The 72,089-nt window shown below is 46.5% G+C and overlaps 1 protein-coding gene across 2 annotated transcripts; it reads right to left on the bottom strand.

Annotated features, from left to right (window-relative positions):
* Window positions 1-31,486: 31,486 nt before the first annotated feature.
* Window positions 31,487-41,304, bottom strand: LOC123122715 (serine/threonine-protein phosphatase BSL2 homolog). 2 transcript variants are annotated; one of them, XM_044543040.1, is made up of 22 exons: window positions 40,518-41,304; window positions 39,632-39,692; window positions 39,379-39,457; window positions 39,027-39,106; window positions 38,852-38,946; window positions 38,654-38,753; window positions 38,210-38,279; window positions 37,323-37,424; window positions 37,152-37,233; window positions 36,460-36,639; window positions 35,179-35,452; window positions 34,830-35,070; window positions 34,477-34,647; window positions 33,997-34,235; window positions 33,368-33,452; window positions 33,190-33,288; window positions 32,905-33,104; window positions 32,746-32,821; window positions 32,518-32,653; window positions 32,304-32,440; window positions 32,139-32,205; window positions 31,487-32,045 (listed from the first exon to the last, which is right to left on the bottom strand). In XM_044543040.1, the coding sequence occupies exons 1-22, from the start codon at window positions 40,903-40,905 to the stop codon at window positions 32,026-32,028; spliced, it is 2,982 nt and encodes a 993-aa protein (XP_044398975.1). In that variant the 5' UTR covers window positions 40,906-41,304; the 3' UTR covers window positions 31,487-32,025. The 2 variants fall into 2 exon arrangements, with proteins under 2 accessions (XP_044398975.1, XP_044398974.1); XM_044543039.1 differs by having other exon boundaries at window positions 31,487-32,205.
* Between the last annotated feature and the right edge of the window lie 30,785 nt (window positions 41,305-72,089).

Genomic DNA, 72,089 nt, shown 5'->3' with positions numbered 1-72,089 from the left:
GAAAATTTGTTATGCGGTGGAAGCTATCATTATGGGACGTTCTTACATGAACAAACAACATAGTTAGGATTATACCCGCAAGCATCTGCAAATACAAGAGAATAATTAATATAACATCTAACCATAGCAATAAATTCTAGGGTTCCAACACCCCTCATGCAACAGTTCTTAAACTTAGCATACGGTAATATCTATCACTCTGGCCACCCATCCATGAACAAACTAATCATACAATCTACTCCTCTAGGCCAATAAAGGTGAAGTGATATGTTGTCAATGTCCACACGTCACCACTAGAAAATTACACGAAAACATAATATCAAAACATTAAACTAGATTCAACTTCACAAGATTACTAGCAACAAGGTCTATCACGTGTCCTCGAGAACGTAACGAACTACTCACAACACATCATAAGGATCATGATTAGTGGAGATGAATACATGAATAACAATCTGAACATATGAATCTTTCACCAATTAAACCTCTAAGCATCAACTAGAAGGAGTAATCGACACCACAAACTATACTCGGCAACGGATCTGAGATAAAAGTTCATAGAACAGAAAGATGGGGTGAAGGTAGTTGATGAAGATGACAGTGCTGATGAAGATGTTGATGGAGATGATGATCTCAATAATGATTCGAGTGTTGGTGAGGATGATGGCTTCGAGTCCCCCCTCCCACAGGATGGATCTTTGGCAGAATCAACCTCCAGAGGGCAAAAGTGCTCCGCCTCGCAGAGCTGCTGGAAAAACCCCGGATTAAATCCAAAGAAGTTTTAGTTCAGAATAGAATTTAGAGCCAAACGGCGTCGAGAAGTGAAAGGATCGAGAATAGGTGTCTAGAGGGGGGATTAGACCCTCAGCAAGGAAAGGTAGCCGTTTTTAAGTTCTTTAAGTTGAGGTGGAGTTTTAGCACAAGTTTAAGCATTCACAATACATTTCAAGCAAGCATGGCAAGAGTATAAGCAGCGGAAAGAGTAAAGCATGCAATTTGCAACAAAGTAAAGGGATGGGATTGGAGTGTGCAAACTCAATGAAGACACGGAGATTTTTGGTGTGGTTTCGATAGGTGGTGCTATCATACATCCACGTTGGCGGAGACTTCAACCCACGAAGGGTAACGGTTGCATGAGTCCACGGAGGGCTCCACCCACGAAGGGTTCACGAAGAAGCAACCTTGTCTATCCCACCATGGCCATCGCCCACGAAGGACTTGCCTCACTTGGGTAGATCTTCACTAAGTATCTAGGCGATCTCCTTGCCCTTACAAACTCCTTGGTTCAACTCCACAATCTTGATGGAGGCTCCCAAGTGACACCTAACCAATCTAGGAGACACCACTCTACAAAAGGTAATAGATGGTGTGTTGATGATGAACTCCTTGCTCTTGTGCTTCAAATGATAGTCTCCCCAACACTCAACTCTCTCACACAGATTTGGCTATGGTGGAAAGATGATTTGAGTGGAAAGCAACTTGGGGAAGGCTAGAGATCAAGATTATTGTGGTTGGATTGGAATGTCTTGGTCTCAACACATGAGTAGGTGGTTCTCTCTCAGAAAATGAGTAGTGGAAGTGTAGGCACGTTCTGATGGCTCTCTCTTGAATAGAGAAGGGGGTGGAGGGGTATATATATAGCCTCCACACAAAATCTAACCATTACACACATTTGACCCAACTCGGTTAGACCGAATAGGTGAACTCGGTGAGACCGATTCAATTCAAAATGTGAATGTTAGGAATTTCGGTGGGACCAACAAGATCAACTCGGTGGGATCGATGTGCTAGGGTTAGGGCAAACCCTCATCTTGGTGTGACCCGTTGCATGGACTCGGTGAGATTGATTTCAACAATGATCAAACAAACTCGGTGGGATCGGTTGCATTTTTCGGTGATACCAAAATAATTGCAACAGACAACAGAGAGTTTGCAAGGCCATCTCGGTGAGACCGAGATCCGTATCGGTGAGACCGAATTGATTAGGGTTTCTGTTAGTGGCTATGTCAAAGGAACTCGGTGGCGCCGGATAGATCAAATTGGTGGGGCCGAGTTTGACTTTAGGTTTTGGACATATGTGGAAGTGAGAAAGTGGTTGAGGGCTTTTGGAGCATATCACTAAGCATTTTGAGCAAGTAGACCATTAAGCAACACCTCATCCCCTTTTAATAGTATTGGTTTTTCCTATGGACTCAATGTGATCTTGGATCACTAAAATAGAAATGAAGAGTCTTGAGCTTTTGCCAATCTTTGTCCTTAGCATCTTGTAACGGCCGGATAATTAAGCTAGAGTAATCCCACGCTAATGGTGCCACGTCACCACGGTTACTGTTGTTAACCTCGCGATGATTCGAAACCGTTTCAAAATTTAAATTCAAATTAATGTCAATAACAAAAGTTTTCAAATATTAAAATAAAAAGGTTCAGGAGATGCCATATTTTGCCTAAGTAAATATGGTGTGGTAAACACATTTTCATAAAATACCTAAATAGTTTAAATTAAAATAAAACAGAAAAGCAAATAAATAAAAGAAAAGAAATTACAAAAAAGAAAAGAAAACAGAACAAAAAAAACAAAAAGAGGAGCCCCCCCACTGGACCTGGCCCAACTGGGCCAACCCCCACGCCCAGCCGGCCGGCCCACCCCTCTCCCCTTATCCACTCCCCAGTACCCCCCCACCGACACTCCCCCCCACCCCACGAAATATCCCCCCCTCCTCTGCCTCCCCCGATCTGGATCGAGGAGGAGGCCGTCGCCGTCGCGCTCGACCCCGCGCCGCCTCGCCCTCGCCGGAGCACGCCCCCGCCGGCCTGCTTCCCCCTTCTCCGCCTCGCCGGAACGTCGTCCCCGTCACCCTCCACGAGCCCCACTGCCTAGACCCCACCGCCCTGTGGTGAGGCCCCGGCATCCCCTCCTCCTCCCCTGCTCCGGCCACTTCGGCCAGGGCCTCGCTCACCGGCGCCCGCACGCGCGCGCATGTCCCTGACCGCGCTCGCCCGCTTCCCCTCGCGCGCGCTCACCGCGGTCAGGCCGCGCCCTGGCCGCGCGCTGCTACGTCTGGCCGCGCCCGTCGCCCCGCGCCAACGCGCCTCGCCTGCGCCGCTCGCTCGCCGCGCCACCGCCCCGTTCCCCCCTCGCCTCCCCTTCATCCTGCTGCCTCGCCTGCGTCGCCCAGCCGCGCCGCCAGCCCTTGCCCCGTCGCGCCGTGGCCGTGTCGGCTCCGCCCTTCACTGTCGCGGCATGCCCGCACGCCTGCGCCCCTGCTCACTGCCCCGCGCGGCCTCGCCGCCACCGCTCCGCCGTACTGCCCCGCCGCTAGCCCCACGGGCCACTACCGCGCCGGCGGCCACTTCCGGCGCCCGTGGCCACTCGGGCTTCGCCCGGATCGGGCGCCCACACGCCCATGTGCCCGCTTAGGCCCCAGGTGCCACTGACCCCTGGGCCCGAACCCCCCTGGCCCAATGACAGCCGGGGCCCACGCACAGAACGTGTTAAAAAAATGAAAATGAAATAAATAAAATAAATAAAATATTTAATAAAAAAATAATTAATTAAAAATAAATAAACAAATAATAATAAAAATAAATTAATAAATAAAAATAAATAAATAAATAAAGAAAATAATTTTAATTTTAATTTTAATTAATTAATTAATTAACTAAATTAATTAAGTTAATTAATCCTGTTTAAACTAATCTAATTAGTTAATTAAATTAACCTAATCAGAGAATGACAGGTGGGTCCCACTGGACCCACATGTCAGTTTGACTTAGTCAACCCCAGTTGACTACTGATGTCAGCATGACATCATGCTGATGTCATAAATCCATTTTCGAATTAAATTAAATAATTAATTAAATTCCAGAAATTAATAAAATCTTTAGAAAATCATATCTTTTAATCCGTAACTCGGATTAAAATATTTTCAACATGAAAGTTGCTCAGAACGACGAGACGAATCGGGATACGCAGTCCGTTCGTCCACCACACCTCCCTAACCTATCGAACTCGCAACTTTCCCCCTCCGGTCCATCTGTCCGAAAACGCAAAACATCGGGAATACCTCCCGGATGTTCCCCCCTTCTCCGGTACCACCTACTGTCGCGTTAGGACACACCTAGCACCTCTCATTGTCATGTCACGCATCGTCATGCTTATGTTTGCATTGTATTTACTGTTTCTTCCCCCCTTTTCTCTCCGGTAGACTACGAGACCGACACTGCTGCTGCCCAGTTCGACTACGGAGTCGACGACCCCTCCTACTTGCCAGAGCAACCAAGCAAGCCCCCCCTTTGATCATCAGATATCGCCTATTCTTCTCCATACTGCTTGCATTAGAGTAGTGTAGCATGTTACTGCTTTCCGATATCCTATCCTGATGCATAGCCTATCCTTACTACTACTGTTGTTACCTTTACCTGCAATCCTACATGCTTAGTATAGGATGCTAGTTTTCCATCAGTGGCCCTACATTCTTGTCCGTCTGCTGTGCTATACTATCGGGTCGCGATCACCTGGGCGGTGATCACGAGTATATACTTATATACTATATACATGACACATGTGATGACTAAAGTCGGGTCGGCTCGTAGGAGTACCCGCAAGTGGATCTTTGTGGCGGAGCGACAGGGCAGGTTGAGACCGCCTAGGTGAGAGGTGGGCCTGGCCCTGGTCGGTGTTCGCGGATACTTAACACGCTTAACGAGATCTTGGTATTTGATCTGAGTCTGGCCATTTGGTCTATACGCACTAGCCATCTACGCGGGAGTAGTTATGGGTATCCCGGCGTCGTGGTATTAGCCGAAGCCTTCTTGACGTCAGCGACTGAGTGGCGCGCGCCGGATTGGACTGGAACGCCACTAGGCTAGGTCTGCTTCCGGCCGCGTACGCAATGTGCAGGTGTGCATAGGGCGATGGGCCCAGACCCCTGCGCGCATAGGGTTAGACCGGCGTGCTGACCTCTCTGTTGTGCTTAGGTGGGGCTGCGACGCGTTGATATTACGAGGCCGGGCATGACCCAGAAAAGTGTGTCCAGCCAAATGGGATCGAGCGTGTTGGGTTATGTGGTGCACCCCTGCAGGGAAGTTTATCTATTCGAATAGCCGTGTCCCTCGGTAAAAGGACGACCCGGAGTTGTACCTTGACCTTATGACAACTAGAACTGGATACTGAATAAAATACACCCTTCCAAGTGCCAGATACAACCCGGTGATCGCTCTCTAACAGGGCGACGAGGAGGGGATCGCCGGGTAGGATTATGCTATGCGATGCTACTTGGAGGACTTCAATCTACTCTCTTCTACATGCTGCAAGATGGAGATGACCAGAAGCGTAGTCCTCGACAGGACTAGCTATCCCCCTTTTATTCTGGCATTCTGCAGTTCAGTCCACTGATATGCCCCTTTACACATATACCCATGCATATGTAGTATAGCTCCTTGCTTGCGAGTACTTTGGATGAGTACTCACGGTTGCTTCTCTCCCTCTTTTCCCCCTTTTCCTTTCTATCTGGTTGTCGCAACCAGATGTTGGAGTCCAGGAGCCAGACGCCACCGTCGACGAAGACACCTACGACACTGGAGGTGCCTACTACTACGTGCAGCCCGCTGACGACGATCAGGAGTAGTTAGGAGGATCCCAGGCAGGAGGCCTGCGCCTCGTTCGATCTGTATCCCAGTTTGTGCTAGCCTTCTTAAGGCAAACTTGTTTAACTTATGTCTGTACTCAGATATTGTTGCTTCCGCTGACTCGTCTGTGATCGAGCACTTGTATTCGAGCCCTCGAGGCCCCTGGCTTGTATTATGATGCTTGTATGACTTATTTATGTTGTAGAGTTGTGTTGTGATATCTTCCCGTGAGTCCCTGATCTTGATCGTACACATTTGCGTGCATGATTAGTGTACGGTCAAATCGGGGGCCTGTAGGAATCCCCCTTTCCACACTCCTTGGCCGAAGTCGAGTCTAGACATTACAAAACTTTTACTAACATGGCTGTGTGTCTTACGGGCCCACGTCGCCATTGGGTGGTACTAGGATCTTTTACTCCTCGACCTTTACTCTGGGACTCTGAACTCTCTTCTACTCGGGTTAAACGAATTTACTAACTCTAACACTAGGATCCCGTGACCGCATTCACCCCAAAGTTGGATAAGCCATAGTTGTTTCTTAGAGTAGTATTTTGAACAATTCACACACTGTCATTTGACTCCTTTGAAACGTCTTTGCTTTCAGATGGAACCCACGAGGCAGGTCGTTCGCCACACGACGGCCATTGGTGCCTCGGGATCACCTGCGGTGCTAGCTGAGATGATGACCTATCTGGGTTATCGCTGGCACCCTGAGTACACCGTCTACGAGGAGTACCAGGACTTTAACCAGGAGCAGTACCGTGCCATCGTCCACCTCTACTCTCGGGAGTATGACTCCACTACTGTGCTGCACACCGCACATGGTGTTGGTGTGACCATCGATATGGCTGTCCACGATGCTGCCTATGCTGCTCTGACACGTCTTCGTGGAGAGTATCGGGAGTTGGACACCTCCCCTTTCAGGCACATTGCTATCGCATCTGATGTTGGTGCGGAGGGATACTATACTGCTGCCTACTCCACTGTCACCCGAGAGCCCTTCTACCATCAGAACCTGGTTCTGCATGCTGATGGGCTGGATCGAGCTAACCGAGCTCTTCGCCACGAGATGTACACCACCCGTCAGCACCTTTACCGTGCTCTGACGCTGCTGCACCCCTTTGTCCGATCTGGACAGCTACCGCGTACTGCGATCTACCCAGCCAGGACCATGATGCCCCACGGTGTCGGTTGGCCAGAGGTGGGAGGCTACTCTCCCGCACTTGGTCCTCTTCTGCCACCTGAGCGTCGGGCTCTACACCTGAGTATCCGCGGCCCCCAGTCTGCTGACGTGGAGGGCTATCCGTTGCCTCACTACCAGCTGTCGGGCTACGATTACCTCCACAGTACCTCTTGGGATTGATGTAGGCTTGCTTGTAGTGTTAGATGCATTCGCCGCGAGCCTGTGTGCCACCTATGATGTTTTAGTCTGTGTACTGAACTCTCTGCATGACCCCTTTTGTAAGTTATGCCGACTACTATGTAGTAGCTATCGTGCTCCTTTCGTTATGCATGTTTCGTCATGAATGATTCTTGTCTTTGCAAATATTTCTCAATGCTGAACTACCCCTGTTATATATTAGCAGGATGGTTAGACCAGGTGGTCGTGGTCATGGTGGCGATGCCCCACCACCACCTGAGTACATGGCTGGTATGATCCAACAGTTTGAACTGAACCGCCAATTCATGGAAAATATGATGGCTCAGTTTCCTCGCCCCAATATGAACCAGTAGCCAGCCCAAGTGACTCTTCAAGATTTCATACGCCTCAACCCAACCATCTACCGCAGCTCAACTCAGCCTCTGGATGCTGATGACTGGCTCCGTGACATCACCTATGAGATGGAGTCTGCTGATGTAGCCCTTGCCAGCTATGTCACCTTTGCTTCCTTCTTCTTGAAGGGACCCGCAGCTCAATGGTGGGACAGCCGCAGGCGTACTCTGCCAGCTGGAACAATCATCACATGGCCAGACTTCCAAGCAGCTTTCCGTGCCCGCTTCATTCCTCAAGGAGTCATGGACCGGAAGAAGCGTGAGTTCCGCAACCTCACCCAAGGCAACAAAACTGTTGAAGCTTATCAACGGGAGTTTCTGGACTTGTCTCGCTATGCTGAAGAGGACATTGCAACTGATGCACGCAGACAGGAGAAGTTCCGTGATGGCCTTCAAGCTGACATCAAGCTCGCACTTCTAGTGCATGACTTTGCTGATTTCGCCACCTTGGTGAACAAGGCCATCAATGTCGAAACTGGTCTGCAGGAATACCAGAGCTCTCACAGGCGCAACCGTGACACGGGCTCATCTTCGGGCTCGCCCTCACAGAAGCGTAAGATATGGATCCCGAACAGCATGTACCGTTCAAATGCATCTGCCCCAAGGCAGACCTATGCTGCACCTCGTCTGCCTCCACCACCATCTAGGCAGTCAAGACTTCCAGCTCCACCATCCCAAGCTCCTGTTCCCACTCCAATAATGGCTTGTGCTTCAGGTGTGGTCAACCAGGACACCGTGCTAGAGAATGCAACCAGAACCAGAATCAACTGGCCCTTCCAGCAACTGGCCGTGGTAACAATCAGCCCCGCAACAACAATGCTAAGTCTTATGGTCGTGCTCATGCCAACCACGTTGATCTCAACGAAGCTCAAGACCAGCCTGCTACTGTGATGGGTACACTCCTCGTAAATTCAGTACCAGCATCCGTTTTATTTGATACAGGTGCATCGCATTCATTCATGTCAGAAGATTTTGCATACAAGCACGACGTTAAATGTGAGGAGATGAACACTTCGGTACTGGTCAAAACCCCCGTGGGACAGTGTCAAACCTCCTTGGTTGGCATCGATGTCCCCGTGGAAATCGAAGGGCTGGAATTCTATGCCTCTCCCATTATCCTGAAGTCGTCTAACATCGACCTCATTTTGGGTATGGATTGGTTGAAAGCGCATACTGCTTCTATAGTTTGCGCCACTAAAACCGTCCATCTGCTACACCCTTCAGATGAAATAGTTGCTTACCAAGCTCATCTGGTGCAAAATGCCGAGGCAAGGCTCTATGCATTGAATGCATTGAACGCTGCACCACTCGAGGGCATTGAAAACATTCCCGTCGTGCGTGAATTCCTCGACGTCTTCCCTGAAGAACTTCCAGGGATTCCCCCTGCTAGAGCTGTCGAATTCATCATCGACTTGAAACCAGGCACCACTCCTATAGCCAAGCGACCCTACAAAATGCCGCCGCATGAACTCCTTGAGCTTAAGGAGGAAATCGACAAATCTCTTCGCAAAGGATTCATTCGCCCAAGTTGCTCTCCTTGGGGAGCACCTTCTCTCTTTGTCAAGAAGAAGGATGGGACTAACCGATTGGTTCAAGACTACCGTCCTATAAACCAAGCTACCATTCAGAATAAATACCCCTTCCTCGGATCAATGATCTGTATGATCAACTGGCGGGTTCGTCAGTGTTCTCTAAGCTCGACTTGAGGTTGGGCTACCACCAGATCCGTGTTCGCGAAGAGGATATCCCAAAGACCGCCTTCGTGACTCGCTATGGTTCATACGAGTACACCGTCATGTCTTTCGGTTTAACCAATGCTCCAGCCACCTTCTCTCGTCTGATGAACTATATATTCATGGATTACCTCGACAAGTTCGTCGTGGTTTATCTGGATGATATCCTGGTATTTTCCAAGAACGAAGAAGAACATGCTGAACATCTTCGACTTGTGCTGGAAAAGCTACGAGAGCATCAACTATATGCCAAGTTCTCCAAATGTGAATTCTGGCTACCGGAAGTAACCTATCTTGGGCATGTCATCTCTAAGGATGGTATTGCCGTCAACCCCGAGCGAGTTCAGGCTATTCTTGATTGGACTCCTCCCAAGAACGTTAAGCAAGTCAGAAGTTTTCTCGGTCTCGCCAGCTATTGCCGTCGATTTGTCGAGAACTTCTCTAAGATCGCCAGGCCTCTGACTAACCTGTTGCATAAGGGTGTCAAGTTCCAATGGACAGACAAATGTCAGGAAAGTTTCCAGGCACTCAAAGACAAGTTGACTTCTGCTCCAGTTCTAGCTCCACCTGATACTAAGAAGGACTTCGTCATTTACTGCGACGCTTCCCGTCAAGGATTAGGCTGTGTCCTAATGCAAGACCGCAAAGTGATTGCTTATGCCTCTCGGCAATTGCGCCCTCACGAAGAGAACTACCCAGTTCACGACCTCGAACTTGCTGCTGTCATTCATGCGCTGAAGCAGTGGCGACATTACCTTCTTGGTAATCGTTGCGAGATCTTCACTGACCACCAAAGTCTGAAGTATCTGTTTACTCAGCCAGACCTGAACCTCCGTCAGCAGAGATGGATGGAGCTTGTTGCAGACTTTGACTTGGGTATTTCCTATACGCCAGGCAAGGCTAATGTAATGGCTGATGCCTTGAGCCGCAAGTCTTACTGCAACCACCTCCAGGTTCACAAAGTTCAGCCCTCGCTTGTTGAAGAATTCAGGAAGCTGAACCTCCATATTGTTCCTCCGGGTGCACTCGCTCCCCCTCCTAAGGAGTTTGGCAAGGTGAACCTCCACGTTGTTACCCAGGGTTCCCTCAATACCCTAGTTGCTAAACCAGATCTCGAGGACAGCATCAAAAGGCTACAGAAGTATGACTCTGAAGCCCACAAGATTAAGCGCTACCTCGCAGAAGGAAAGCCCTCATTCTTCACCATTGCTGAAGATGGCACCTTATACTTCAAGGGCCGCCTAGTGGTGCCATGTGCAGAGAAAAACCTGGATATGACACAGGAAGTTATGAAAGAAGCTCATGATACGCCTCTATGTATCCATCCTGGTAGTACAAAGATGTACCAAGACATCCGTCAGAGATTCTGGTGGTCTAATATGAAGCAAGACATTGCTCGTTATGTTGCTGAGTGTGACGTTTGCCGTCGTATCAAAGCAGAACATCAAAGGCCTGCTGGAACTCTGCAACCTATCTCTATTCCTGAATGGAAATGGGACCATGTTGAGATGGACTTCGTCACTGGATTTCCCAAATCACAGAAAGGTAATGATGCTATTCTTGTCGTCATTGACCGGCTTTCCAAAGTTGCACATTTTCTGGCGGTCAAAGAAACGATCACTGCTAGTCAACTGGCAACGCTCTATATGTCCAGGATTGTTTCACTCCACGGTATTCCATTGGTTATCAGTTCAGACCGTGGCAGCTTATTCACTTCAAGATTCTGGGCAAGTTTCCAAAGAAGCTATGGGAACTCATCTGTCATTCAGTACTGCGTTTCATCCTCAATCGCAAGGGCAAGTTGAACGCGTCAACCAAGTTCTCGAAGACATGCTTCGAGCTTGTGTTATTTCCTTCGGCAAGAAATGGGAGGAATCTCTCCCGTATGCTGAGTTCTCTTATAATAATAGCTATCAAGCTAGTCTGAAGATGGCCCCCTTCGAAGTGTTATATGGACGAAAGTGCCGAACCCCTCTGAACTGGTCAGAAACTGGGGAACGTCCACTCTTCGGTCCGGATATTATCCAAGATGCCGAAGAACAAGTCCGCATTATTCGTGAGAATCTCAAGACTGCTCAGTCACGTCAGAAGAGTCAGTATGACCGTCATCATAAAGACATGGTCTATCAACCTGGCGAAAAGGCTTATCTTCGAGTCACACCTATGAAGGGTGCTCACCGCTTCGGGATCAAGGGCAAGCTAGCTCCTCGCTATATTGGCCCATTCACTATTCTCGAAAGGCGTGGAAAAGTGGCATACCAACTGGAGCTACCGCCGAACCTTTCTCAGGTTCACGATGTGTTCCATGTGTCACAGCTCCGCCGTTGCTTCAAGGACCCAATCCGAGCAGTGGATCATGAAGTGCTCGAATTGCAGCAGGACCTCTCCTATAAGGAGCATCCGGTCCGCATTCTCGACCAAGCTGAACGCCGCACACGTCAGAAGGCGATCAAGTTTCTCAAGGTCCAGTGGTCGCACCATTCTGAAGATGAGGCCACTTGGGAACGCGAGGATCGCCTGCGTGATGAATACCCCGCACTGTTTCCTTCTACCACCTAAATCTCGGGACGAGATTTCTTGTAGTGGAGGAGATTTGTAACGCCCGGATAATTAAGCTACAGTAATCCCACGCTAATGGTGCCACGTCACCACGGTTACTGTTGTTAACCTCGCGATGATTCGAAACCATTTCAAAATTTAAATTCAAATTAATGTCAATAAAAAAAGTTTTCAAATATTAAAATAAAAATGTTCGGGAGATGCCATATTTTGCCTATGGTAAACACATTTTTATAAAATGCCTAAATAGTTTAAATTAAAATAAAACAGAAAAGCAAATAAATAAAAGAAAAGAAATTACAAAAAAGAAAAGAAAACAGAACAAAAAAAACAAAAAGAGGAGCCCCCCCACTGGACCTGGCCCAACTGGGCCAACCCCCAGGCCCAGCCGGCCGGCCCACCCCTCTCCCCTTATCCACTCCCCAGTACCCCCCCACCAACACTCCCCCCCACCCCACGAAATATCCCCCCCTCCTCTGCCTCCCCCGATCTGGATCGAGGAGGAGGCCGTCGCCGTCGCGCTCGACCCCGCGCCGCCTCGCCCTCGCCGGAGCACGCCCCCGCCGGCCTGCTTCCCCCTTCTCCGCCTCACCGGAACGTCGTCCCCGTCACCCTCCACGAGCCCCACTGCCTAGACCCCACCGCCCCGTGGTGAGGCCCCGGCATCCCCTCCTCCTCCCCTGCTCCGGCCACTTCGGCCAGGGCCTCGCTCACCGGCGCCCGCACGCGCGCGCATGTCCCTGACCGCGCTCGCCCGCTTCCCCTCGCGCGCGCTCATCGTGGTCAGGCCGCGCCCTGGCCACGCGCTGCTCCGTCTGGCCGCGCCCGTCGCCCCGCGCCAACGCGCCTCGCCTGCGCCGCTCGCTCGCCGCGCCACCGCCCCGTTCCCCCCCCCCCCGCATCGCTACGCCTCGCCTCCCCTGCATCCCGCTGCCTCGCCTGCGTCGCCCAGCCGCGCCGCCAGCCCTTGCCCCATCGCGCCGTGGCCGTGTCGGCTCCGCCCTTCACTGTCGCGGCATGCCCGCACGCCTGCGCCCCTGCTCACTGCCTCGCGCGGCCTCGCCGCCACCGCTCCGCCGTACTGCCCCGCCGCTAGCCCCACGGGCCACTGCCGCGCCGGCGGCCACTTTCGGCGCCCGTGGCCACTCGGGCTTCGCCCGGGTCGGGCGCCCGCACGCCCATGTGCCCGCTTAGGCCCCAGGTGCCACTGACCCCTGGGCCCGAACCCCCCTGGCCCAATGACAGCCGGGGCCCACGCATAGAACGTGTTAAAAAATGAAAATGAAATAAAAAATAAATAAAATATTTAATAAAAATAAAAATAATTAATTAAAAATAAATAAACAAATAATAAGAATAAATAAATTAATAAAAATTAATAAATAAAGAAAGAAAGAAAATAAAAATAAAAATAATTTTAGTTAATTAATAAATTAATTAACTAAATTAATTAAGTTAATTAATCCTGTTTAAACTAATCTAATTAGTTAATTAAATTAACCTAATCAGAGAATGACAGGTGGGTCCCACTAGACCCACATGTCAGTTTGACTTAGTCAACCCCAGTTGACTACTGATGTCAGCATGACATCATGCTGATGTCATAAATCCATTTTCGAATTAAATTAAATAATTAATTAAATTCCAGAAATTAATAAAATCTTTAGAAAATCATATCTTTTAATCCGTAACTCGGATTAAAATATTTTCAACATGAAAGTTGCTCAGAACGACAAGACGAATCCGGATACGCAGTCCGTTCGTCCAGCACACCTACCTAACCTATCGAACTCGCAACTTTCCCCCTCAGGTCCATCTATCCGAAAACGCAAAACATCGGGAATACCTCCCGGATGTTCCCCCCCTTCGCCGGTACCACCTACTGTCGCGTTAGGACACACCTAGCACCGCTCATTGTCATGTCACGCATCGTCATGCTTATGTTTGCATTGTATTTACTGTTTCTTCCCCCCTCTTCTCTCCGGTAGACTACGAGACCGACACTGCTGCTGTCCAGTTCGACTACGGAGTCGACGACCCCTCCTACTTGCCAGAGCAACCAGGCAAGCCCCCCCTTTGATCACCAGATATCGCCTATTCTTCTCTATACTGCTTGCATTAGAGTAGTGTAGCATGTTACTGCTTTCCGATATCCTATCCTGATGCATAGCCTATCCTTGCTACTACTGTTGTTACCTTTACCTGCAATCCTACATGCTTAGTATAGGATGCTAGTTTTCCATCAGTGGCCCTACATTCTCGTCCGTCTGTTGTGCTATACTATCGGGTCGCGATCACCTGGGCGGTGATCACGGGTATATACTTATATACTATATACATGACACATGTGATGACTAAAGTCGGGTCGGCTCGTAGGAGTACCCGCAAGTGGATCTTTGTGGCGGAGCAACAGGGCAGGTTGAGACCGCCTAGGTGAGAGGTGGGCCTGGCCCTGGTCGGCGTTCGCGGATACTTAACACGCTTAACGAGATCTTGGTATTTGATCTGAGTCTGGCCATTTGGTCTATACGCACTAGCCATCTACGCGGGAGTAGTTATGGGTATCCCGGCGTCGTGGTATCAGCCGAAGCCTTCTTGACGTCAGCGACTGAGTGGCGCGCGCCGAATTGGACTGGAACGACACTAGGCTAGGTCTGCTTCCGGCCGTGTACGCAACGTGCAGGTGTGCATAGGGCGATGGGCCCAGACCCCTGCGCGCATAGGGTTAGACCGGCGTGCTGACCTCTCTGTTGTGCTTAGGTGGGGCTGCGACGCGTTGATCTTACGAGGCCGGGTATGACCCAGAAAAGTGTGTCCGGTCAAATGGGATCGAGCGTGTTGGGTTATGTGGTGCACCCCTGCAGGGAAGTTTATCTATTCGAATAGCCGTGTCCCTCGGTAAAAGGACGACCCGGAGTTGTACCTTGACCTTATGACAACTAGAACTGGATACTGAATAAAATACACCCTTCCAAGTGCCAGATACAACCCGGTGATCGCTCTCTAACAGGGCGACGAGGAGGGGATCGCCGTGTAGGATTATGCTATGCGATGCTACTTGGAGGACTTCAATCTACTCTCTTCTACATGCTGCAAGATGGAGATGACCAGAAGCGTAGTCCTCGACAGGACTAGCTATCCCCCTTTTATTCTGGCATTCTGCAGTTCAGTCCACTGATATGCCCCTTTACACATATACCCATGCATATGTAGTATAGCTCCTTGCTTGCGAGTACTTTGGATGAGTACTCACGGTTGCTTCTCTCCCTCTTTTCCCCCTTTTTCCTTTCTATCTGGTTGTCGCAACCAGATGTTGGAGTCCAGGAGCCAGACGCCACCGTCGACGAAGACACCTACGACACTGGAGGTGCCTACTACTACGTGCAGCCCGCTGACGACGATCAGGAGTAGTTAGGAGGTTCCCAGGCAGGAGGCCTGCGCCTCGTTCGATCTATATCCCAGTTTGTGCTAGCCTTCTTAAGGCAAACTTGTTTAACTTATGTCTGTACTCAGATATTGTTGCTTCCGCTGACTCGTCTGTGATCGAGCACTTGTATTCGAGCCCTCGAGGCCCCTGGCTTGTATTATGATGCTTGTATGACTTATTTATGTTGTAGAGTTGTATTGTGATATCTTCCCGTGAGTCTCTGATTTTGATCGTACACATTTGCGTGCATGATTAGTGTACGGTCAAATCGGGGGCGTCACACATCTTGAAGGGGTTCCACATCCTCTTGTCCATGCCACACCATTGTTGAACTTTCTGAAATATACTAGATAAAGATATTAGTCCAACAAGAGATATGTTGACACTAATTACCAAAATCACCCAGGGAGCACTTGTGCTTTCAATCTCCCCCTTTTTGGTAATTGATGACAACATACATCAAAGCTTTAGATAACGATGTGAAGAGTAACAAGTAAAGCTTTGGAAAGACATGTAAAATGCATAGGTTCCCCCTACATGTATGCAATCATGTAAAGATAGAATATGAGAGCATGTGAATGCATAAGCATGTCAGAGCAACCAATGAGTTACATGTGTCTTGGCTATATGCATCAGAGCAAATGATGTAGATACAGGAAGTGTACCCTCATGTTCATGAGTCCTTCTTGCAAACAATATGTACATCAGCAAGAGATCATCATGCATATCAGTGTGATGCATATACTTACCTTGTGGTCTTGAGCTGGCTTTGGAAGAGGTGAACTTGAGAAAATAGGGTTAGATAACACAAGGACACTACTAATCAAAGCAAGTTCAGAAAAAAGCCACAAGAGTACCAAGACTGGGATGACATGTAGTGAGTGAGTACTTAGTACTCTATTTGGATATAGACATGTCCCAAATGATAAAGATATGCAATGAACTCCAAAGATTTTCCTCCCCTAGATATGAACTCTTACTTCCCCTGAATCTGATATTGGATAATGGGAGAAGATAGGGTAAGAGAAAATTAGAGCAAAGCAAATATAATCAGAGCAAGAAATGGTACAAACAACCATACAATAACATTAACATGTATTTCCCCTCTTAAAGACATGTGACTTCTCTCCTCTACCGTTAATGAGCATCTGGAGAAGCTAAGAAGTGCTTTCTCTCCCATGTGATAAGCTTTGATGTGCTCTCCCCCCCCCCCCTTGACATCAATTTCCAAGAAAGGATCTTCTAGAGTATGAGTCAAATAGGTTTGGTCCTTAAGACACACTACAAAGCAGCATGTAGTTTAAGATGCAGGTAGAGGATAAGAATCATCGAGTGGAGCTGGAGAAGAAACGAATTTTGTAATGGCAAAATGTTTTCTCAGTAGTGAAATCGGTAGCGCAGATTCATTTTCATCGATGACACTGAGTTGGCAGTGTCATAGATGATGCATATCGGTCTGACCGAGTTAGTCCTTGTCGGTTGTACCGATGAACTGTCTACAAGGTATTGTTGTAGTTCGGTCTAGTCGGTGAGGCCGAGTTCAATACAGAGGAACAATTTTGTCACCTTAGCTCACTTGGCAACCAAGATCTCACAAAGATTTGCAAGGAATTAACTAAAGAATTTGCAATGAATTAGATGCAGAATGCAGAAAAAACATACAAAAAGAAAAGAAATCTAGATGAAGTTTTTTTAGAAGGGGAACAAGCAAGAAACGCATGCAAGAACACAAAGAAACACTAGAGAACTTCATCTAGAATGGGTTGGTGACAAAGTCACCTATGTTAGAGTATATTGACTGAGGAGTCGAGTGATAACACTTGATCGTAGGTCATACTCATCGTTTAAGCTCAAAATGGGTTACCATTTTTTGTTTAAGCATTTTGATGTATTCACATCTTGTTGAGCTGCTTTGACCCATGACTTGGGGTAAAACTTCTCTAAGATGGAATAACATACCTTAGGTGGTGGTGTTGATCTTAATCATGTAGTCGAACTTGTGTTGGATGCTCAAGGTTGATGTAGTTCATCAAGAGTTGGGAGCACCACTACTAGTTTGATTTCATCTTCCTACATGGGTTAGTGTTGCCAGGAAGAGCACTTGTGTATCCAAAATGACAATCATGAGACTTGATACCAAATGAAATTTGATATATACAAATTGTCAAAGGATATGTTGAGTGGATTCGTGCTTCCTTGTCTTCAACCATCATATTGTAGAGACTTGGTGATGTAGAGATTGTTCAAGATGTGAGTGATATGCAATCTCATAGATTTGGGCTCATCCAAGTACCTACAAGGGTTACATAACATGCAAGGGCACAAGTATAGATCCAAGACATATGATCATCATCATAAGAGAAATAACAAGGATTAGTCATAGAAGTCTCATGCCTTGCATGCATCTAGATGGAGTTCCTACTCCAAGTTTGAGGCATCAATGATATTTAGTTCACCTCTCAAATGGAAAAATACTTTCTCATCAAGCAGTTTGGTGAATATATCTACCAATTGCTTATCGGTACGAATATGCTTAAGATTGATGTCTCCTTTAGCAACATGATCTCGAATGAAATGATGACGAACTTCAATATGCTTAGTTCGAGAATGTTGCACGGGATTGTGAGCATCTTAATAGCACTCTCATTATCACAAAGCAATGGAACATGTTTCACACATATCCCATAATCCTTAAGAGTTTGGGTCATCCAAAGTAATTGAGCACAACATGATCCGGCGGCAATGTATTCCGCTTAGGCTGTAGATAAGGATACCGAGTTTTGTTTCTTGGAGGACCAAGTGTGACGCCCGGATAATTAAGCTACAGTAACCCTCTACTAATGATGCCACGTCACCACTGTTATTGTTACTAAACTCACTCTGGTTCAAATCCCATTCGGATTCAAAATTCGAAATCAAGTCAAACAATAAAAGTTTTCGAATATTAAAACTAAAATGTCCGGAGTGAACCAAATATTGCATAGGTAATTATGGTGGAGAAACCACACCTTTATAAAATGTTTAAATACTATCACATGAATAAAAGAGCAGCATAAATAATTATTTAAATACCTTTTGTAATTAATAAAATGTCAAACTAAATTATTTGAGGACTAGACTTTTTGTGACAACGGCGTAAATTGAATTACTAAATTAGATGCCAAGTATATATTTTACAAAAAAAATAAAACAATAGGAAACAAAGACAAAAACAGAAAAGAAAACTAACAAAAAAAGAAGAAGGAAAAGAACCCCCATGGGCTCCGGCCCGGCAGGCCATCAACCCCACTGGGCCAACCCACCAGGCCCAGCCGGCCACACCTTATCCCCTCACCCCCCGCAAACCCTAACCCCACGACCCCCACTCCTCCCACTCTCTCCCCCCGATTGGATCGGGGGCTCGACCCGCCTCGTCGCCGCGCCGACGCCGTCCGAAACCCACGCCTCCGCCTGGCCTCGCCGGACGCCATCGCCGGCCTGCCTCCTCTCCGTCACGCCGTCTCCGTCTCCTCCCCGCGCCCCACTGCCACGTTCCCTGCACCCGCGGTGAGGCTCGGCCTCCACCTCCCCTCTCTCCCGCGCCTCACGCCCGCTCCGACCACCGCCTTGCCACGCCGCTCGTGCCGCCCCGCAGCCCCGCTCGCGTGCTGCCCCGCGCCCGCATGGCCACTCATCGGCCCGGCCGCGCCACCCCGTCACCCCCTGCTGCCTGCGTCGCCGCCCGCCTCGCGCACGCGCTCGCCTCCCGCGCACGCGCTCGCACCGCACCTCGCGCCCGCATTTGCCCTGCACCCCCGCCACACCTCCCTACTCCGCCGCTCGCCGCACTGGCTCCGCCACGCTACTGCTACCCCGTCGTGCGCGCGCGCACGATGCCGCCCCTGCCTACGGCTGCTACGTCTGTGGCCGCTGCTGCCCGTCCCCTGCCGCGGCTCTGCTCCGGCCAAGCCGCCGCACGCCGCCACTCGTCGCGCGCCCGCCGGCGCCCCGCCGCCCCTGCACCGCCTCCGGCCTCCTCCGGCGACCGCCCGCTTTGCTATGGCCTCGCCCCGCCGCACCCCCCTGCGAGCAACCGCACGCTGCGCCCGTGACCCACCGCCCGTTAGGGCCCCTGGCCCAATGACAGCCGGGGCCCATCCCAGAATGTTTTAGAATAAAAAAGGAATTAAAAAAATAAATAAATAAATAATAATAATAACAATTAATTAATGAGTTAATTAATTCTTTAATTAATTAACTACTTAATTAATTTTGATTAATTAAACTAAGCATCTAATTAAACAAATTAAACATTAGTTACCTAATTAGTTAATTAGCTAATTAAGTAGTCGCTGACTAGTGGGGCCCACCCCTAATTAATCCTAGTTAGGTTAATTAAAACTAGTTAGTTAAAATGTGTCACTGACAGGTGGGACCCACACGTCAGGTTGACCAGTCAACCCCTGTTAACTGCTGACGTCAGCATGACATCATGCTGATGTCATAAATCCAATTTCGGATTAAAATAATTAAATAAATGCTAAAAATGATTTAAATCTTTTAAAATCAATATAAAATAAACCGTAGCTCAGATGGAAAAACTTTGTACATGAAAGTTGCTCAGAAAGACGAGACGAATCCGAATACGCAGCCCGTTCGTCCGCCACACATCCCTAGCATGGCGAACACACAACTTTCCCCCTCCGGTTCATCTGTCCGAAAACGCGAAACACCGGGGATACTTTCCCGGATGTTTTCCCCCTTCGCCGGTATCACCTATCCCTGCGTTAGATTGCCCCTGGCACCGCGTATTGCCTTGTTATATTTTGTGTGATGCTTTGTTTGCTCTGTATTTACTGTTTCTTCCCCCTCTTCTTCTCCGGTAGACCCCGACACTGACGCCGCTGCTACCCAGTACGACTACGGTGTTGAAGACCCCTCCTTCTCGGCTGAGCTTCCAGGCAAGCCCCCCCCCCCTTGATCACCAGATATCGCCTATTCCTTCTCTCTACTGCTTGCATTAGAGTAGTGTACCATGTTACTGCTTTCGGTTAATCCTATTCTACTGCATAACCTGTCATTGTTGCTACAATTGTTGATACCTTTACCTGCTATCCTAATGCTTAGTATAGGATGCTAGTGTTCCATCAGTGGCCCTACACTCTTGTCCGTCTGCCATGCTATACTACTGGGTCGTGATCACTTCGGGAGGTGATCACGGGCATATACTATATACTTTATACTGTTACATTACTTATGATACTGTTCGGAGATGGGGGCTGAAGGGGCAGGTGGCTCCATCTCGGTAGAGGTGGGCCTGGGTTCCCGATGGCCCCCGGCTGATACTTTGTGGCGGAGCGACAGGGCAGGTTGAGACCACCTAGGAGAGAGGTGGGCCTGGCCCTGGTCGGCGTCCGCGGTTACTTCAAAATAACATGCTTAACGAGTTCTTGGTATTTGATCTGAGTCTGGCCATTTGGTCTATACGCACTAACCAACTACGCGGGAACAGTTATGGGCACTCGGCGTCGTGGTATCAGCCGAAGCCTTCGAGACGTCAGTGACTGAGCGGCGCGCGCCGGATTGGACTGGAACGCCTGCTAGGCTAGGTCCGCTTACGGCCGCGTTCGCAACGTGCAGGTGTGCAATGGGCGATGGGCCCAGACCCCTGCGCCATAGGATTTAGACCGGCGTGCTGACCTCTCTGTTGTGCCTAGGTAGGGCTGCGACGTGTTGATCTTCCGCGGCCGGGCATGACCCAGAAAAGTGTGTCCGGCCAAATGGGATCGAGCGTGTTGGGTTATGTGGTGCACCCCTGCAGGGAAGTTTATCTATTCGAATAGTCGTGTCCCTCGGTAAAAGGACGACCCGGAGTTGTACCTTGACCTTATGACAACTAGAACCGGATACTTAATAAAACACACCCTTCCAAGTGCCAGATATAACCCGGTGATCGCTCTCTAACAGGGCGACGAGGAGGGGATCGCCGGGTAGGTTTATGCTATGCGATGCTACTTGGTGAACTTACCATCTACTCTCTTCTACATGCTGCAAGATGGAGGTGGCCTGAAGCGTAGTCTTCGACATAATTAGCTATCCCCCTCTTATTCTGGCATTTTGCAGTTCAGTCCACCGATATGGCCCTTACACATATACCCATGCATATGTAGTGTAGCTCCTTGCTTGCGAGTACTTTGGATGAGTACTCACGGTTGCTTTCTCCCCCTTTCCCCCTTTCCTCTCTCTCTGGTTGTCGCAACAAGATGTTGGAGCCCAGGAGCCAGACGCCACCGTCGACGACGAGTCCTACTACACCGAGGTGCCTACTACTACGTGCAGCCCGCTGACGACGACCAGGAGTAGTTTAGGAGGATCCCAGGCAGGAGGCCTGCGCCTCTTTCGATCTGTATCCCAGTTTGTGCTAGCCTTCTTAAGGCAAACTTGTTTAACTTATGTCTGTACTCAGATATTGTTGCTTCCGCTGACTCGTCTATGATCGAGCACTTGTATTCGAGCCCTCGAGGCCCCTGGCTTGTATTATGCTTGTATGACTTATTTATGTTGTAGCGTTGTGTTGTGATATCTTCCCGTGAGTCCCTGATCTTGATCGTACACATTTGCGTGCATGATTAGTGTACGATTGAATCGGGGGCATCACACCAAGACACAAGAGATCTACCAAGAAATTGACATGTACCCGAAGTGGACTTTCTATCAACCTTTTCACCGGCATAGTCCGAGTCGGAGTAGCCAACAAGATCAAAAGAAGACCTCTTATGATACCAAATGCCAAAGTTTGGTGTATGAATTAAGTATCTCACTATCCTTTTCATAGCCTTAAGATGACATTCTTTAGGGGCCGCTTGATATCGTGCACACATGCACACACTTAGCATAATATCGGGACGGGAGGCACATAGATATAACAATGAACCAATCATAGAGCGGTAAACCTTTTGGTCAACCTGTTTGCCATCCTTAGTCAAGTCAAGATGTCCACTAGTAGGCATGGGTGTTTTCATACCTTTGCTTTTTTGCATGTTGAACTTCTTGAATAAGTCCTTGGTATACTTTGTTTGAGAAACAAAGGTACCCTTCTTAGTTTGCTTGATTTGCAAACCAAGAAAGAATTTGAGTTCACTCATCATAGACATCTCAAACTTCTCCGACATTAGCCTTCCAAAGTTTTCACTAATATGAGGGTTAGTTGAACCAAATATGATATCATCCACATAAATTTGGCACACAAATAATTCTCCATTAACCCTTTTAGTAAAAAGTGTAGAATCAATTTTACCAATCTCAAAGCCTTTTTGATAAGGAACTTAGTCAAGCATTTATACCACGCTCTAGGAGCTTGTTTAAGACCATAAAGAGCTTTGTGAAGTTTGTAAACATGGTTAGGTTTCTTGGGATTAACAAAACCGGGAGGCTATTTAACATAAACTTCCTTCTCAATTTCACCATTTAGAAAAGCACTTTTTATGTCCATTTGATATAAAGTGATGTCATGATGATTGGCATAATCAAGTAAGATGTGTATGGACTCAAGTCTAGCAACGGGGGCATGTGTCTCACCATAGTCCATACCTTCGACTTGAGTGTAGCCTTGGGCGATGAGACGGGCCTTGTTGCGTACAACTTGTCCATCTTCATCTTGCTTATTCCGAAACACCCATTTGGTTCCAATGACATTTTGGTTGTCGTCCGGCTTTTCTACCAATGTCCACACTTGGTTCCTCTTGAAATTGTGTAGCTCTTCATGCATAGCGTTCACCCAATCCGGATCATCAAGAGCTTCTTCAACCTGCATAGGTTCAATGCTAGAAATGAATGAGTAATGTTCACAAAAGTTAGCCAAACGAGTTTTAGAGCGAGTAATTCTCCCGGTTTGAATATCATCAAAGATTTGTTCGATGGGATTATCTCTTGAAACTCTTGCTCTAACTTGTGAGAGCTTTTGTTTGGGTCGGGGTGGAACATCCTCTTCTTCTTGTTGTTCTTCCCCTTGTCCTTCTTCATTGTTGTTGGCGTTGATGTTCTCTTGTGGAGGTGGAGAAGGAGGTCGATGAGGTTCATCTTGTTGTACTTCCTCGTTTCCTTCATCTTGACGTGTTCCACTTGTGGATGCCTCCAAGTCAACTTGCGGTTCACCTTGTCGTGAAGTTGAGGCTTCCACTTGAACGGACGAGGTACTCTCCTTTACCTCCGTTGGGCGAATCTTGCCAATAGACAAGTCTTGAATCTCTTCCTAGGGATCTTTATCTCCTACATCAATTGGCAATTGCTCTACTTGTGAGCCGTTAGATTCATCAAACTTCACATCTACCGTCTCTTCAACCTTTCGGGTGAAATTGTTGTAGACACAGTAAGTGTGAGAATTTGAGCCATAACCGAGTAGGAAACCTTCATGAGATTTAGGAGCAAATTTCGAACGACGATGCTTGTCAATAATGTAGCACTTTGAGCCAAATACTCAAAAGTATCCAACTTGGGGTTTGTTACCGGTGAGAAGCTCGTATGACGTCTTGCCGAGAAGCTTGTGAAGATATAGTCAATTTGTTGCATGACAAGCTGTCTCAACCGCTTCCGCCCAAAAGTGTTTTGGCGTCTTGTATCATCAAGCATCGTTCTCGCCATCTCGATGAGTGTCCGGTTCTTCCTCTCAACAACTCCATTTTGGTGAGGTGTGTACGTAGCCGAGAACTCATGTGAAATCCCTTCTTCGTCAAGAAAGGTATCCACATTGGCGTTCTTGAACTCCGTTCCGTTGTCGCTGCAAACCTTCTTGATCTTCACTTCAAATTGATTTTGGGCCTTCCTAGCGAAGTTCTTGAAGATCTTTTGGACCTGCAATTTATCATCAAGAAAGAACACCCATGTAAATCTTGAAAAATCGTCAACAATGACCAAACCGAACGAGTTACCACCGAGACTCTTGTAGGCATTGGGACCAAAAAGATCCATATGAAGTAGCTCAAGCAGTCTTCTCGTGGTCATAATGTTTTTCACGGGATGACTTCCTCCAACTTGTTTTCCTGCTTGACAAGCACTGCAAAGTCTATCCTTGTTAAATATAACATCTTTAACACCAAGGATAGATCACCTTTAATAAGCTTATCAAGATTTCGCATGCCCACGTGACCTAACCTTCTATGCCACAACCAACCTTTAGAGGATTTAGCAATTAAGCAAGTTCTAGGTTGAGCCTTTTTAGTGAAATCAACAATGTATATATCACCTCTACGTATACCGGTAAAGACCATATTATGATTATCTCTTCGAAACACTTGGCAATCTACTTCAGTAAATAGGACATTGAAACTGAAATCGGCTAGTCTAGATACGGAAAGTAAATTATAGCCAAGAGATTCAACAAGCATAACATTTTGGATGGAGCTGTCATGTGAGATGGCCACCTTACCAAGGCCAACCACCTTACCCTTTGGGTTATCACCAAAAGTGACATACTTTCGAGGGCCGTCGTTTTCAGCAAGCTCACGAAACATATCCTTGTCTCCGGTCATGTGATTGGTACATCCACTATCAAGAACCCATTCCTTTCCTCCGGCCACGTAACCGCGAAGGTTAGCCATAAGACCAAAGTGTCTCATAGACTCATCAAGATCAAAGTCACTATCATCATCCTCATCATAATATCCATGTTCAACATCGTCTTGTGATTGATCATCACCTAGAGAGAGTGATTCATTAGATGTATGACAATGTGCATCTTTATGAATTCTAATGACTTGAGAGATGATGCTACTAATGACTCCAACATCTCCTTTGGCACGCATAAGGTGACGAAGCTCAAAAGAAAATCATCAAATTTAGGGTCACTAGGTTTCATTTTATGAAAAGCTATGGACTTTTGAAGAATCTCATTTAGGTTTTTTAAGGAATAGTTTGGAAAACGTTCCTCAAGATATCTCCATGTGGTGTAAGCACATTCAAGTGTAGGCAAGCATACAATCAAGTTTCTAGGCAATCCTCTTATGACAAGATTAATAGTTCTAAGATTGCGAATCATGTCAAGAGACTCATCGGGGTTAGGATGCAATGGATCAATAGGATGCGCACAAGGGCTAGTAATATACTTGTTCAAGTGATATTCATTGAAAATCTCAAGCATCTCATTTTTCCAACCATTATAGAACTCTCCATCAAGCATAGGCACTCTACGTCTAAAACTCCCAATTGTAGACTCATTCATCTTCCTCCAATGGTGATTGAACCAAAGCAATGGAGACCAAAGCTCTGATATCAATTGAAAGGATCGAGAAGAGGTGTCTAGAGGGGGGGATTAGACCATCAACAAGGAAAGGTAGCAGTTTTTAAGTTCTTTAAGTTGAGGTGGAGTTTTAGCGCAAGTTTAAGCATTCACAATACATTTCAAGCAAGCATGGCAAGAGTATAAGCAGCGGAAAGAGTAAAGCATGCAATTTGAAAGAAAGTAAAGGGGTGGGATTGGAGTGTGCAAACGTAATGAAGACATGGAGATTTTTGGCGTGGTTCCGATAGGTGGTGCTATCGTACATCCACGTTGGCGGAGACTTCAACCCACGAAGGGTAACTGTTGCGCGAGTCCGCGGAGGGCTCCACCCACGAAGGGTCCACGAAGAAGCAACCTTGTCTATCCCACCATGGCCATCGCCCACGAAGGACTTGCCTCACTCGGGTAGATCTTCACGAAGTAGGCGATCTCCTTGCCCTTACAAACTCCTTGGTTCAACTCCACAATCTTGACGGAGGCTCCCAAGTGACACCTAACCAATCTAGGAGACACCACTCTCCAAAAGGTAATAGATGGTGTGTTGATGATGAACTCCTTGCTCTTGTGCTCCAAATGATAGTATCCCCAACACTCAACTCTCTCTCACGGATTTGGCTATGGTGGAAACATGATTTGAGTGGAAAGCAACTTGAGGAAGGCTAGAGATCAAGATTCTTGTGGTTGGATTGGAATGTCTTGGTCCCAACACATGAGTAGGTGGTTCTCTCTCAGAAAATGAGTAGTGGAAGTGTAGGCACGTTCTGATGGCTCTCTCTTGAATAAAGAAGGGGGGTGGAGGGGTATATATATAGCCTCCACACAAAATCTAACCGTTACACACATTTGACCCAACTCGGTTAGACCGAATAGGTGAACTCGATGAGACCGATTCAGTTCAAAATGTGAACGTTAGGAATTTCGGTGGGACCGACAAGATCAACTCGGTGGGACCGATGTGCTAGGGTTAGGGCAAAACCTCATCTCGGTGTGACCGATTGCATGGACTCGGTGAGATCGATTTCAGCAATGATCAAACAAAGAGTTGGTCAGCCAAACTCGGTGGGATCGGTTGCATATTTCGGTGATACCGAAATAATTGCAACAGACAACAGAGAGTTTGCAAGGCCATCTCGGTGAGACCGAGATCCGTATCGGTGAGACCGAATTGATTAGGGTTTCTGGCAGTGGCTATGTCAAAGGAACTCGGTGGCGCCGGATAGGTCAAATCGGTGGGGCTGAGTTTGACTTTAGGTTTTGGACATATGTGGAAGTGAGAAAGTGGTTGAGGGCTTTCGAGCATATCACTAAGCATTTTGAGCAAGTAGACCATTAAGCAACACCTCATCCCCTTTTAATAGTATTGGTTTTTCCTATGGACTCAATGTGATCTTGGATCATTGAAATAGAAATGAAGAGTCTTGAGCTTTTGCCAATCTTTGTCCTTAGCATCTTGAAGGGGTTCCACATCCTCTTGTCCATGCCACGCCATTGCAAAACTTTCTGAAATATACTAGATAAAGATATTAGTCCAACAAGAGATATGTTGACATTAATTACCAAATCACCCAGGGAGCACTTATGCTTTCAAGAAGCGAAAAATAGGGCCTCCGCCAAGGGGCGTGTGGCCAGGCCGCGTGGAGACCCTATGTCTCCCCTCTGTCCCCGCTTCTAGCTACGAGTTCCTTTTCCTCCGAAAATAATTTAGTAAAATTATCAGCCTTTGCTTCGGAAAATTAGTAAAATTTTCAGCCTTTGCTCCAAAAAAATATGTTTTCTTATGTTGTTGTTTTTCCCTATTTTCCAATTGTCCGCTTTTTTCCTGAGAATTTCCCTCTCCATGTATTACAAGCAAATTGAAAGGGATAAAAGGCATTAAAATTGAGCAATAATGTGTTAAATATCATTGATAAAGAGTAAATTATAATAAGAATAGGTGATGCAAAACATTAGAATTGAGCAATAATGTGTTAAACATCATTGATAAAGAGTAAATTATAATAAGAAAAAGTGATGCAAAATGGATGTATCAGGGCATTACGTCCTTATATTCATAGATCGTTATACAATTGCATATATGACTAATACTCCACTAGAGACCGCTATCCAGCATGCACCTCAAAGTATTAGGTAAAAGTGAAGCATCACATTAAGCAAGGTGACATAATGTTGATAGTATATTGTCTTTACCTCCAGTTCATCACCAAGACAACTACACAACTATTTTTTATCATTGCTGGCAATAACATAATACAAGATTTTCTTTCTTTCTGTCACTGAGATATATTACTTGCAAGGTTGAACCTAACTAGCATGCACACTCCCTCTTGGAGTGCAAAGACTAATAGATCAGAGAGCATATATGTCTATAAATCATGCAACAAGGAGCTCATATGAATCCAAAATAAACTATATATAAATCTAATCATAAAGTGACAATTCAACACACCCAACCAAAACACCATTAATAACATGAGATGAATCACAATCATATTAGGCAGCTCAAGTGATATTTGTTGACGAACAAGGGAGAGAGGATGTCATCTAGGTAGTTGTGGAACCATAGTCCAAGGAGGACTACTCACACACGGACATGGTGGCAACACGGGCGATGAAGATGGCTCCGACGATGAATTCCCCCTTCGACCGAGTAATGGAAAATGCCTCCAGATTGGATCGTCGTGAAACAGGAGGTGACGGCGGCATAGAAAATCCTTAATAAATCTTATGGGAGGTTTCGGGAAAATGTAAGGCTGCAAAAGAAACAGGTGGTGGAGGGGCGCCCTATGGGGCCCACGCACCCCCACCTCGTTGTCCCAACCCTAGACCGCGAGCCAGGGCCATGTGGGGCTCACACATACCCCCTCTATTGGTCTTTGGTCCCTCTGGCTCCTCAATTAGAAACTTCTAGAAATATTTTTCCAAAAAATCATCCTCGAAAGTGGTGATTTTATGAAAATCCAAAAGCATGAAAAACAGCAACTGACACTAGGCACTGAATTAATAGGTTAGTTCAAAAAATTGGTATAAAATTGTGCCAAAATAATATAAAAGTAGCATGAACATAATTAAAATTATAGATAAGTTTGAGACGTATCACCCACTGGACTATGAGTTTATAGAACTGGCTAAGTAGCAATCTCTTCCCTCGTTCTTCAATACAAAGATCACATGAGCTTCGTAACATGATTGTGATCTGTGTTGTAATTCTGGCGGTACTTTCGTTGTGTGATGAATTATTACATCATGATCAGATTATATGCAGTGTTCTGTATGTCTTATAGATGCATATTTTCTTCTCCGAATCATTACTATAATCCGTTGGTTTAGATGAAATAGTGGAGTGGTGCACATTAGATGTGGCGAATCTTGGTAAGGGAAGTACCTCGGTGATAGTAAGAGGGAAAAAAGCTTACAATTGTATTTGGGCCACTAAGAATAATAGTATTGTTGACCCGTTGTCTCGGTTATGAGCTAGAGGTGAGGGGAATATATTTTTAATTATATGTCATGTTCCTTAATGCAATGCTCTATTTTATTACATACGACCTGATATGCGGAGGGATCCGGTTGAACGGTGATGGAAAGCTATGACAATGTCTAAAAAAATAGTCCTAGAAGGGCACCCATGCCCCGTCGAACACTTGTATGACCATCTTTAGACCACCTATGGCAAGATTATTCTTGATAGACGTGAGAGTGATGTTTTTTACCCGATTGCTCGGGTCAGTTGCACCTACTTTGTGTAGTTTCACCCTTGTAGGGCCTAGATATGTGAACCTCGCAATACTTTTTTCGATAGTACGCAAATTGCGTACCTTAGCTTTATAGAAGGCAGAGGGTTAATTACAAGAATTACAATGGGTGGCTAATCCCACAGCGGGAAGCATACCCAAACTCCACTCCACACACTAAAACTACTACTCGGCTAGCCGTTGGCCTCCTCTCCTCCTAGCCGCTACCCATAATCTTAATTCTTGAGCAATGATGTCCGCGGCTCCCCACTCATTGGCATTGTTGGTGTGCGAGAACACGCTGCCATTTCTTTGCTTCCAAAGGTTCCAGCATATCAAGATGACAAGCCCGTCATATCCCTTACGGTGAGATTTAGTGATGTGTTTCCTGGAATCTGACCACCACGTGTCCAAACGATCTTGCACTGTTGGAAAGATAGCAAGCTCAATGCCTAGCCGCCTAAAGCATAGAAACCAAACTTGGCGAGCGTAGACGCATTGCAGCAAGATGTGGTCCACCGTGTCCTCTTCTTGATCACAAAGGAAACATGGCGAGCTCTGGCCTTGAAGGCCATGCCATTGCCTCCTATCGGATGTCCAGATGCGATATTGCAGCGCTAATCATATGAAAATCTTGTAGGTCAGGGGCGCCCAACATCTCCAGATCGCCGAGGAGCATTGAAACCGAATGCCTCCCTCGCATAGCATTTTGTATGCGGTACGGGCAGAGTAAATCCCATTGGAGCTCCATTGCCAAACTGGTTTGTCTTCAGTGTCAGGAACCAGACTCATTCCAATGATCAGATCCCAAAGCCGGATGAATTGCACAAGGGCGTCCGTGTTCATATCCCCAACAATGTCTGATGTCCAAGCATGAAAGTGCAAAGCATCCTTAACCGTTCTCCTGTTGACAACCTGGGTCTTGATCATGGCCCTAACCATCGGTGCTATCTCAGCGACAGAGCTTCCATTGATCCATCTGTCCTTCCAGAACAACACACGTCTCTCATTACCTAGCTCCCATTTGACCAAGCTGTTAAACGCCAAGGCCGCCTGTTTGTCTGTCGTAAGGTTCAACCCTTGCCATGGCCGGAGATCATCCGTGCGCTTGAGCCATTCCCAGCGAAGACGGAGCGCGATCCCTTGTTTGTACAGATTCAGCACGCCTAGTCCTCCTAGGTATTTTGGCCTGCACACACGCTCCTATGCAACCAGACATTTGCCTCCATGAACCTCCTCCGTCCCAGCCCAGAAGAACTTTCTGCATCCTTTGGCAATCTTCTCTAAGGCCCACTTGGGGGCATCCACGATGATCAGGTGGTGGGTGGGCCGCGCCCGAACCACGTGATTGACCAGAGTAAGTCGTCCAGGCCTGGTGATCAGCCCTCTTTGCCATCCCGGCATCAGCTTTAGCACTGTATCAATGATCGGCTGCCAGTCTGATCTCTTAAGCTGCTTGATGCCCAACTACAAGCCTAGGTACTTGATCGGGAATTTCTCCATCTTCCAAGGAAGAGCCTCTTTCACTAGTTCTTCCCCCTCCTCTGTGGCTCTAATCATGACAGCCGAGGACTTAGCGTAGTTCATGACCAGGCCCGATGCCTCTCCAAAGATCCCAAGGGTTTCCTTCACAAACAGCAGGTCCGATCTCGTCGGCCTTATGAAGAGCACAACATCATCTGCGTATAAAGACAACCGCTGCAGAGGCGTACAGCTAGGCATCGTGCTAAGCACTTGCAGCTCTTGAGCTTTGACCATCATCTCCGTAAGCACATCCATGGCAATAACAAAGAGAAGAGGGGAGAGGGACTCTCCTTGGCGTAGCCCTTGCGCGTGCATAAACTTCTCTCCCGCACAGCCATTAACAACCACTCTGGAGCTAGCCGAAGTGAGCAGAGTTGCAATCCAGGAGATCCAGCGATCAAAGAACCCTTTGGCGCGTGGCACCTCGAATAGAAACAGCCAGCATAGGGAATCAAAAGCCCTCGATATGTCAAGTTTCAGCAGTACTCCTTTGGTTTTCCTTTTCATGATAGACTGCATGTACACGATTGGAGTTCACTTTGTAATAAGCTGGGTCCCATATGTCATCCTCTTAGTACATGAGCCAAGTGTCCTGTACTTGGTGCAGTCACTGGAGACCCGTATGTACTCAAGTGAGAATAGTTCTCAAGTGTCAACCCATCAAATGGTGCGTACTTGGGGCAGTCATTGAAGACTCGTATGTACATGACGGCGATAAAACTTCGTAACCTGTTGGGTCCACATATCAGCCTCTCAATACATGAACCAAATTCTCCAGCATGGTGCTCATGGTAGCAGATTCCCATTCCAGATCACCACAACAAGCATTCAGTAAAAGGTATTTCGTACACGTCCAAAACAACGAAGTAACACCCTTTTTGCCTCCAATAAATCAAATCACGACCTCCATTCAACGGCCAAAACTTTAAAGACAAAAATTGTACACATCAGCGGCAGGCTGAAATTACAGTGGGCATGCCGGACAAAAGTAGCAGGCAGAGCTATTATACACGACTAGACCACGATCCAGTCCCTGTGGCAACTCAACAACACCTTTGCAAAATCAGAACCCTAGAACCCCCACCCCCAAAAGGGAACAGAAAGAATACCTAGTACAATAACACTATTTCCTTTTGCCATTCCAATTGGAAGCAAAAAAAACACATACAACCCCATTATATCCACCGGCAAGCTGGGTATATACAAGTGAAGCCTCAGCGGATCTTCAGAGAACCTCTGAGTTGATATGCCATACTTCTCATGCTAGGGAAACAGTTTGGAGAGCTCGTAATTAGCGCTGACCTAGATGAAGTTATATTCCTCATCTTTGTAGTAACTTCCGCTTTCTTGTAGATGATTCTATTTTGGCACGGCTGTGGGCTAAAAGCCAGTCTCTCAAACATAAATCATTTTTTCTGCAGAGAAGGGGCAAGATTCCGCTGAGTGAGACTTCAGATGGATCATATCAACCAATGTCTGATGAAGCTACTATATCCAGGCAAGAGCACCTCGATCATTTGCCGCTGCTTGGGGACGGCCCCTGGTTGGAGTTGCTGGCCTGTTTGCATTCAGCTCCTGAATGCCATTTAATGTATAGCATAGTGAACACATGGACCAAAGCAATCTGGCTAGTTCAAATAAAGAAATGTCTTTCCAACAAAATAATGTGTTACCTGCATCCATGTATCTTCGATCTGATCTGGTGAGGTCTCAGGTGATGTGATTGCAGGAGGCAAAGGATGAATTAGCTTTGGAACAACTACAAGATCTCTACCCAAAACTAGGATTGCACCAGCATTGTTTGCAGTACCTGTGTGCATACCATGCAAATCTATCACAAACTGAGCCAACAGAATGAGACCAAATATTGTTAAATCATATTCTCACCGCAATAATTTGTTGCTGAGAAAAGAGTGATCAGGTGGCCTTGAGCAAAGCGCTCAAAGCCATCCATCACGCACTCATGCGCTCGTACAATTAATTGAAGGTCGTTGTTGTTACAGAACTCCATAACACGATCAGGCTGTGTCAACAACACGTGTTAGCTTCAGAAATCAAAGGGGACAAAGAAAAGGGGAGATGAATTCATCAATATAAGGAATAGGGAGTGCTAACCCCAAATGTAACAAGACCAGGCCCCCGAGCATTTGGTCTTAATCCTTCAACGCTGTCATTTTCTGTTGGATCAGACCTGTAAGCATCACAGCAAGATCATGGATCAACAAAACACTCCAGCTAAGGGTAAATATTAGTGTAAGTTGTTGAAATGCTGACCATAGAAGATCCATGAGGACAACCGAGCCTGCTTCCATGGTAATTGGTCTTTGAAGATTCTCGATCTGTTCTACATGGTTGATTGAGCGACCGATGCCACCATGCATACAGATAATTTTCTTTTCTATGAGTGCAGCCAAAGGAAGCCAGTTAAATAGCCTATTCATACGATGCCATGTCCAGATGCCATCTCTTTCGCCCTATATTTTCAGCAAAGAACACACACATGTAAGAAAAGATAAAAGGTGATATTGGACGAAATACAGTATACAAAGAAAAAGTTACCATTCGCTCTATACACTCTATTCGGAAGCCAAATAAAGCGTTAATGTCAGCGGCCTCATGATTTCCACGAATTAAATGTATGTTTTGCGGATATTCAACCTGTAATGTACAATAGTTTAGATATTACAATTTAGATAAACAGCATAGAAGAACAGGTCTAAAAGTTGCCGATTACTACCTTCAAAGCAAGAAGAAGGGACATAGTTTCTAAACTGTGCTGCCCACGATCCACATAATCACCCAAGAAGAGATAATCAATGTACCTGCAGGTTAAGACAAGACAATAAGCTAGCTGAAGATGACTAAACTACCCCCTCCAAAATATCATCTCTAAACTACTATATTCAAGGGACAGCGATATTTATTGAAGACAACGAACAGGGAACAAAACTAATTCTGAATCGGGGTTGAAGTTCTAGAGATTAGTACACTAAAAAAATATATCAGATATGGTGTTTCCATAAAAATACTACCTCTGTCCCAAAAAGCTTGTCTTACATACTCCCTCCGTCCGGAAATACTTGTCATCAAAATGGAGAAAAGGGGATGTATCTAGATGTATTTTAGTTCTAGATACATCTCTTTTTATCCATTTTGATGACAAGTATTTTTGGACGGAGGGAGTACGTTTTAGTGTTAGATACATCCGTATCTAGACAAATCTAAGACAAGCTTTATGAGAGGGAGGTAATATTAGATATGGCATCAAAATTTCTCTTGGTGTTTGGCATATTGAAAAGCACCATAACTATTAGCAAAAAGAATTAAGAAAAGTGAGATCTTTATCACTCAAAAGCAAGAACGTACGCGATGTCTCCAGCCGTTGAAGGAGAACCATACTCATCAAACAATCGCATAAGGTCACCAAATTGACCATGTAAATCACCAAATATTTTAATGGGAGCTTTAAGTTGCAAAACACTTGGTTCACTTGAAAATATTCTCTCAGCACTATCACACAGATCTGCAATCTCATTGCAGTCCAAGAAGAACTGCCTTCGCACGGGAGGCTTCCAGCCGCGAGGTTTCAACAGAGATGCAATCACCTGGATATGTATAGCAGCAGACAGAACAGGAAGTGAATATACAGATGACATGAAGAACGGTAAGTATCACAGCCAATGCCTATATTGAGAACTGAAACTTCTACATCACCAAGGCTCATTACCATAGCAAATGAGCTACCAGATATTTATTTGTTTTTGTACATAGATGCCCAGCTTTAGACCAGAGAACACACATTAGCTTTGATTCAAATGTGGCCATATTTTGGATATGAAAAGGTACCTTTTTAGGAATACTATTAATGGACATCTGGCGGTCAAGCAACTTCCTTGCAGCAGTTGCATTCTCAGGTGTGCCATAGCTGACCCTTCTTCCTTCATTTTCAAACTGGTCAATCGAAAGCTGTCTGACCATGCCACCTAAGGCACCTCCAGTTTCCGCAGCCACTACCACCTGTCAGAAGAAAAAAAATGAGCATGTCATCTGACGTGATACAAAAGCGGCTTTAGCTACACAGGTAACAAGCACTGCCAAATGTATTAGTGCACTGACCTGATATAAATAAACTGCCAAATAAAACAAATGGACTACAAATGATACAACAAAATGCAACATATGGCCTATTCAGTACTCACAGCTCTATGGTGCAACCGAACACCAGGTGGAGGTGTCATATTATTTGAAAGTGCAGTGTCTGGTTTAATGAGGCTTGAATGTTTGTTGCTTGATGAAGAATCTGGAGACTGCTCCTTGTCAGACAACTCTTCTGCCTCACCATTAACCTGCCTAGCCTTTACAGCAGCTAAAGTAGCACTAATTGCCTCTGCCTCTGCTGCTGATGCTTCGACCAAGTAATCAACACCTTTACTTGATCTCCTGTGATGTAATTAATTTTGAAAAATAATCAAAATAATAATTTGGAAACAAATGCCAACTTGCTAATGAAAGATCACAGAACACACTCATGAAACAAATGGAGTGTACCTGTGTCCCTGCGGCACGGCGTTCTCAGGGCTAATATCAGTATACATGTCCCCATTAAGAGGAGGAGCAACTGGTGTTCCAAGAACTACAGATCCATCTGGAGCTGATTCTGAAGCTGCCTGTTTTGTACGTTCATCATTGTAAGCATATCTTCCAGGTGCCTTTCCAGCTTGTGTGTCAGTAGCTGCTGCACTTGCTGCTGCGTGATTAGCAGCAGTTGTCGTTTCTGCGGCAGCAAGATCTTCAGCCACAAGAAGATCATCCAGCAATACACCTACATTGGTAATCCTAAGTTGTTAGCACAAAATAGGTAAATGTGATAGCATTAAACATTACGAAATAAAAGTATAAATAGTCAATTATTCTGAACAGGCAAATATGAATGTACTTTATACAACTGAAAACTATATAAATTATTGTGCATTATTGAAGATATTTTTAAGTGCTTCAGACAAAAGAACGAAGGAGTATGACAACGGTACTAATGTGAACTATCAACAAAACTAACCTCAGACCCCAAAGAATGTGTACGACAGAAAGAGTGTAGTGGCCAGTCATTCCTAATGCGCTCAGGATAGAACACTAATGGACCGGTAGTGTATGTCCCATTAAAAGGTACTCCCTCCATCCCATAATATAAGAACGTTTTTGACAATGAGACAAAAATGACACAGCAAGAGGAATCAAAATGAATGGCAACTTATTTGACATTACATTCTGGGGACAACCAGTCCACGGCATCTGTTAACCATACAATAATTTGATAACTCACAGGGGCGGATGCTAATATCGTAAATGTCATTCACATAGAACATACAATCATCCTACAATTACCAAACGACCAAGGTGTGAACAATATACATTTGTAAGTTAAGTAATTTGTCCGTCATGGAGTACCACGTGATGGACCTTTAGTAAGTCCCTTCATGTCAGAGAACACTAATTTTATTTGATCAGGGTGAATTGAAAATAATATATGGCATTTCATCTAAGCAAAAACATAGGGTTGTGAGGTCACATGCTCATAAATCAAATAGAAGTATGAAACAAGTAGACTCTGAATGTGTAAAGTGGTGGCACCAGCAAAGTCAAAGCTCAGCACACATGCATGAAATGCAATGTGGAGATAAATGGATAGGTCTTGGTTGATTTGCAATATATAGAATTAATGATAACAAACAAGTTACCTAGCAAGTAGCAAAAGTGAGGAGCTTTGGGAGATCGGGTTCATAGAACTGCATGAAAGAAAATGCATGTTTCTGTGCACAATTATCAGCTTACCTCCCCGTAAACCTCCATAAAGGAATATTAAGTCACCAACAGCAGCTGCTGCATGCCTACACCGTCGTGTAAGTTCAACAGCAGCATCGCCTCCTGCTGCATCCGCACTATATCTTCCTGTCCTGGGAGTTGTGACAACTGACTTCGTGTCGCACCAAACTCCAGCAGCCGTGTCCAGCACTGGAATCAGGTAGAATGGTACGAAGTTATACGAAAATTGCAGGAGTCTGCGTCCTAATTCTTGTACATAACTAAAGTAATTAACTTTGATGCTGATATAACTTTAAATGACCAAAGATAAATTCAGTGCTAGGCTGCTAGGAAAAGAGGCAGAAAAATTGGCTCATATCAGCAGCCATGGGTGACAAGAGTGAACTACAGGAATGTTTTGCTATTCAAACATCTTACAGAGATTGACATAATTAGCAAGTGATGTTTAAGTTATAATACTGAAAGTATTGGAGTTTTCAAGTACTTACAATAGTTCAGGTCTTTTTTAGACAATGAATACTGAAATCCACAAAAAGGATCTTTAACATTTTACATGTTAACATTCACACAAACTAAAAGAGACCGACTTCCTATAGACATTTCTGCCAATCATCAGCACAAACTATGAGGTCAGAATGCATGGTTTCATACCAGATTGTTAAACTGATATTGAAAAAAAAAAGTTATTTTAAAATTGGAACCTGCAACACTTGAGGAGTCCTCTACCATCCGACCACCTCCAAGAGCACCTCCTGACACATGAAGACGTGCATTCACAAAAACCTAAGCACAAGAAGAACAGGCATTAGACACACACCACGCTGGATAACATTTTTATTAAGAAAAAATAGGGATATGACTGAATGTCTTACAGCTGCATGTTGGTATCTTGGTGATGGAGAGACACCAGGGGCTATTGCCCACTCCCAGCGCCCATCTCTATGTTTTGCGAGACCATATGCACTTGATAGTGGCTGATAGTTTAACAAGGAGGGTACATTCTTAAGAATATAAGCTATATGGGATCTAAGATCTATTCATCACTCCAAATACTGATATTAAAGACACAGAAGCGGTGCAACAGAAATATGTGCTACTTCTACTAATCAAGTGTAATTAGACATCTGGAAATTCTGGCCATTACTTCACGGTAATTGTATCACTTGCATCATTTGAGCAATAAAAATGTCTTCTTTGCCTTGCAAGGAATAGATAGCTAGCCAACACAAAATAATGCTCTCATGACAGCTGCTACTCGGCAAATGGATGTTACTCATATATGCATTAACTACTTGCCACCCATAACCATGATCTCACTTCGAGGTGGCATAATTAACATAGTAACAAAGAAAATTCCACTTCATGGAAACCACCAGCTGCCTCACTAGAAACGCTCAAAATGTGCAATTATTTAATTCCATGTTTCCTTTTCATTTAGTCATATAAACTTAGCTACAGCAAGAGGTTCAAACATACTACTACTTCCATTGCAAAATAGATAGTCCTAGAAAACTTGCAGTCATATGTAACTTCCGCTATTCGTGATTCTATATATGAAGATTGCTGAGATTGGTAAAACGAGAATAATATTATTACATTTGTCATAAAAATCATAATTCCAATTCTATTTTAGATTAAATTATACATTCACATAAAAAGACTATCAAAATTGCATCAATTAGACCATCATACCATGTTTAAAATGTCATGTATTTCGGAACAGAGGATTATATGATTATGTCAGAATTGTTTCACTTACCACACTATTACCATCCCTCCCACCGCAGAGTAAAAGTAGACCATCAGATCGTGCACTGGCAGTGGCATACCTGAAGAACAATACCACATGTACGTTTAGTGAAAGAAAATAAAAACCAGTTCTACTTCCAGTGAAATAATATAAAAGAATATGACCTAAATGCAGAAGTTGGATCACAACAAACTGAATGGGTAATAGGGTTGTTAACTTTGCCACATCATGCTACTCTGTACCATTACCATACAAAATAAATAGCAGCAAATATTAATTAAAGATAGCTTAACAATGGAGTAAAGTTGTACAAGATGGTAATTTAGAAGTAACATAGGTGTATTGTCAGGAGAATTTATAATATGTCAAGCCACTGTCACTAATACATTATTTGTAGCTCACCAATGTACTTTACCACATGAAGCATTTTTCATTTCTGTTAGCCACACTTACATGCATGGTGGTGGTCCTTCACCTTCTGGTTCAAGTTTCCTCCATTCATATGGCTTAGCAGCCGTATCAAGAGCCCATACATCCGCCAGAGGCCGCTTCCCTAAGCAAATCAAAACCGCCCAAGTACCAACACCATTCAGGGAAATACTAGGAATATTTATCTCAATCTTGACAAATATTTAAGGAGCAATTGCCTACCATCATTTCCACCTATTGTCAACAAGAACCTCTGTCCAACCAAGGCCATCACATGTCCATATCGTGGACCTGGACCAGGTCCTTGAACCACCACTCTATAAAGAGTATACCACCCTCAGAAGAGACAATGAAGAAATAAAACTCTCAAATCAAATTAGTGAAGAATAATAATCACCTGTGCCATCGCGGTCTCTGTTGTGTAAGATCTAGAACATGAAGGTCCTCTGCAGATAAACCAGCTGGGCCAATTCCACCCTGGATGGCAAGAAATGATGAAGAAAGACGAGATATTTAATGTTTTACCTCCATAAAGATTTGTAAGCAATAAAGAGAACCCCTTACAAAATCAAGTCCATGGTTTTAAACAATTATGCTATGCCAGTTACCTTGGTTAGATTAGCTTGGGAATAGTGGAGGGTTGTGTGTGTTTTAAACGGTAAAAACAAGTACTAATAGCAGACTAGTTATCTCAAACAATGTTAAGGGACCAGTCTGGTCACTAAATTGACACGCCATTAGTAATATACCTGAATGACAACCATGGTTCCAACCGCGGTTGCTACATGTGCAGCTCTTGGTGAAGGAGGCTCACCAAGTGGAGTAAGCCTGACAAAGTAGTATTGTGGTCAGGTTAGCTGATTTTTTGAGTGCTAGAAATCGAATTATCATGGTACCCTAGAAGAGAAGAGTTGTGAAGACTTTACTGAAGTAGCAGCCCAAGTATGAGATGTTGAAAAAGAGAAAGAAAAAGAGCAGGAAACCATTTATGGAATACCCTACCTGCTCCACTTATTTGATAATACATCGTAACAGTGGACATCTGCTGTGGCACCGGCAAGACCTGCGACCAAGGAGACCGTTGAGATAGTCGCCTATGTATTTGACTGGAATAAGATCAGAATTGTTCTCCAGATAAGATCATCTAGTTTTGCATTGCAGAGAATGATTTGGACACTGGAACAACTACACTTGTATTTTAAGCTTCAAATGATTCTTCCCAAAAGATTACACAAGTTGGCACTCAAAAGAGAAAGCCACAAATTTCATGTCAGTGACAGGTCTTGAAGAAGTTTCATTACGCTCCTATTTTGCTTAGATTAAAAAAAATGGTTCCGCCTGCTATGTTCATAGAATAGGCACAACTAGAGATAGCACATGATTGGAGACAGTAGAATGTTCCTGCAAACCAACCAGCCAACTACAATCCTATAAACATTTGGCAACTTTAGATGGTAGAGTTGAAAGAAAAATTGTCCACGGGATAGGGGATTATTCAGAAAGTTGTTTTACTACTCAATTTTAGTGCTACCTGAAACGGCATTGAGCATTCTAGCCCAGGGAATCAATTTGGTATTAAGAACCAATCAGCCGTAACTATATTCAGCATTTGAGTTGAGCAAATCCAATTCATCAAAATAGCTCGAATTTAATTCCTGAATAGTTAGAAGTAACAGCTGAATTTCAGCATATTTCAGCTTTCTAGACCCACTCAAAATTAGCTTTCAGGCCGACTTTACCCACAGAATAGCATGACTTTTCGGTGAATGGCCTGAAGCCCGGAAATTCATTTTTCATTCCAAACTGAAATCTCAAAGTCCGTAAACCAAACACTGTTCGACAGTGGGAGACCATTAGAAATGACAAGGCATGGGACAAAAGGCATTACGGATCCCGGCGCTGCCAGCTGAGGAGGGAGGCGTTGCAGAGTTGCCCTCTAGCGCGGTTGCCCCGCCGAAGAGGATGAGCCGCGGCCCGACGTAGCCAGGCGAGCCCTCCTCCCCGACGGCCGGCACTGCCGTGAGCGTGTGGCCGCAGCGGCACCCCGGGCCGTCCTCCTTCTTGTCGATCACCGCGTTCACCGCGGTGTACCCTGGCGCCGGCCTCGGCCCCGATCCTGCCACGGCCGGCGAGGCCGGAGCCGGCGCGGGCGTCCCGGGCGTCGACGGGGCGGACGAGGAGGAGGTCTCGCTCCCCGAGCCTCGGCCGAGCGCGGCGGCGGTGGTCGCGTCCGAGTCGGAGTCCGACTCCGTCGTCATGCGCGAGTCCACGTCCATGGCCGCCCGGTCCCGCTAGGGTTGGCCGGCGGAGCCCGAGATCCCCCGACGCGCCGGCCTAGGAGGCGCGGGCCCGGCCGGCACCGCCAGAGCCGTGAGCCGGGCGGCCGGCGGAACCCTAGATTCCCCCGCCCGGCGCGATTTGTCGGGTCCCGCTTGTCCGGCCTGCCGCGATGCGATCGCGAGGAGCGCGTGGGAGGGGAGGCGGGGAGAGAGAGAGCGCGCGCGCGCGCGGCCCGAGGCGGTGCCCCCGGGAGATTTGGGGCGAGAGTGGGAATTCGGGAGGCCGGCCGGGCGGTGCGCGCGGCGCGGGCGTGGGGGTGGGGGTGGTGGTGGTGGGATGGAACGGGGAATTCGGGGTGTCCCTGGGGGGCGGGGTGCAAATCTGGGGGTGCTTTGGTTTTGGTTGGAGCGGAGGAGACGAACGGGGGGACGGAGACGGAGAGAAGGGTGGGGAACGGGACGACGAAGGGGGGATGGGGAAATGGAGCATTTTGGTGCTACTCGGTGCGGTTTTCCCGTTCTGGCCTCGTTCCTGGCTTGGCTTTGCTTTGCTTTGCTCGCTCTGCTTCGAACTGCAGCTGGCAGCATGTCTTTTTGAGCATTTCTAACCGAATCCATTCCCTGTTTGTGCGTGGGACAGACCAGAAAAGTGCTCTTTAACCGGACTTGGCCATCTATCCGGACTACTCCAAGTATAGATTGGATCCACCTCAAATCCGTTTCAATTGTCTAAATCGACCCCCTTCCCGCGCTAGTCCTTCCTTTTTTTGCATTTGCGCCGCCGCCTTCCTCGTCCATCCTAGCCGCCGACGTATGCCCGCCGCCATGGACCTTGGGTCGGCCAATTTGGTGGGGTTCCTACTGTTGCACCGGCGAAACAGGAAAAGATCGGTTGCGAGGGTGTGGCTGCTAGCGCGATCGCGAGAAAACTGCGGCGAAGGAGGTCATCACTTGAAGTTCATCGCATCCGCTTCGGTAGTGTCCTCCACGCCCACACCCGATGGTGTTCCGGCTTTCACAGTGGTTGAGCGTCCCGAACGGCCCAACACAAGACCCGGGCACCTCCCCGAACCTGGCATACGAGTCGTCATAGCTCCAACAATCACGGACAACATTTACAAGCTCGGCGGCAAACATCACCATTGTTTGAGGATATGCCTCAACCAAATCTGCATGTTATTTTTGCCAGTATTTTTTGGACCAAGTTTAGTATGCTACTTCCATTGTAATGCATGTTTAGGGCTCCTTCATGGTGCACATGATCACTGATAGGCAAGATCCTCCTATTTGGGAGATGATGATTAAAATTCGCCTTTGTCTGATGTTGGGCAATCCTCAGGCACTCAAAAAAGAAAGTGATGAAGAGACAAAATGCTTACTCAAGCAAAGAAAATGTCTTGTTGTGTCAAGCTTGATTGAACAGAGGTAGGGATCCAATATATGAAATCGAACAAAAGGGCTTGAAATAATGGGGAACCATGAGCACAAGCACTGCATGGAACTGCATCCAATCCATATCAACCGCGATGAGAGCTCTTCCCAACATAGATGGGCCGCACCCAAGAGTTCAACAACAAGTTTGTGTGGTAACTATGCTTGAGTGATGAATAGGAACCAAAGTGGCATTTGAGTCAATAGACATGTAAGTTTTGTCTCCTCCACATTGATCATCTTCTTTCTTGTTTGTTTCATTTCTTGCATTATTGTGTGATTTTTGCCATATGGGGTTGGTGAATACTTTGTAACATCATCTTGAGAACAAGCCTTTCATGATGGTTCATTGTTGGATGGAGTTGAATGAAAAAACCCAAAGAGGAGCAGACACTTTGAGACGGGGGAATTGAGACAAAGGTTGGGTCATGCATGATGGTGTGGTAAGTAAGATAAGGCAGAAGTGGGAGAGAGACAGGAGAGATCAACCTGAAGCATTTAGAAAGAGAGGCTTGTATTACCCATGTACAGAGCCACAAATTTGCAAGCCATTTCATGACTAGTTATGATAGAACCCACGGGTGCACTTTTGTGTGCCTTGGTGTTGGGTGTCGCAATGTAACCAAACCTACTGAGTAAGGGCATCTTCAATGTCGTCCCTCAAATCGGACTCACTATACATTTGCGGATGCGGACATGCATACAAATATAGGAGCCGAGTATCCAACCCTATACCTTAGACGTCCACCTCTAATAACTTAAAAAAAAAACTTGTTGCCCTCCGTGAGATAGCTAGCCGGTCGCATAAGCAAGCCTTTCGGCAAATCCAAATGCTAGCCAAACAACCTTCCGCCACGTTGGAAGATTTGGGGCTCCTTTGATTCGAATGAATTGCATAGGTTTTTTTGGATGGTTAGGATCTTTATGATTTTTTCCTACGTTAGTCATTGGATTCCTACGGTTGAATCCTATAGGAATTTTTTTAGTGTACTATATTTCATTTAAATTCTAGCATCTACTCCAACTTCTTTTTACAATGTCTTTGTTTCCCCCGTGGCATCAAACAATCTTTGCTAATCTTATAGAATTCAAGTGGACACAGTATTTTTCCTTCTGAAAATCCCACAAATCAAAGAGGGCCTCAATAGTTCTCATTCCACCAAAACAGCAACAACTTTCTGTCAATTAGGGGTGGCTTTGCACGGACAGAGAAGAGAAGGGTACCTGATGGCTTTTGATTGATCAAGCGGACAAACCTTCCGCAGGTTTGCTTTCGATTTACAGGAATTATGACATGCGGACCTGTATGCGGACTCTTGCGACACTGTGTTGGATGAAAAAAAAAGTCCGAACGACTCGGTCTGGCGGTTGCGGGGACGGTATTACATATGCCCATATAACATGCATTCTTTCCAGGAAAAAATAGGTAGGGTTGTGCACATGGAACCCCATCACGGATCAGAACTTCATAAAGAAAGTGAACGATGCATAGGATACCGCCGAGGAGGCCAAGAATCACACTAGTCGAGGTAGTTACCTTGGCCTTGCTGCACTTTTGTCTTTGGACGATAAAACATCTGAAGCTAATCAACTTGTGAGATTAAAAAAGAAGGAAAGGAGATGATCGCACTGCTACGAACACAGAACGTCGGGTAGAAAACACAAAGGACAAAAAAGTCGTTAACTGCTTCGTGTGTGTGGCCGTCTCGGCTCGGCTGTCTCGCCCTCGCCACGCACAAATGGAGGTCTCCGGCTATCGCGGATGCTGGTGACGTGGAGGGTTGTTCCTCAAAATTCGAGAAAATTACGATGCATTGCCCTTCTTTGGCGCGGGTGGTGAGGAGCCGGCGACGGCATGAGCAGGTTGCCGCAGCCCGCTGCCCGCCATGGACATTCCTTGTTGGCTTGTTGCATTGACACACGTTAGCAATATCCTATTTAAATTGCAAAAATATCTTATATTTGGGGCCTGTTCGAAGACTCTCCCACTCCCAAGTCCGCTTCAGGAGTTGGTGGAGCTGTAGATGGGAAAATGGAGCTCCACAGATTCTCAGATTTCAGGGAGCTGGAGGACTGCCGAGCAGCTCCTTAACCATAGAAGAGGTTGCACAATGAAGCAGTGGCTGATGACGAAATAAAATTTAAGTGGGGGCAAGCCTTTGATGCAAAACCAATATAGTCAATACTACACACTTAGAGCTCCTTTGATTCAAAGGAATACCATAGGATTTTTACATGGTTAGAATCCTTCGTAAATTTTCCTACATTGATCGTTTGATTCATAGGATTGAATCCAATAAGAATTTTTCCTACGAAATCATGTGTACCATATTTCATTGGAAATCTAGCATCCACTCCAACCTTTTTTTTTCACTTTTGTTTTTCCCGTGGCATCAAACACTCTCTACTAATCCTATGAGACTCAAGTGAGCATGCCACTCTAATCCTTTATTTTTTCTATTCCCGTGTTTTGAGAATCCTACGAATCAAAGAGGGTCCTTATATTTCCATGAACATATTTAAATAGAAAACCAACCTAAAATAGAGATATGATGGTGGCTATCCCGGTGAGGCAGAGGCCATGATGCGGCGCTCGCGCGCACCTGGAGCCGTGGTGCTGTCCACGTCATCGCGTTGAAGCAATAGTCGTGCGGCGGGATAGGAGAGTGACATCGTGCACTTTGTTCGCTAGCTCGCCATCGATCGTTGTCCGCTACCTAGGGTTCGTGTCGTGGCTTGTGTCACTATAATTGGGAGCATGTGTCAGCTTTGTGCATATATTGGGGTTGGCTTGATCGATTTGTCGTGTGCGACTGGAGTGAGTCATGTTGCTGGCTCGTATGAAGTTATGAACCAGCAACCGACCCTCCTATTATTCCTCAAACAAAAAAATCAACGAAACTCTAGCTAGTCCTGTCGCAATGTGTACACATAGGTATATAGAAAATTTTGTACTCCACCGCCCTACCTTTCCCAAAGGGGTCCTCCGCCAGTGACTGCAATGTACTTAGAGAAGTTCTTAGACAAGTAAATTGGTTTTGCCAAAGCGACAATGCTTATTTATAGATGGTAGACATTTAATTGGGGTTGGGCATCCATGCTATAAAATAAGCACTTATGCTTGAGAAAAAGTTGACTTATTTTTCTTAGCACCTTTACACTGTACATGGACTTATAAGCCTTTTGCAATACTCGCACTTGGCTAGAGGAGAACGCCCCTGGCCTCCTTGGCAATTCGTATGTGAGAGCGGTTTCATCCACGTCTACCACATGTTTAAGGTGAATTATTCTTCCAACATGCATGGGTAGACGTTGTGTGAGCACCAAAGCAGGTGTGGGGCTATGTGTGTGCGCGTTTATTTCGAGATTAGATATTCTAGGACTAGAAAAACAATGTGGTGCTGGTATTCAATCATAGGCGACGATAATAAAGCTAAGAATTTATGAAAGACCTAAACTGTATTGTAGTAGTTAGCATATCCAAAGGTTAAATTGAAAACTGTAGGATTGGAAGTATGTCTAGAGGGGGGGTGATTAGACTACTTGACCAAATAAAAATCTAGCCTCTTCCCAATTTTATGTTTTGGCAGATTTTAGCAACTTAACACAAGTCAAGCAATCAACATACACATGCAATTATAAGAGTATAGCAGCAGAATGTAAATCATTGCATATGAAGGTAAAAGGGAGGAGTTTGGAGGAGGCAAACGCAATGTAGACACGGATATTTTTGGCATGGTTCCGATAGGTGGTGCTATCGTACATCCATGTGGTTGCGCGAGTCCATAGAGGGCTCCACCCATGAAGGGTCCACGAAGAAGCAACCTTGTCTATCCCACCATGGCCATCGCCCACGAAAGACTTGCCTCACTTGGGTAGATCTTCACGAAGTAGGCGATCTCCTTGCCCTTACAAACTCCTTGGTTCAACTCCACAATCTTGATGGAGTCTCCCAAGTGACACCTAACCAATCTAGAAGATACCACTCTCCAAAAGGTAATAGATGGTGTGTTGATGATGAACTCCTTGCTCTTGTGCTTCAAATGATAGTCTCCCCAATACTCAACTCTCTCTCACAGATTTGGATATGGTGAAAAGATGATTTGAGTGGAAAACAACTTGGGGAAGGCTAGAGATCAAGATTCTTGTGGTTGGATTGGAATGTCTTGGTCTCAACACATGAGTAGGTGGTTCTCTCTCAGCAAATGAGTAGTGGAAGTGTAGGCATGTTCTGATGGCTCTCTCTTGAATGGAGAAGGGGGTGGAGGGGTATTTATAGCATCCACATAAAATCTAACTGTTACACACAATTTACCAAACTCGGTGAGACCGAATAGTGAAACTCGAGGAGACCGACCTGGTTTAAAATGTGAACGTTAGGCTTTTCGGTGAGACCGACATGATCAACTCGGTGGGACCGATGTGCTAGGGTTAGGGCGAAACTTCATCTCGGTGAGACCGATCACATGAACTCGGTGAGACCGATTTCAGTAATAAGCAAACAGAGATTTGGTCAGGCAAACTCGATGGGACCGATCGCTCATTTCGGTGAGACCGAAACGTTACGAAAAGGAAACAGAGAGTTTGCACTGCCAACTCGGTGGGACCGATCGCTCATCTCGGTTAGACCGAAACGTTACGAAGGGAAACAGAGAGTTTGCAATCCCATCTCGGTGAGACCGAGATCCCTATCGGTGAGACCGAACTGATTAGGGTTTCTGGATATGGCTATGTCAAGTGAACTCGGTGGCGCCGAGTTTGACTTTAGGTTTAGGATATATGTGGAAATGAGAAAATGGTTGCGGCTTTTGGAGCATATCACTAAGCATTTTGAGCAAGCAAGCCATTAAGCAACACCTCATCCCCTTTTAATAGTATTGGCTTTTCCTATGGACTCAATGTGATCTTGGATCACTAAAATGAAAATGTAGAGTCTTGAGCTCTTGCCAATATGTGTCCTTAGCATTTTGAGGGGTCCACATCTCTAGTCCACGCCATACCAATCATTGAACTTTCTGAGACATTAATCTTAAATGGATATTAGTTCAATGAGCTATATGTTGTTATGAATTACCAAAACCACTCGGGGATTAGTTGCACTTTCAATCTCCCCCTTTTTGGTAATTGTTGACAACATATAGATCAAAGCTTCGACAAATTATAGTATAAAAGAAGTACATCGTCACTTTGAGAAGTATGTGATAAGCAAGAGCTCCCCCTAAATTTGTGCATTATTTAAAATGTGCTTTTGAATGCAAATGCACAATCGATTAGGATCATGGGTTACTCTTCCATGTCACATACATCTTGGTGGAGCGCTCAAAATGATAGAATATGAAATATGCACTCATTACCAAGACAAGATGTGAATGATCATACATGAGAGATAGAATATCATCATTCAAGCACAAGCATTAAAGTATGATATGATCAAGCACATGAACATATAAGTATCTCACATACACATAAGTAGAGTATCAACCAAACAAGCAAGCAAATAAAGTAGCAAGAGAGACAAAAGAAAGCAAAACACTCTCTCTCGAAGCCTATGATCTATACACTTTCTCCCCCTTTGGCAACAAGTTACCAAAAAGCTCAAAAATGCATAGTGCTATACGGCACTCTAAGCTTGATCTCCGGGAGATCCGGAGTGCGAAGATGGCATGGGGAGAATAGCATCTGGGAAGACTTCGGCTGACGTCTGAGGAACTGGAGGGGCAACTGAGGCTGTGGCTGCAGGAGCTGAGGTTGTAGCCCTAGTGTTTGTCACTGGCACTGCTGCAGACCTTTGTGCTCTAGGCACCCTCTGATAAGCATATGTGGTTGTCCTGTCACTCCTGTCCTCAAGTTTTTCTTGTATATTTTCAACTGAATTCTGAATCTCAGTGACTTTGACATCCAAGTCATGTAGATTTGTCTCAAATATCCTCTCAAGGCTCTCTTGATTTCGAGTTAGGGTAGCTAGTCCTTTCCCCATTCTCACAGTGGCCTCAAGCAGATAGCTGAGATGGTCCTGCTTGGTCTTGAGATTGACCGCAGAAGGGTCTGGGATCTTTGAAGCTTTTTCAGCCTGTGCCTTCTATCTCTTCTCTTGAGCCCCTACAGAAGTTGGATGTGAAGCATCCATCACAACAGTGTTATCCTCAAAATCAGGCCTCAAGGGAAGGTGCTCTCTGTCCAACAAATATGTGCATGCGCCCATCTTGGAATTTATGAGCATCTGAATGTGTGGAGCATAGCCACATGATCTCTTCTGATCTGCTGCAGTTCTCTTGATAGTCTCAACAATCAAACTCATCACTTTAAATTTTTGTGGCACATCAAACATCTGAAGCAAGTTGATGGAGTGGCCTCTGATCATCTTGTGATCTCCTGACTTGGGCAACAAAGTGTGCCTCAATATAGTGTTCATGGTGGCCAAACCAGACAACAAGTAATATACTGAGCCTAGCTTGTGTGTCTCCAAGGCCTTGTCAAGTATCTCCTTGTACATATTGGCCATGGAGTTGTGATCTTTCTTGCGCTTGGCATAGACATCAGTGTCATCCTCATGCTCTTCAGGGGCATTGATAAGCTTGGCCCACTCACCAATAGTAGATTGGTACCTAGTACCATCAGTCATCCAGACTATCCTTCCATCTCGGTAAAAGTGTGTAGTGGAATAGAACTGCATCACCATCTCATCATTCCATTTTGTCAAATTCTGGCCAACAAATGTGTCAACTCCATTGAGTCTGAAGCTCTCATGAACTCCAGGAAAGTGATCTTCATTGTTGTCAATGTATTTCTAGTCTACCCATCTCATGTCACACACAATGGGCTTCTTGTCCAAGAGGACTATCTCATAGAAGTCCTGCTGTTCCTTAGTGTGAAACATGTAGTCCACAACAGTTCTTCTTCCCACAACATAGGGGTCTGACTGTCTCCATAATCTGAGTCATGCATCTTTTCTTTCCTTCATGTTCTCAGTAACTGGATGATTGTCATCATGATCAGGAATCTTTGGTTTGAGCTTTCTGAGCACTTGAGGCTCTTCTTCTTCTTCTTCTTCTTCTTCTTCTTCCATTTCAGGCACTGGGGCCTTGTTCTTCTCAACAACTGGTATGCTTCTAGTTGACCTCTTGGGTGCTGCATGCTTAGAAGCTTGAGCAGCAGCAACAACCTTGGGGGCAATCTTGGGATTTGATGGAGCAGCCCCTGACTTGATGGCACCCCCATCCACTTCTGTGTCTTGGGTACTGGTGCAGCTGTCGGTGTCAAAACCAGCGGATCTCAGGTAGGGGGTCCCGAACTGTGCATCTAGGGTCGATGGTAATAGGAGACGGGGGACATGATGTTTACCCAGGTTCGGGCCCTCTCGACGGAGGTAATACCCTACTTCTTGCTTGATTGATCTTGATGAATATGAGGATTACAGGAGTTGATCTACCACGAGATCGTAATGGCTAAACCCTAGAAGTCTAGCATGTATGATTGTGATCGCCTCTATGGACTAAACCCTCCGGTTTATATAGACACCGGAGGGGACTAGGGTTGTACAAAGTTGGTTACAGAGAAAGGAATCTTCATATCTGAACGCCAAGCTTGCCATCCACGCAAAGGAGAGTCCTATCCATACACGGGAGAGAGTCTTCTGTCTTGTATCTTCGTGGCCCATCAGTCCGACCCACATCACATAGGCCGGACGCCCGAGGACTCCTTAATCCAGGACTCCCTCAGTAGCCCCCGAACCAGGCTTCAATGATGAGGTGTCCGGCGCGCAGACTGTCTTCAGCATTGCAAGGCGGGTTCCTCCTCCGATTACTTCAAAGCACCTGACTTAGAGAGATGTATTCGGCTTGTGATTTAATGTCATGCCCCTCGGCTTCTGTGCCTCCATTGCTTCTTCTTCCACGTGTCGAGCGAATACGAGAGGTCAGGGTATTTTTTGCACATAACACCCCGGCCACGTAAGAAAGGCATCTATTTAAAGAGATTGGATCTCAGATCCCATTCCACATCCAACGGAAAATCCTTAGAGATTGCCAGGAGAAAGCATTCCAACATGGCTAGCGTTCCCAGCTCTCCCTCTCACCCCCACAGCTCCGAAAAAGGCGACTGGGAGAGATGCTTAGTATCCCATGATCAACTGGTTAAGCTTCAAACGCAGGGATTCCTCCCCCTGCGGATCTAGTCCCTGTTCGGGCAGGATTGACCTCCTTCTCTGGCGAAGCCCTAGCAGAAAATTTCCCCAATCCAACCAGGGGCGGAACGGGTGTGCTTCATTTTCTACTAGTTGAGGGGCGTCGGATTTCCAATCCACCCCCTCCTCTGAGGACTCCTGGAGTATTATGGCCTCCAGTTGCACAACCTCACACCGGCCTCAATCCCGCATATTGCGGGTTTTTTTGCTCTTTGCGAGCTATTCCTAGGCTGTGAGGCCAATTTTGATTTATAGAGAAAGCTATTATGCCTTGTCCCTCGCACCCAAGAGGGATCGGTATTCGAGGTGGGCGGTGCCGAAGTATGGCGCATAGCCGGGACCGGGTATCTATCCGGCACACCGAAGAAGGCATCCGAAGAGTGGCCCTCAGAGTGGTTCTATATCGAGGACGTCGCACTCCTCGACCCAATCCGCATGGGTCTTCCTGAAATTTCCAGTGCTCCATTAAAGAAACACCACAGCTGGCGCCCTCGGAGTCTCGAGGAGGAGGATAATGCGGAAGTCCGGCAACTAATAGGCAAGATAAGGACACTCGCCCAGTCCGGACTAACAATAGTCGAGGTAATGGCCACTTCCATAGCACGAGGGGTTCAGCCGCTCCAATTTAGGGGGCTCCCAATGTGGCAGTACAATGGGGAAGATGACGCCTCACGCTGCGGACGAAAGGGTCCGGATTCCCCCACCGCCCTGGCCACAATACTGGCCGATCTGTATAAAAGGGAAAAAGAGGAGTCCTCCCGGCTTAAGTGCCGAGAGGGATTTTCCATGTACAATCCTCCTAGTTGGGTGAGTTTTAATCCCACCACTTTACTCAATCCTCTCCCTGAGTCGCTTTTAGTTGACACTAACCCGTTCATTTGGATCAGGAATGGCGAAAGGTCGTCGAGGGGATCTATAGTCCTGCTCCACAGCTGGAGGACCATAATCGGGATCTTGACCCCGGATTCGAAGAGGATCCGGACATATTTGTAGAGCTTGAGGAGGGAGTATTTTACCAGGCGAGCTACGATGGCACAGAAGTGGCCATCATAGCCGACTATCCCAGCCTCCTTCTTGCCTCACATGTAAGTACTCAGGAGACATCTCCCCCGAAAGAGCTTCCTTATTCTGCCTCACCCACCGCACTGTCTCGTGCTCCAAAGGGGAGGCGCTCGGCGCGCTATGCCACACCGGAGGCGACTCGTAAGAGAGCGACGCCCCCGACGGGCAAACCTTCGAAGAGGAAGGCAAATGAAAATACGGCCGAGCCTTCATCAAAGAGGTATCGTTTTTTAAATATGCCCCTTGGCAGTCACACCGAACTATGATCTTGTCCATTGTGTCTTCTCAGGAAGAGTGTTCGTCGGACTATGTCCGGGGATCCTGCCGGTCGCGCCTCCACTAGCCAGGTTTCAGACCCTGCCTTAAGGACGGGGGCTAACACAGGAGTGACGCCAAATTGTCCTTCCGCAGAGGATTCGGATGACGTGTCTGTCACGAACTCCGAAGTGGAGAGTGCCATGAATCATCGGCGCCGGAAGGCCGCTCTTCGCGACCCCGACTTTCAGAAGAGGCATTCAATGCCTTCAACTCGGCCGATGCATACATCCGAGCTGCTCGAGATGGGCTTGCCAGAGCCACGGACCAGCATTTAAAAGATATGCATGTGAGTACAGATTTGATAATCATATACGAGTAGCCCCCGAGACTTGAAGCAGTTGATACAACTGATTTTAGGATCATTGTATAATCATGCACTCACGGAGCAGAATAGCCTGTTGTCGCAAGAGCTGGAAAAGTGTCAGACCCGGCTGGCTGCGGTTACCGCCGAACTGGAGAAATCCAAGAAGGCAACGCCTGGTAATATTCCCTTCCATCCAGAAAAATGCAATCATATACCAGTAATGTTAATACTGATGTGTTTCTGATGACAGGATCAACAGATCAACTGGAAGGGGCACTGAAAGTCACGCAGGCGGGAGAACAAGAGGCCAAAAGGCAACTGGCCGCGGGCGAACGTGTGCTGACACAAGTCAGAGATGATAAAAACAAGCTGCAGGATTCCAACACCCTGCTAGGCGAAGAGCTGAAAGACGTACGAGCTCAGCTGGCTAGCGCCGTAAAGGAGAATAAGAGGCTACGAGGCGGCATATTCAGTATGCTTTTGAACTCCCCTCCATATATTTCAGCGAAGAAATGGTCTGACAGATTTATGTCTGCAGGTATGCTGACTGGCCGCCCTGAAGAGGAAATGTCCGGTTCTCAAGGCGACCTGCTGCAAGAGCCGTCACAACTGCACGAACGAGTTCGGCAAGCAATGCGGAGCGTTGCCAAAGCTTTGTGGCCATCCGCCTCTCCTCTGGGAAGCATGGAGGAGCTTGCAAAGCTATTCCAAGGAGCTCGGCGGCGCTTCCGACTATGGAAGATATCGGCCTGCCGAGAAGGTGCGCGAGAGGCCTGGGCCATGGTAAAAACACGGTACACCAAGCTTGATCCGAATCATATGGCCCGGGTCGGACCGTTGAGGTCAGATGGAAAAGAAAATCCGGTTAGTTTGGTATGTGACCAAGTAAAGGTAGCCGCCAAATATTCCCAACAGGATTGTAAGCTAGACAGCCTGTTAGACGACATAGAGGAAGAAGTTTTTGAGTCCAAGTGACTATGTACTTCAATTGACATAATTGTCCCTAGCCGGATTGTAAAATGAATGTCATGGTAGACCTTTTCGCTTCGACCTCTGGACCCGAAGGTACGGAGTGTTTCCGAATACCAAAGCGGCCATATGGACCAGTGTATGCGTGGAAACCAGGCGTAGGGGTCATAGTTGCTTGAACAGACAAGTTGTATCCGGCTAGATATGTTATATTACATTTAATTGTAAGAAACATCTTCCAGGGAGAATAGTTCCGTTAAGGGTTCCTTTCCCTGGGTGAACATGCGTTAGTATGCATGTCCGAACTGTGATCGAAAAATCGCAGTATTTGTAACATCTGGGGGTTCATAATGTAGTGAGTGTAAAACATCTTTAGTCCACCGACCGAATATTCCCTTAAGAACGCTAGCTTTCGGCTTCACGCAGTCTGAGGTACACGTCCGGATGACCCGGTTGTAACAATCGTAGAGGTTCTCCCTTTATGCCCTAGCCGAACAAACGGGAACATAGGGCATAAGCACAGGAGCCAGGCAACCCAGCTTGGCCAAAACTTAAGTCATAACGGTGCATATAATGGCGGAGAAAAGGTACATATGAGAAAGAAAGACACATATGTGGGGAGCTTGATGCTCGTAAAAGAATAATAATAATAATAATAAGCTTCTGTAAGAGAAGCCCCCAGGTATTATGAGCGTGTACATTTAAAGATGTGTACGTCATAGGTGCGCGGTTTAGCCGCGCAAGAGCTTAAAGCTAGAAAAAAGGTTAAAGAGAGGAAAAAAATAATGGAAACAAAGGGAGAAGAAGATGAACAAAGAGTCCGGCTCTAGGCGTAGAATCTTCGGAGTCTGGCGGCATTCCATGGGTTCGGCTCTAAGCGATTGTCCGATGCATCATGCATGCGGTACGCTCCTCCAGTGAAAACTTCATCTATGATGAAGAGACCCTCCCACTTGGGCTTGAGTTTGTCCTTTTTATTCTCTGGCAAGCGTAGGACAAGGTCGCCAACATTATAAGTCTTGGCCCGCACCTCTCTGCTTTGATACCTGCGAGCCTGTTGTTGATAAAATGCAGAACGGGCTTTTGCAACGTCGCGCTCCTCCTCCAGGGCATCTAAGTTGTCCTGCCGATCAAGCTCGGCCTCTCTCTCTCTCTCTCTCTCTTCATACATGCGCACTCGAGGTGAGTCATAAATAATGTCGCAGGGTAACACGGCCTCTGCGCTGTACACCATGAAGAAAGGTGTGTATCCTGTAGTGCGATTGGGCGTGGTCCGCAGCCCCCAGAGTACGGAGTCGAGCTCCTCAACCCAGTGCTTGTCTGATTCTTTCAAAGACCGCACTAGTCTAGGCTTAATGCCGCTCATAATAAGACCATTAGCTCGTTCGACTTGACCGTTTGTTTGTGGGTGGTAGACGGAGGCGTAATCGAGCTTAATGCCCAGGTTAGCACACCAGGTTTTCACTTCATCGGCTATAAAATTGGAACCATTATCGGTGATAATACTATGTGGGACACCGTAACGGCGCATGACGCCAGATATGAAGTCTATCACTGGTCCGGCTTCGGCCGTTTTAACTGGTTTGGCCTCTATCCACTTGGTGAATTTATCTACCATGACCAGCAGATATTTTTTCTTATGGCTTCCTCCTTTAAGGGGTTCGACCATATCAAGCCCCCAGACCGCAAAGGGCCAAGTAATGGGGATTGTTTGTAAAGCGGTGGGAGGCATATGGCTTTTGCCGGGGATATACCCCGCAGCGTAAACCGGCCGGAAGTATAACCCGGCCGGACTTGGCGGTTTACTTGAGACCCGGCTGAGAATTGACAATCCACTGGCGACCCGTTTGGACCTGGCGGTTTACGATTCATTGGTAATCCGACAGGTAGGTCAGAGGAGCGACAAGACCTAGTGGCCCAACGGGCGGTTCATGAAGGCTGATTCATACTATGGTGGGCCGGTTTACAAGGAAAGGCGTGAGGAATATTTGTCTTACAAGGAGTTAAGACCTGGACTTGTATCCGGTTTGTATTAGAGATAGACTAGTCCTAATCCTAATAGGACTCCACATGTAACCCGCCCCTTCAACATATATAAGGAGGGGCAGGGCTCCCCAAAGAGGGACATGCAACAATCAATAATCTCTAGGGCTAGACACAATTAAAGGAGAGCCGGTTTACGGCGACTCCCTCATGAGTGTAATGAGATCTAGCCTCAAACAACATGTAGGGTTATTACCGGATGATGTTTCCCGGGGCCCGAAGCTGTCTAAATCCTTGTCTTGTGTTGCGTCTCTCGATTCCGCTCAACCCCTCTCAAGCTACCACATAGATGCGTTGGCCTCGCGACTAAGTCCTGACTCTAAGGACATCTGCCGTGACAAAACCACGACAGTTGGCGCCCACCGTGGGGCAACTCCGCACGATGGTGTTGAGTTCTTGGAGGGATCTCTTCCAGGGATTAGAGAAGGTCACAAATTTCCGGATGAAGAAAAGTCGGTTTTGAAAGGATCTATATCAGTTTTGATCAAAATCAGAAATTATTTATTAGTGGAGTTCATCTGGTTGGTTGGCGAGATTATCAGAGAAGATGCCGAAGGATTGGTTTGGTGCAGTGTTGGTTCACCGAAATCCAATGGGTGCAAATCATCAACATGAACAAGGCCAATTTGTTCCAAGCCGCCGCCGACACCCGCCTCGCGGGCATACTCATCGCATTTCACCTTAAACCGCCGCACCTCGAGCAAGTTGCCTCCTCTTCACCGGGTCAATTCCATGGACTCGAGGTTTTGTTGTTTGCCGCCTCGACCAAAGACTCGAGCGCTGCCTCCGTGGTTAAACTTCGTCTTCGCCCTCGAATCCGTGTTGGAGCCACGAGTCACAGCATCTATTCTGAGTTGCCCCAGGGAATCAGCTTCCGCCACGGACTCTAGGCTGCTGTCACTATCATCCACCTGTTTCCGTCTTTGTTATGTCCTGCAAACCGTACGGCCACCGCCCCAAAAAATCGCCAAGACTGACAAGATTTTCTGCTGCTGCTAATTGAAGGAGTCGGCCCGGCCTGACACGTATTTTTTCTTGGTTCCAACGCACATCCAATTCATTGAGCTGACAGGTCGTGTTTGAGAAGACCGATTCCACCATAGCCTTGCTACTCCCCACGTGAAGCAAAGTCCAATTTTTATTTCACTGCCAAGAACCAGTACTAGTACTAGCACTAGCATGCAACAGTTTTGGAAGGACATAACTCGACTGACAAAAACGGGGTTGAAAAACACACAAGGAAGCCAATTCAAGATTCAAGGGAAGGAAAAGTTACTAACATGTGGATCCAGAAACCCCTACGACCTGGAAGTGGTTTAAGTCATGGGTCCGGTCTCCGTGGACGGGGGGCTCTTGCTGGGTCACTGCTGTCGTTCTGAGCCGCCGAGGCCATGCCCGCAGGCGCCCCCATAGCTGCATGGTTGAATCGCCCGAGCCAGTCCGGCCTTGGTCGCCGCCTTGATTCAGTACTGCTGCTCCTCGCGCGCCGGTTCACCACTACAGTCAGCCGCTGCCATCTGCTCACGTCGGTTTACCGCCCACGCCCGTCCCCATTTGACCCGCACAGCTTACTGCGCCTCGAGTCGCCCCTGCCTGGTTTTGCCTCTGAGCCGCTGCCCTCAGGCATGCTCTCCTGCTGGTTGCCGCTTGAAGAAAAAGGTGGGGAGTCCGATCTCACCTTCGTTGTAAGCCGGCCTAGGCCCTACTGTCGCCGCTGTTGTACAATTGAACCGACGCACGCTGGGTCACTTCTGCTTCTGTCGACCCCACGTTAAGCGGTCTGCCGCTATCATCGACCCGTGGGTGCTGCCGCGGTCCAGGAGCAGTGCGCTGCTGCAAAGCGGATCAGGACCATTATTCCTTACAAAAAAAGGGAGGAGAAGATCATGTGGATACCTCAGGCACTAGAAGACACAGAACCAATCAACTCTTCTGTCAAAAACAAAAGCAACACTATGCATTATCCAGCGCAGCATCCGACAAAGAATACCAGGTGTTATTTTTCCTATGTATTTTATCAGTACATGTTAATTCATCCGACAAAAATTACTCTGCCTATAATGTTTTTATGCAGGGCGACTATTAAAAAAAGGGGGTGGTGTTATACCACGGATGCACGTTCGACTGTACCGCGCGGCTTCACGGACAGGCGTGTCATGGTACAGTTTACATCAACGCGCCGGCCGACTCGCTCGTCCGCGCCGCGTTACAGCGCCACAGACGACTCGCCCGCCCCCCTCGCGACCGGTTCACGCGTCCGCATCGGCTTACAACGAGGAGGACAATTTGCTCGTCCGCATCGGCTTACAACGCCGCGACTGATTCATCTGTCTGCTCCTGCGGCCGATTCACCCGAGAGTGATTTCAGTTTCACTTAGTGATCATCAACTTCATGGCGGATTATTTTCGGCCTAAACACATCAGGTGATATGCATCTAAAATATATTTTATTAGCACATATTATTTTTGTCAAAGAGCAGTTTATCTTTGCCTTGGTCTGCAATATTGTTTATGTAGGACAATTGTTCACTGCAAAAGCTATGGCTGTGTCATGGATGTATAACTCGTGTCACCATTATAATGCGCTAATATCTTACCATGCCATCAAGCTCGATGAATATATGTGCAAGCCACCATTCTGCAGACCTGTCTACATCAACTAGCTGGGACTGCGCCTGTGATTGACTCGCGCGTCCGCACCAGTTTACAACGCCACGAACGACTCGCCTGTCCGCTCTCGTGGCCGGTTCATGCGTCCGCGCCGGTTTATAACAAGGAGGACAACTTGCTTGTCCGCACTGGCATACAACGCCGTGGCCAACTCATCTATGTTGCCTCTGATGTTGCGGTCGTTTTTTCCGTCCGTCTCTCGCGGCCTGGTCTACATCAACACGCCAGGCCGCACATGTCTGCATGAGCTGTTTATTGAGTATAAAACCAGTCACTGCTTGGGTAGCCCGGTTTTCTTTCAAATTGGAGGCAAATTATCATCAACCGTCGTCTGCACTGGATGGCTCAATGAGCAGGCGCACAAGTCGCCGCCACTACAGTTTGGTTAACTTCAAATAGCCAGTTGGAAGGAACCATTGGCCGAGTTGCTGACACGGCTCATACGGGATCATTTATAACCCGCCGCAGTCACCTCAACCTTCTGTGGATTCACATCGTGCTATCAACACCAATGATATACAAGTTCTGCCGGTTTACATCACGGTCAAATATGGAGAGTCTCAAGCCAACTCCTCGAGTCACCTTTGAGACTCGGGGGCTGCGATGACATGACTCAGTAAATCTTGCCAGTTTCAGCAAATTTAAGAGCCCCACAACGATGGAGGGAAAGATAACCCGGTCCCGGAGGCTACTGCCATATGGATGAAAATTTAAGGGCCGTCAGAAAATTTCCGGTTCAAAGTGAAGAATGCCGGTTTAAAATCCGGTTCAAGGGAAATCTGTCTCCCACGAAGCTCTGAAGCTCTCAAATCCAGTTTAAGAATTTCCGGTTCAAAAAGGAATTAACTTCTCGCAAGTTCGAGTTGAAAGGCCGTCAGAAAATTTCCGGCTGAAAATGAAGATTCCGGTTTACAATCCGGTTCAAGGGAAATATGTCTCCCACAAAGTTTTGAAGCTCTCAATATCCGGTTCAAAATCCCGGCTCAAGAAGAATTTATCTATTGCAAAAAGTTAAAGGTTGCCGAAGAGGACCTGTTGCCATGATGCGCGGTTCAAACATGGGTATCCTGCCTTATTGGCTTATCATATTATTGATCACTTGGGGGCTTGGTCGTATCCGAACCATAGCTACACCTCTTGATCGGCGCAATGCCACAGCATCACTTGGGGGCTTGGTCGTATCCGAACCATAGCTACACCGCTTGATCGGCGCAATGCCACAGCATCACTTGGGGGCTTGGTCGTATTTGAACCATAGCTACACCGCTTGATCGGCGCAATGCCACAGCATCACTTGGGGGCTTGGTCGTATTTGAACCATAGCTACACCTCTTGATCGGCGCAATGCCACAGCATCACTTGGGGGCTTGGTCGTATCCAAACCATAGCTACACCTCTTGATCGGCGCAATGCCACAACATCACTTGGGGGCTTGGTCGTATCCGAACCATAGCTACACCTCTTGATCGGCGCAATGCCACAGGATCACTTGGGGGCTTGGTCGTACCCGAACCATAGCTACACCTCTTGATCGGCGCAATGCCACAGCATCACTTGGGGGCTTGGTCGTACCCGAACCATAGCTACACCTCTTGATCGGCGCAATGCCACAACATCACTTGGGGGCTTGGTCGTATCCGAACCATAGGTACACCTCTTGATCGGCGTAATGCCACAGCATCACTTGGGGACTTGGTAGAACCCGAACCATAGTCACGCCTCTTGATGGACTCAAAGCCACGTCAAACCGGGGCCAAAGAGAGTGTTGTAAAACAACAGCTCAAACATAGGCACCCACTGAGCACAGCTCACAATATTGCTTGGGATTTCTTTGCTGTCGAATTTAGGGCCTGACAGCCCGTAAAAAGCCTCGACTACAACGGTTTTTACTTGCCTTTTGCTGAGTTTTCGTTGTTTTCATAAGATTTGTGACGTTTTCAAACCGGCGTTTATCAACCCGGTTAAGCTATCAACTACAAGTTGTCAGTATATGATCAGTCATAATCCGGAGATTATCAACCCGGTCTGGTTTTGACTACAAGTCGCTAGTTTTATATATGGTTAATCCGGTGTTTATCACAACCCGGTACGGTTTTATCATAAACCGGCACAATATGGAAGGAGTTATTAGTACTCAAAATTTGGGTTATTACCCTTACTACAAAAGTTGGTAAACCAACGATGTGATTCAATGTCACAGGTATGATATATATTTCATATTTGATTATTCTTAAGTGCAGCCTTGGTTATAAACTCGGGTTATATGTTGGGCGTTATGACCCGTCCGGCGGTAAACCGCTAGGACACTTTAAACTTGTTGTATGCAGAAACAGGTTGAATAAAGCATGATGATAAATTATCTGGTGTTTATTAAACTGGCCTGGCTTTGGACTATAAATCGCCAGTATGTATTTGGATTGCACCATTGGAATCATGCGCATATAAATCACTGGGTCATATTATTCAAATAGCCAAACTTGGCTGAATTTTCATTATGACATTGAATGCATAAGGTTTTCATATCGGATTATATTATATTGAATAGCCAACATGGCTGGATTTTTATGGTTATTAATAACCGGTATTATTGAGGTTTTCAAAGTCGCTTAGCGCAATGGCTATTATTTTATCAAAGGATATGATTTATTCTACAATGGAAGGAATAGTCCCGAGTCGCTGCAGGCTTACAACCCGGCACTTGGGGGCTACATTATTCAAATTAAGATTACATGCAAGTTTCATGTCGCTGCAAACATGCACCATGACACTTGGGGGCTAATGCAAAGTCATTTTTACTAGTCTTATTGAAGACCCGACTCATCATATCATAATGAGCCGACACTTGGGGGCTACCAATTGCTCCTGTCAACAATCCAAGGTACACAAGTTTTCGTCCATTATATTGAAGGATCCACTGCTCAGTTGGTAAAGCACAAAGCTCTTAACCTTGTGGACGTGGGTTCAAGCCCTATGATGGAAGCTACATTATAAGATGTTATTTTCATTTAAGTATATATCAAGTCCCGGTTCAGTATTATCTTACTAAGCCGGCCCTTGGGGGCTACACATCACTGCTCAAGTCTACATGATTATATTTACAAAGTCCCTGCTCATTATTGCATAATGACCCGGCCCTTGGGGGCTACACCGATTGAAGTTTTTATAAGCAATTAAGAGTCCCAGGTTGCTGCAAACATGACAACCCGGCACTTGGGGGCTACATATATGGAGTATTCAGTTTTTACTGGAGATGAACAACATGGATTTCTTCAAAGTGGCAGTAATTATATGGAAACAAGTCTCAAATCATCACTTTGTTCTGATTAAGACTTGGGGGCTACAGGTAATATGGATACAAGAGAGAAATATCTTCCAATTTTCAGTTTTGAGCTAACCAGATTGACCCGGTGTCTGCAACAATCATAACCCGGCGTCATCAATAAATATGAACCGGCGTTGGCAACAATCATGAACTGGCATTGGCAACAATCATGACCCGGAATTATCAGTTTTTATAACCCGACAATTTTTGTCTTGATAGACCGGGAAGTTCTACATCTTCAAACCGGTTGAATATCAGATGAGTATTTCAAGACCAATATTTCTTAAACCGACGCTTTGGAAGCCGACTCAAGTGGATTATTGTTCACAATATTTCTCTGTGAGAAACCAATATCAGCAAATTGAGTATGAAGCTGGCTTATTGACCTGGATTTTCTGGAAGAAGGAAATGACAAGGAATTAAGGATGATCAGGAGACGGTTTACAAGAATTTTTAACCCGGAGCATAATCTGTCAAATTCGTTCTTGTGTTTATGTTGCAGGATTAGTTTAACATGGATAAATCCAAATTAAACTAGGGGCTAATGTCGGGATATACCCCGCGGCGTAAACCGGCCGGAAGTATAACCCGGCCGGACTTGGCGGTTTACTTGAGACCCGGCTGAGAATTGACGATCCACTGGCGACCCGTTTGGACCTGGCAGTTTACGATTCATTGGTAATCCGGAAGGCGGGTCAGAGGAGCGACAAGACCTGGTGGCCCAACGGGCGGTTCATGAAGGCCGATTCATACTATGGTGGGCCGGTTTAAAAGGAAAGGCGTGAGGAATATTTGTCTTACAAGGAGTTAAGACCTGGACTTGTATCCGGTTTGTATTAGAGATAGACTAGTCCTAATCCTAATAGGACTCCACGTGTAACCCGCCCCTTCAACATATATAAGGAGGGGCAGGGCTCCCCAAAGAGGGACAGGCAACAATCAATAATCTCTAGGGCTAGACACAATTAAAGGAGAGCCGGTTTACGGCGACTCCCTCATGAGCGTAATGAGATCTAGCCTCAAACAACATGTAGGGTTATTACCGGATGATGTTTCCCGGGGCCCGAAGCTGTCTAAATCCTTGTCTTGTGTTGCATCTCTCGATTCCGCTCAACCCCTCTCAAGCTACCACATAGATGCGTTGGCCTCGCGACTAAGTCCTGACTCTAAGGACATCTGCTGTGACAAAACCACGACAGCTTTGGTTGGCGAAAAGCTGGCATCCGACACAACGTTGGACAAGGTCCTGTGCATCTGCTCGGGCCGTCGGCCAATAGAAACCTGTACGGAAGGCCTTACTTACAAGGGCCCGAGCCACGACGTGGTGACCACCGAGACCGGCGTGAATTTCGGCCAAGAGCTGTCGTCCCTCTTCTTCGGAGATACATCTTTGAAGTACTCCGGTAGCGCTTTTATTTTACAGCTCTCCGTCATGGACCTTGTAGGCTTTCGAGCGCCGGACAATGCAGCGAGCCTCATTCTGATCCTCAGGGAGCTCTCGCCTATTAAGGTAGGCCAATAAGGGTTCAGTCCATGGGGCAATTACTGCCATGATAAGATGGGCCGATGGTGTTATTTCGGTGGCTGAGCCCCCGATGATATCGGTATTCTGTTTGAAGTCTGGGAGTATAATCGGGTCTGGACTGATGTTGCCGCGCTCCCCTTGCCACACCACGGATGGCTTGAAGAGCCTTTCCAGGAATATGTTAGGCGGGACGGGGTCGCGCTTGGCGCCGATGCGAGCAAGGACATCCGCAGCTTGATTACTTTCTCGAGCCACATGATGAAACTCGAGCCCCTCGAACCGAGCCGGCATTTTGAGAACAGCATTACGATAGGCCGCCATCTTTGGATCTTTGGCGTCGAAATCTCCATTTATTTGGGATATTGCAAGGTTTGAATCCCTGCGCACCTCCAGGCGTTGTATGCCCATGGAGACAGCCATCTGAAGACCGTGCAATAAGGCTTCGTATTCGGCTGCATTATTGGAGTCATTGTATAGTATTTGGAGTACGTACTGGACTGTGTCTCCAGTGGGGGACGTTAAGACAACGCCCGCTCCCAAATGGGCCAGCATTTTAGAGCCATCAAAGTACATGACCCAATTGGAATATGTGTCGTACTCTTTAGGGGGTCCGGCCTCTGTCCATTCGGCGATGAAATCGGCCAATACTTGGGATTTAATGGCCCGGCGCGGTTTGTATGCTATGTCAAATGGTAGGAGATCAATGGCCCACTTAGCAATCCGGCCCATAGCGTCGCGGTTGTTTATTATGTCATTGAGTGGCACTTCGGAAGCCACCGTGATAGAGCACTCTTGGAAGTAGTGCCGTAGCTTCCGGGATGCCATGGAGACCGCATATGCTATCTTTTGGTAATGAGGGTACCGGGATTTGCATGGTGTGAGGACGGTGGATACATAGTATACCGGTTTCTGAAGTGGGAATTTGTGTCCGTCCTCCTCTCGCTCAATGACGAGCACCGCGCTCACCACCTGGTGAGTTGCAGATATGTATAATAACATTGGTTCACCGACGCTTGGTGCGGCCAGGATTGGGTTGCTTGCTAAAAGAGCCTTTATTTCTTCTAGTCCAGCCGTTGCCGCATCCGTCCACTCGAAGTGGTCGGTGCGTCGGAGAAGGCGATAAAGTGGCAATGCTTTTTCTCTAATCTGGAGATAAAGCGGCTTAAAGCTGCCACACATCCGGCTAGTTTTTGGACCTGGTTAAGGTCTGTTGGTATAACCAATTGCGACAAAGCCTGGATTTTGGCTAGATTTGCCTCAATTCCTCTATTGGAAACAATGAATCCCAATCGTTTTCCAGCGGGAACGCCCAAGACACACTTTTCCGGATTGAGCTTAATGTCATATGTACGGAGGTTGTCAAATGTGAGACGCATGTCGTCTATTAGTGACTCGACGTGCCTAGTCTTGATGACTACGTCATATGCTTCAACTGTCTTGCCGATTTGTTTCTCCAGGCATGTTTGAATCATGCGTTGGTAGGTGGCACCGGCGTTTTTGAGCCCGAAGGGCATAGTGTTGAAGCAGAAAGGCCCGTATGGGGTAATGAATGCCGTTGCGGCTTGATCGGACTCCTTCATTTTGATTTGATGGTATCCGGAGTATGCGTCGAGGAAACACAGTGAGTCGTGTCCTGCGTTAGCATCGATAATTTGATCAATGCGGGGGAGGGGGAAGGGATCCTTAGGGCAGGCCTTGTTGAGGTCTTTGAAATCGACGCACAGGCGCCAAGATTTATCCTTCTTTGGTACCATCACCAGGTTTGCTAGCCAGTCCGGATGTTTTATTTCTCTGATGAATCCAGCCTCTACTAACTTGGCTCGCTCCTCCCCCATAGCTTGTCGTTTGGGTTCGAAAAAGCGCCACAGTGTTTGCTTGACCGGCTTATATCCCTTCAATATATTGAGGCCGTGCTCGGCCAATTTGCGTGGGATCCGTGGCATATCAGAAGGGTGCCGGGCGAATATGTCCCAGTTTTCGCGTAGGAACGCTCGTAATGCGGCGTCAACCGTTGGGTCCAGCTGTGCCCCTATAGAGGTTGTCTTCTTGGGGTCCGTTGGGTGGACCTAAAACTTGACGATTTCGTCTGCTGGTTTGAAAGAGGTGGATTTGGGGCGCTTATCAAGGAATACGTCGTCCCTGTCCACCGTGGAACATAGTGCGGTTAACTCTTCGGCCGCGAGGGCCTCGGACAGTGCCTCGAGGGCCAGGGATGCGGTTTTGTTTTTGGCGCGGAGGGCTATGTCCGGATCACTGGGGAGAGTGATAATACCATTGGGCCCGGGCATCTTGAGCTTCATATATCCGTAGTGAGGTATGGCTTGAAAGCGTGTGAACGCGTCTCGCCCCAACAGGGCATGATATCCACTGTTGAAAGGGGCCACTTGGAAGGTTATTTCTTCGGATCGGTAGTTCTCCGGCGTACCGAATACCACATCAAGTGTGATTTTCCCCGCGCACCGCGCCTCCCGGCTGGGAATGATTCCTCGGAAGGTCGTATTACTCTGCTCGATGCGGCTCCTGTCTATTTCCATTTTATTGAGTGTGTCCTGGTAGATGAGGTTTAGCCCGCCGCCGCCGTCCATGAGCACTTTAGTGAGCCGAAAGCCATCCACAATTGGATTGAGGACCAAGGCGGCTGGTGCCCGGACTGACCGGATTCTTGGTTCGTCACTGGCATTGAAGGTTATAGCCGTGTCGTTCCAGGGGTTTATTGCTGCGACTTGGCATACTTCGGCGAGGTCGCGGAGTGCCCTCTTGCGCCGATTGTTTGAAGCAAAAGTCTCGAAGACCGTCAGTACTCCGAGTTCGCCGTGCTCGGGGGTGTCTTGGGTGAGGATATCCTCGCCGCTCTTGGCCACTTGCCGGAGTATCCAACATGCTCTGAGGCTGTGGGTTGATTCGGTGTCCGGCGTCATGTGTATTTTGCATGGCTTATCGAGCCATGCCTCCAGAACGGTTCCACGTCCCGTAACGGTCTTAGTTTTCTTCGATATGGGGTCGGGTGCCGTGCGAGGGTGCACCCTTTTCGCCCGCCCGAGGGGTTGAGCGGAAACCGGGGGTTCCCAGCGAGCTGTCTGAGTTTTCCAAGTGCTTTCCATTGCGTAGTACTTCAGTACTATAGTTGCCAAGTCAGCGAAACGTAATACGCGACGGCGGTTGATGGCGTTGAGGATTCCTTCGTCCGTGCAATTATTGCGGAATACTGAAATCGCGTCCTCGTCGCGGCAATCTTTAATCTTGTCTTTGACAAGGAGGAACCTGGCCCAAAAGTGATGGACTGTTTCCTGAGACTGCTGCTGTATGCACGCGAGGTCGCATATATCCGGATGACCGGAATTTCTTGGCGAATATTGCTTGTGGTGGGTGGGTGGTTTTAAATCCGAGCCCTGACCCACTTTGGGGTCCGGAGTTTGAAGAATTTCCGAGCTTAATAGTTTGGGCTCCGGGATGTCAGCTGATTTTTAGGCCCAACATCCGACTCTAAGTTCAGGGGGCCGCGAGTGTTGTTCCACAGACAGGTATCCGGCTGTTTGAGCTCGGATATCCGAACATAGTTCGTCTTCAACATAGAAGAAGAGTCATTGTTTTGCTCCTCTATGACCGCTATCTGATGGGTGATCGGCGGAGATTTAATTTCTCTCTGATCGGGTTTAAGCCCAATCTGATCATAGTCTGTAGCGACCCCCATGGCAGCGATGCGATCCAGGAGTTCGTTTAAACACGACAAATCCATCGGATCCATCCGTTTGGAGTATTCGGAGTCAATGCGGAGGCGATTTTCGATGACCCGAGAAGTCATCGTCGGCTTATCGGCCGGACGGGCGGTCATGGTAAAGCCACCCAGCCGGAGGGTTTGGCCTGAGGCCAGGGCTCCTCCGGAGGTGATACTGTCCTTGATAACCAGGCGAGCCATCAATCCTGTCTTCGACGTCACAGCGGAACTCTCAATGAAAGCACCAATGTCGGTGTCAAAACCGGCAGATCTCAGGTAGGGGGTCCCGAACTGTGCGTCTAGGGTCGATGGTAACAGGAGACGGGGGACATGATGTTTACCCAGGTTCGGGCCCTCTCGATGGAGGTAATACCCTACTTCCTGCTTGATTGATCTTGATGAATATGAGGATTACAAGAGTTGATCTACCATGAGATCGTAATGGCTAAACCCTAGAAGTCTAGCCTGTATGATTGTGATCGCCTCTACGGACTAAACCCTCCGGTTTATATAGACACCAGAGGGGACTAGGGTTGTACAAAGTCAGTTACACAGAAAGGAATCTTCATATCCGAACACCAAGCTTGCCATCCACGCAAAGGAGAGTCCTATCCGGACACGGGAGAGAGTCTTCTGTCTTGTATCTTCATGGCCCATTAGTCCGACCCACGTCACATAGGCCGGACGCCCGAGGACCCCTTAATCCAGGACTCCCTCAGCAGCAGCTTCTTCATCATCCTCTTCTGAGTCACTCATCATAGAGGATCTACCAATCACCTTGGCTATGGTATTCTTGACCCTTTCCTTTCTCTTCTTGCCCTCACCAGCCTCCTTTGGTTCAAGGGTGAACTCAATGGTTTCCTGTGTTGAGGCACTGGCTTTGGACATGGGCACTCTCTTGGCAGGAGCTTTCTTCTGCAACCCTGGCTTGGTTGTAGTAGCAGCAGCATATTCCTTTTTCAACACTTTCTTCTTGGAGGTGACTTCCGCCTCAACAGCAACATAGTCCTCATCTTCAGAATCTGAATTTCTCTTCTTCCTTGTCCTTGTTGCTGCTTTGGGCAAGTTGCTTGGGGTGCTTCTGCTACCCTCATCATAGCTGCCAGAGGGACTAGTGCCCTCACTTAAGTTGACATGTTCCTCAGATCTATTCTGACTGTCACTCTAGTCTAACATGGCTGAAACTGCAAGCTGACCCTGAAAACTGACCATGTGAATAGATATAGTTGAGATAGAGTGGATGAGCGTCACAAAGTGCAGAGATTTTGCAAAACAATTGAGTCAAAAACTTAGTTTTAGTTTTCTACAGAAAGCATTTCGGAGCTACCGATTTGTTATTCTCGGTGACACCGAAGCAATATTAGAGTCTAAACTAGTGGAATCGGTCAGACCGAGACACAGTTTGCTGACTCCGAGATTGCTAGGGTTTCACTGAGAATCGAACTCAGTCACACCGATTTGTAAGTTTTGGTCAGACCGAATATCACAAGTGCAATGGCCTAGGCCAAATCGGTGAGACCGATTTCTACAACTCGGTCAGTCTAAGATGAATTCGGCAGAAACCTAACCCTAAGTTTCAAATCAAAACTAATCTAAAGGAAGTTTTTGTTGGATAGAACAATCTCAATCTTAGAAAGAATCATGGCATTGTCTTCGTGCTAAGAATCGGAGTGATAAAGCACAAAGGATCAAACTCATACCCTAATTTGGCGATGAGCTCACTACGACGACAACGGCGGCGGAGACCAGCGGCAGGGGGTTGCTGGCGATGAGGAGACGATCCAGAGACCTCGAGTCGGTAGAGCTGGATATGCGCGGGCGAAGGGTTTTGGAGAAATTTCCAAAATTTGACCCGTGGGTATATATATCCATACCCTGTCGGTGTGACCGAGTGGAACGGCTCGGTGGCACCGAGATGCAGAATCGCAAGTGGTTACTGCAACTCGGTGTGACCAAAAAGTTCAAATCGGTTGCACTGAGATTAAAACCTAGATCAACTCAATGAACTCGGTATGACCGAAAGGAATGAATCGGTCAGACCGAAATACACTAAGAGGTTTTGGAAGTTTAAGTCTATGACGAATCGGTGGCTCCGAGTGCTCCTCACCCAGAGGGTTCGAATCTGACTTGATCAAACTTTGTGATGTAGCATGAATAGAGTTTGAGACGGGAAAAGCATAGATAGCTAGAGGGAGTTCTTAGGCATTCTTGTCCATCCATTTGGCAAAAGAAAAGACCAAACAATCAAAGCAACAAATGGATGTCCTTGAATGAAGAAAATTATGCATCCTGCATGCTCACACAATAAGATGGCAAATGAAATATGTGGCAAAGCATGCACAAACACTCTAGCATCTATCAAGCAATTGGCGATGACCAGGTCATCTATATATGAGTATATTGACTGAGGAGTCAAATGAGAACATTTGATCATAGGTCATACTCATCGTTTAAGCACAAGTGGGGTTACCACTTTTACATAAAGCATTGTTGTGTTCACACCATTAGAGTTGCTTTAGCTCAAATCTTAGAGTAAAGCTCCCCCTAGATGTGATATCCCCCCTAAGAGGGATGAACTAACCTTGGGTTTTTTTTGTTGATGACTTCATGTAGGTGTTGAAGATGTAGGTGCTCAATGTTGATGTAGATCATTTGGAGCAATCCATTGGAGTGAGTTGCACTTTCAATACCTACATGGGTTAGTCCCACAAGGAACAAACAAGGATATCCATAGACATAGAGTGAAGTACACACAAGATGATGTCCATGAAAGCATTAGGTTACCTTGTCCTTTGACTTACCAACAAGAGGGTTTGTGACTCCTTGAACTAGTGCAAGATGTGGAAGTTGATTGCACATGTCCTTGCCAAAATGAATATGAGTGAAGTATGTTGGCGGAGTCACCCTCAAGAACTCTTTAGTTATTCTTCTTCGGGATTCACATCATCTTGATGGGAATCCTTGGAGTTGTAGTCGTACTTGATGAAGTAGAACTTGATGTAGTCTTGGAAACCCACTTGACCAAGGCCTTAGGAGCTTCTTCAAATGCATCAATCTCCTCTTGAAGCTTGTCCTTGCCTTTTAGCTTGTGGTCTTGTGGTGGAAGATCATCTTGAGTTTCTGTCCCCTTGAAGGAAGTAGGATCATACTTCTCTTGTTGAGGAACAAACTTCGTCTTGGGGTATTGATCTTCTTCCCACTCAACTCCATTGGCATTGAACTTTCATTCAAAACCTACACCTTGATTCTTCCGGTGCCTTCCTTGCTTGCGTACAATTTCCTCAAATTGCTTACTTCCGGCAAGGCTCTTGTAAGCACCTTTCTCTATAATTCCCTTCAATAAGATATTTTCTTGCTCAAGTGTAAATTGGCTAAGAGAATCATTAGTGGAATCAAGGGAACTACTAGAAGCAACAATATTGGATTTAGCATGATTATTGTTACCACTAGAAGAAGAATCTTTCTTACTCTTGTTGCTAGATTTGACTTGTGGCATGTAAGTGGACAAGAGTAAACGCTTGGAAATGTAAGAAGAACTTTTCTTATGAAGATCATCATTGATTGCTTTTAAGAACCCATGCTCTTGCTCTAGGTTGAGCTTTTCAAAGCGTAGCTTCTCATGAGTCTTCAAAAGCTCTTGATATCTTCTAAGGCAGTTTCATGAGCTAACTTAAGAGTGTTTAGTTCTTTAGATAGACGCTCAATCTCCTTCTTACCATCGTCATTCGTTTCATCTTGATTAGCATGATTAATAGCAATTTCGTCATAGTTTTCATCACTAGAGTTGTCAACAAGTAAATCATCATCACCTAGCAAATCATCTTCATCACTATTGAAATCAACATACTCAGGGTGTGATACCTTTGGGCCTTTAGCCAACATCTTCCAATTCCTTCATTTGGTGAGTCAAATATGTCATAGGAGTTGGATGACACAAGTGCTAGACCGGCAACACCTTCATCTTGAGTATATTCGGAGTCAGAGTGATAACTTCTCTCGGAGTGCTTGTCGGAGTCGGAACCGGATACCCATTCACCAACATGAGCTTGATGTCTTCGGTTTGTATAGCTCCTTGATGACTTGTCCTTCCTTTCCGAATCCTTGCTTCTGCAAGAGGTTCTTCATTCATAACGATCATCTCTACTCCTTCTCTCTCTTTGAGGCGATTCTTCTCTTTTGCTTCTCCTTTTAGGTGAGTCTTCTCTTCATTTGTAGGGAGTCGTACACTCATTGGAGTAGTGTCCGGGTCTTCCACAATTGTAGCAATTACGTTCATGACTAGAAGATCTTTTGTCATTGTAGGACCTTGACTTGGAACTTCTTTCTTTTCTTCTACTCTTGTAGAACTTGTTGAAGTTCTTCACCATTAAGCTCAATTCCTCATTGAAGACTTGTTTCTCACTTGATGATGTAGGAGCATCAAATGAAGCTTTGTAAGCACCACTAGACTTCTTGTGAAGCTCTTCTTTATCCTTGAGTGACATCTCATGAGCAACAATTCTTCCAATGACTTCCGTTGGCTTCAGATCTTTGTAATTGGGCATCATTTGGATTAATGTGCACACGATATCATATTTTCCATCCAAGGCTCTTAGGATCTTCTTGATGATGAATCTATCGGTCATCTCTTCACTTCCTAAGCCAACAATATCATTTGTGATGAGAGCAAGCCTAGAGTACATTTCAGCGACACCTTCACCAAACTTCATTTTGAACTTATCAAGTTGACTTTGAAGCACATCCAATATGGATTCCTTGACGGATTCGGTACCTTTGTGCATATCAAGGAAAGTATCCCAAATTTCCTTTGCATTCTCAAGACGACTGATTTTGTTGAATTCTTCGGGGCATAATCCGTTGAAGAGGATATCGCAAGCTTGAGAGTTGTATTGCAGCATTTTCAACTCTTCCGCAGTTGCTTCGCGATTTGGTTCTCTCCCATCGAAGAATTCACCTTGCAAACCAATACACACAATAGCCCAAACGGCAGGGTTATGTCCAAGAATATGCATTTTTATCTTATGCTTCTGATGACCCACAAGTATAGGGGATCAATTGTAGCTCTTTTTGATAAGTAAGAGTGTTGAACCCAACGAGGAGCAGAAGGAAATGGCAAGTAGTTTTCAGTAAGGTAATGTCTGCAAGTGCTGAAATTATAAGTAGCGGAGTAGTTTGATAGCAAGATAATTTGTAACGAGCAAGTAACGATAGTAGTAACAAATATGCAGCAAGGTAGCCCAATCCTTTTGAGACAAAGGATAGGCCAAAACGGTCTCTTATGATAAGCAAAGCTTTCTTGAGGGTACACGGGAATTTCATCTAGTCGCTTTCATCATGTTGGTTCGATTTGTGTGGACTGGTGCTTAGGTGCTATTCTTACTTGAACAAACCTCCTACTTATGATTAACCCTCCCGCAAGCATCCTCAACTATGAGAAAAGTATTAAGAATAAATTCTAACCATAACATTAAACTTTTGGATCCAATCGGTCCCTTACGGAATAACGCATAAACTGGGGTTTAAGCTTCCGTCACTCTCGCAACCCATCATCTAATTGCTACTCCACAATGCATTCCCTTAGGCCCAAATATGGTGAAGTGTCATGTAGTGGACGTTCACATGAGACCACTAAGGGAATCA

Source organism: Triticum aestivum, chromosome 5D (genome assembly GCF_018294505.1).
Source record: "Triticum aestivum cultivar Chinese Spring chromosome 5D, IWGSC CS RefSeq v2.1, whole genome shotgun sequence".
NCBI lineage: Eukaryota > Viridiplantae > Streptophyta > Magnoliopsida > Poales > Poaceae > Triticum > Triticum aestivum.
This window is presented reverse-complemented; position numbering and strand designations above follow the sequence as displayed.

Bases quoted from the DNA above. Each gene is read 5' to 3' on its own strand.
- LOC123122715 (XM_044543039.1), bottom strand. From the start codon at position 40,905: ATGGACGTGGACTCGCGCATGACGACGGAGTCGGACTCCGACTCGGAC. The intron at 35,453-36,459 runs GTAAGCTGATAA...TTACCAATGTAG, and splicing joins TTATGGAGGTTTACGGGGAG to GTGTATTGCTGGATGATCTT. The intron at 32,654-32,745 runs GTTAGCACTCCC...TTGTTGACACAG, and splicing joins CTGGTCTTGTTACATTTGGG to CCTGATCGTGTTATGGAGTT.